At 32.0% G+C, this 72,089-nt stretch overlaps 2 protein-coding genes across 8 annotated transcripts; one reads left to right on the forward strand and one right to left on the reverse strand.

Moving 5' to 3' along the window:
- Window positions 1-29,990: 29,990 nt before the first annotated feature.
- LOC120083357 (transcription factor TGA9-like) lies at window positions 29,991-34,997 on the forward strand. 4 transcript variants are annotated; one of them, XM_090316919.1, is made up of 12 exons: window positions 29,991-30,193; window positions 30,290-30,387; window positions 30,709-30,788; window positions 30,884-31,144; window positions 31,576-31,620; window positions 31,715-31,774; window positions 31,901-31,978; window positions 32,119-32,170; window positions 32,476-32,747; window positions 32,853-33,074; window positions 34,447-34,593; window positions 34,694-34,997. In XM_090316919.1, exons 1-12 carry the CDS (start codon window positions 30,135-30,137, stop codon window positions 34,697-34,699), a joined length of 1,380 nt encoding a protein of 459 aa, XP_090173045.1. In that variant the 5' UTR covers window positions 29,991-30,134; the 3' UTR covers window positions 34,700-34,997. The 4 variants fall into 4 exon arrangements, with proteins under 4 accessions (XP_090173045.1, XP_090173044.1, XP_090173046.1 ...); XM_090316918.1 differs by having other exon boundaries at window positions 34,447-34,589; XM_090316920.1 differs by lacking the exons at window positions 29,991-30,193; window positions 30,290-30,387 and adding an exon at window positions 30,513-30,595 and having other exon boundaries at window positions 34,447-34,589.
- A 10,974-nt stretch (window positions 34,998-45,971) lies between these two features.
- Window positions 45,972-56,157, reverse strand: LOC120083103 (spectrin beta chain, brain). Of its 4 annotated transcripts, none has more exons than XM_090316892.1 (17): window positions 56,021-56,157; window positions 55,787-55,932; window positions 54,582-54,937; window positions 53,853-54,096; window positions 53,128-53,369; window positions 52,656-52,784; window positions 51,155-51,907; window positions 50,984-51,072; window positions 50,640-50,702; window positions 50,431-50,519; window positions 50,272-50,337; window positions 49,456-50,076; window positions 49,262-49,333; window positions 48,967-49,037; window positions 47,763-47,820; window positions 47,172-47,436; window positions 45,972-46,935 (listed from the first exon to the last, which is right to left on the reverse strand). In XM_090316892.1, exons 3-17 carry the CDS (start codon window positions 54,854-54,856, stop codon window positions 46,253-46,255), a joined length of 3,720 nt encoding a protein of 1,239 aa, XP_090173018.1. In that variant the 5' UTR covers window positions 54,857-54,937; window positions 55,787-55,932; window positions 56,021-56,157; the 3' UTR covers window positions 45,972-46,252. The 4 variants fall into 4 exon arrangements, with proteins under 4 accessions (XP_090173018.1, XP_038894585.2, XP_090173016.1 ...); XM_039038657.2 differs by having other exon boundaries at window positions 52,656-52,820; XM_090316890.1 differs by having other exon boundaries at window positions 52,656-52,820; window positions 55,787-55,858; window positions 56,021-56,153.
- Window positions 56,158-72,089: the final 15,932 nt, after the last annotated feature.

The following is a 72,089-nucleotide window of genomic DNA, read 5'->3' on the forward strand; positions in this document are numbered from 1 at the left end:
GGTATGCAGTACAAGCTATTGTACATATACTGAACATGGTTCCCTCAAAAAATGTTTCAAAAACATTGTATAAGCTATGGAGAGGACATAAAGGTAGTTTATGTCACTTTAGAATTTGTGGATGCCTGGCACACGTGGTAGTACAAAACCCTAAGAAGTTGGAACGACGTTAAAAAATATGTCTATTTATAGGATACCCTAAATAAACAAAAGGTGGGTTATTTTATGATCTTCAAAAAGATAAGGTATTTGTATTGACAAATGCTACATTCTTAGAAGATGATCACATAAGAAATCATCAACCTCACAGTAAACTAGTATTAGATGATATGCCCAGAGAATCTATAGATAAATCAACAAAAGTTGTTGATCAAGTTGGTCCTCCAATAAGAGTTGTTGCTCCATTACATCCCTCTCATGAGATGAGAATGCCTCGACGTAGTGGGAGGATTGTTCAATAGCCTGACCACTATATTGGTTTAGCAGAAACTCATGTGCATCATACCTGATGATGGCTTAGAGGATCCATTAACCTTTAAACAGACAATAAAAGATGTAAATAGAGATCAATGGACTGAAGTCATGGACCTAGAAATGGAGTCGATGTACTTCAACTCTATCTGAGAACTTGTAGATCAACCGAATGGGGTAAAATCTATTGGTTGTAAGTGGATCTATAAGAGAAAATGAGACTAAACTGGTAAGGTACAGACCTATAAAGCTAGACTCATGGCAAAAGGTTTTACCCAAAGAGAGGGGGTAAACTATGAAGAAACTTTCTCTCCTGTTGCCATGATTAAATCTATAAGAATATTTTTATCCATTGCTGATTTTTATGATTATGAAATCTTACAAATGGATGTCAAGACAGCTTTTTTAAATAGTAATCTTGATGAAAGTATTTACATGTCTCAACCATAAGAGTTTATTGAACAGGGTTAGGAGCAAAAGGTTTGCAAGCTTAATAGATCCATTTATGGATTAAAATAAGTATCTCGATCCTGGAATATAAGGTTTGACACTGCGATCAAATCTTATGGCTTTGAACAAACTATTGACAAATCTTGTATTTATAAGAAAATAGTCAACAAGACTGTAGTTTTCTTGGTCCTTTATGCCGATGATATCCTACTCATTGGGAATGAGAAGGTTCCTTGCTGACATAAAGAGGGACATGATTTATTAGTTGGACTATAAACCAATTGTTCGATAAAGGATCAGTACGAGCTTAAGGAGCAAGATGTATTTACAGGAGTAAAACAATAATTTTGACTTAGTTGTAAATACGAGACCTGTGAAGGATCAACTTACTGATTATAGTTAAATCAAGTGGACAGAAATATATCTACAGTGAGGAGAGTGTAACCATCAAGCTATAGTGGTATGTCTCGGTGGTTGACGAATATTGATTAATTCGGTTTAAAGAGTTTAGCCAATTAATCTCAAATCATTAGAACTCATGATCTATAGGTTCATAAGGTCGCTCTATTAGCTCGTAAAACATTACACCTTGGATTAGAAAATTGAGCGAATTTGAAGTGTTCAAATTTTAGGGTTTTGAATTCGAAATGTTCAAATTTAAATTTAGGATTTCACTAATTATATTCGATATAATTAACGTTTAAATTTATTGAAATTAAACATAATTGGAGAGTTTAAGTTATTTAAATATTGATTACATAAATAGGATTCATGTCTGAATTAGGTATTTTATTGATTTAAATTTTGATATTAAATTATTATTTAATTAATTAAATTAAATAAATAAATCATTTTTTTAATGTTAAAATTCAATTTCAGAATTGAATTATGTTTTTTATATAATTAGATTTTATTTTAAAATTAAATTAAATTAAAAAATGTATTTTAAAAGATTAGTGGATTTCTCCAGTTTTTTCTCTCAATTAATGGATTAATCTCAATTGTTATATCTTGTCTGTTGGGTTTTATGTCCTAAAACTCGCAGTTTGTAAAATGATAAACATTTTCTATAATTAATATACTTATTATTGATTTCATAAATTGTACGAAAGTCTAAATCCAATAAACTTAGACCCATGACTATTGTATGAATACTTGAACTTTATGTGGAGACATAAGAGTGGATCAGGTTTAAGTAAATAGTCAAAATGATCTATGGTACATGAATAAGATTGGGCACCTTATTCTGGTAATACCATTGGATGTGGCCTACTCTGTAGTTATTACAAAGAGTTGTACAGTGCTACATACGATGTGATCCTAATTCGCACATGTTATGACATGAGGAGTGGGGACGTCCTATGCAATGAGTTTGCATAAGATCAGGACCAAGAAATAAGTCACTCTTAATTTATAATGTTGTTTACTGTATAAGATTGACTATTTCACCTAGATGACCTAAGTAACTCGATCTTAATCCTGAACTAACTATGAACTCCTGTTTATTCGGGATTGCCCTTAGATTTTCATAGTTGAGGGTTGGCTCAATAGCACCGGCTCAATAAGACTCTCATTTCAAGGGTAAGACCGGATAGATAGTTGGGGACATAGGCTGCAAGACGGAGTTCACGCCTACCCGATTTAGAAATAGAAGAAAGGTTGTTCTCTCAAGTATTAAATCCAGGTCTTGAATGAGGGGCCCCACCCTCTCACTGGGCTGAATGAGTTTAGTTTAGTGATTGGATCAGAAACCAGTTGTTCATTAGAGAATCAGTAGGGACTTGAGGAATAAAACGTAATCTCAGTGGTAAAACAGATATTTGACCCAGTCATTATTACGAACAACCTGTGAAGGGTCGACTTGCTGATTATGGTTAAATCATGTAGACATAATATATCTACAGTGAGGGAGTGCAAATATGGGTTTTAGTGAAGTGACCCATTAGTTAACAAATGGAGATTAATCTAGTCTAATGAGTTTAGCCAATTAATCTTGGATCCTTGGAGCCCATGATCTGTAGGTCCAATTTGAATCGTTCAAATTAGAATTTAGAAAATTAGTAATTATATGGGATATGATTACATGTTTAATTTGAGAATTAAACGGAATAGGAGAATTTATATATTTAAAAATGATTTAAATATATAAAGATGGATATGTGTTAAAATTAATTTAATATTTGATATTAAATTAATTAAGTTTTATTTAATAACTAATTTATGAAATTGATTAAAATTTTCATTTTTTAAATAGATTTTATAAAATCAAATTTTGATTTTTGAAATAAAATTTAAAAATTAGAAAACAAAACACGAAAATGGAAAATATTGATTTTCCATTATCCATTTCTTCACTTGCTCACACAAGAAGCATTCTCTTGGCCTTGTCTTCTCCAAGCATGAGCTGCAATTCATGCAAGTCTCTCCTTTGCATGTTGATCTACAATATATAATGAAGAGATTAGAGTGAAAATCGGGCATGCAATCTATAGAGAATTTTTAGAGAAAATTCGGGTTGAAGAAATGGTTCTTCAACAAGATTACTGCAGTGAGCATTTCTCCTTCACCCCTTGATTCAAGCTTGTTTTGAGTCTCACAACTCAATCTAAAACACCGAGAGAATAGTGGGAAAAATCTTGAGGTGATCTACAATAAGATTTGGAGAAGATAGCAGCTGGAGAATGAGCTTGGAAGAAGTTCTACAAGAGGTATGTGTTGAAATTCACTTGTTTTCTACAAGAGCATGCTTTATATTTTGCCAAAATTAGTGAATTTGAGTGCTTAGATGATCCTTGTGTTTCTGTTGTTGCTGATAATATCCTACATTGTTCACTATTCTAATGCTTATTGATGTGTCAATTAGCTGTAATGGTTAGTGCTTGCATAAATTATCTTGATAAATACTCCTATTCTCAGAGTATTCAAGTTCATGCAATTGATTTTCTGAAATTCTGAAAGCTCTCTCAAATACCTCTTTAAACCCACCTCAATTCAGCTCAATATAGTGTTCCACCACTCAAATCCAAGGATGAGAATAGTAGAGAAGCTTCTCTTGGTGGTCTACTAAGGTTTTGGAGATTTAATTCGTGGAATTCAACAAGGATTTGAAGAGAATCAACAAAAGTATACACAATTGAAATCCTCTTTTTATGAAAACTATTTTAAGCATGTTTTTCAACTCAAATTAAGAGTAATTAGAGTGCTTAATGGTTCTGTTTTATGCATGTTTACTCTATCACCTAATAAGTCCAACGTTGAACACAGGGATTTTAAGACAGCCTAACGCAGTCCTCACGTTGCTTCAATTGTAGATGGTTCCCAGAATAATAGGGAAGATTATTTACACTAATCTCAATGTATTCATACAAGAAAACATAGGAGTTCAAGGAAAAAGGGGGAATTTATGGGTAATGTTTGGGGGTATGCGTTGATTACAAGCTATATGAACAAATGTGTGTAAAGGTGTGAGAGTGGAGTGAAGATGATATGATGCTTGTTTACAAACCAAGTGTATGTGTATGCATTAGGTCTCTGTTTCTTAGATCATGTTGTTCAACATTTCTCAATGCGAATGCCACATATATTCCTATCTCTAGGGTGCATCCGTTGGTGACAGAGAATGGTAAAAATGCAAGTATTTTTATTTCTAAACCTATTATGCATTTTGACTCAGTTTGTTCTTTAGTTCACCTACTCTCTCGAATAGTTTAACTATATAACTTCAATCAAGTGATCAAGATGATTAAAGCATGGAATACAAGTATGCAACATGTCCAGCCACACACAAATTTTAATGTACACAGAGAATAAGAGTGGATCGATCAAATGTAAGATTGAATTTAAAGATAGCAAATATGTTTACAATAATCTCAACTTAATCGAATGGGATGGTAAATGAAAGTGAGAAGTAAAATAAGAGAAAGAAGTCAAGCCGCAGAGTTCAATCTCATGTCCTCTTTGGCTTGATTTAAATGCTTGTTGTAACCAACTTGGTGAATAGGTGATAAAGAATTCTCTCTCGAGCTTAGTCTCCAACAACTCTTCTTGATCAACAACTCTTCTGAATCCTCTAAGTCTTCTAACGTGTCTAACTCTTTCTCTTGGCAGTAGGTCTCCTTATTTGTAGGCGCTTTCTTCAGCAACTTTTGACAAGACTCGCATTAAATTCCATGCTGTGGTCAGCCGCCTACCATTTCAAAGCTTTTCAGACGTCATCAGTCAATGTTGGATTCAGGAAGCAAGCAGCAGAAGCAAAATAGGATCATTAAGCATTCTAATTCATTAATTTTGGCTTTAAACAAAGCATGATCATAAACAAAAAAAAAACAGAGTTTCAACTCTAATCCTTGAAGTACCTTTTATTCACGATCTTCAGTTACCATCTCCTTCTTCTTTGGGTAAACCACCACAAGGTCTTCCCTACTATTCTCTTGGAGCCTTAGATTGAATTCTGGGACTCAAAACAAGCTTGAATCGAAAGAAATTGAAGAGGAGGTCATTGGTTTTACACAGTGTGAAAAACACTTCTTCAAACACAAATTCTCAGGATTCAGCAACGATTTCTCTCCTTCTTCCACTCAAAATTCCAGCTTTATATTGCAGACTTTCATGCAACTAATAGCCTTGCATGAATCATAGCTCATGCTTGAATAATTAAGCTGAAGAAAAGTCGAATTATGTGTGAGCTGCTACAATTTGAAAGTGGAAAAATCCCACTTTTTGGAATTTTTTTTCATTTTCAAATTTCCTTTGAATTTTCTTTTAAATTTTTTATTTCCAAAATCAAAAACCAATTCAATTTTTAATTCCTTAATTTAAAATTAAAATTTTATTAATTTTATAAATTTAATTCAATAATTAATTTTGTAATAAAATTAATAAATAATTTAATAATTTAATTAACTTAATATCAAATATTAAATTAATTTAACACCAATTCTACCTTTATGAATCCCTATTCATGAAATTAATATTTAAATCATATTTAAATATTAATCGATTCTCCAATTCTGTTTAATTCCAAAATTAAACGTGTAATTATATCACGTATAATTACTAATTCATTTAATTCTAATTTGAACGTTTCAAATCCACTTATCACATTACTCTAAGGCTAATCCGTTTGTGAGCTAGTAGGGGGATCTAGTGAACCTACAGATCATGGGCTCCAACGACCCGAGATTAATTGGCTAACTCTTTACATCGAATTAACCCCTATTCGTTAACTACTGAGCCATTCCACTAATGCCCGCAGTTGCACTCCCCTTATTGTAGACATATCATGTCCACTCGATACAACCATGATTAGTAAGTTAACCCTTCACAAGTTGTTCCGGGTCAAAATGCTGTTTTACCCTCGAGATTGCCTCTTATTCCTAAAGTCCCACTAATCCTGTAATGAACAATTGGTTTGTGATCCAATCATCAAACTGAGTCCCTCTCGGGCCAATGAGAGGGTGGGAGCCCTTGTTCAAGACCTGAAGTCAGCACTTAAGGGAACAACCTCTCTACTATCCCTGAAAGTGGGTAGGAGTGAATTCCATCTTGTACCCTATGTCCCCAACTATCTACCCAGTCTTACCCCTGAAATAGAAGGCTTATAGAGTCAGCGTTGTTAAGCCAACTCTCACCTATGTAAATCTAAGGATAATCCCGAATAAATAGGAGTACATAGTTAGCTCAGGATTAAGGTTAAGTTACCTAGGTTATCGTTTAGTCAGTCTTAACAGTAAACATCATTATAAAGTAAGAGTGACTTATTTCGTTGTTTGATCTTATGCAAACTCATTGCACAGGATGCCCTCACTCCTCATGTCATGATATGTACAAATTAGGATCACTTCGTCTATAGCACTTTACAACTCCTTGTAACAACTACAGAGTGGGCCGCATCCGATAGTATTATCAAAATAAGGTACCCACCCTTATTCATATACTATAGATCATTTAGACTCTTTACTCGAACCTGATCCACTCTTATGTCTCCAAATAAAGTTCAAGTACTCATGTAATAGTCATAGATCTTTTAGTTTATTGGATTTATTTCTAAAACGAAATAATCAATTCATATATTCAATAACAGCTTATTGAATTTTCAAACTTCAATAACAACTTTATTGATTTACAAAATTAGTTTATTGTTTACAAACAACGATTTTAGGACATAAAACCCAACAGTTAGATGCCCATACATGCAAGTGGTGATTTGACAGAAAAAGCGTGAGCTAATATATCTTTTCTGCATCGGACATATTTGGACACATGCCCTTGTGTTAGTTTGGTCAGTGAAATTTCTTGAGTTCCTGCAGTCAAATGCGTTAATGATGCAGATTTAACAATAAGGCTATTTTTGTATGCATTAGTGATGTGCTAAGGAATTTCATGCATTTTTCCTTATGATGAATGTGTCTTTATTACTACAAATCCTAATTGTTTCAACCTTTAAGAGATAATAACTTGTATTTTTACAAGTTATCAATATCACTCATCAAGCCAAGGTTTTATATAAGGTTTTTATTTTTATTTTGAAAAATAGATATAATATTTAATTTTTAATACACTTGAAACAAGTCGGGAAAACTTAGTTTCATTTTAATTTTTCCCATACACAAATAAACAGGTATTTTTTTGGATCTTTATAAAATTATCTTACAAAAATAGATTGAATGATTGTTCATGTACTATGTGAATAATTCTATAAATGTTATAATAATTTTGTAATTAGTATTGCTTGATATATATATATATATATATAAGTGCATAGAAAATTACATTTATATGAAAGTTAAATTACAAATTTAGTCCTTAAATTTTGAAAAATTGTGACTAATAAATCTTTAAACTTTCAATTTTTACTACTTAAAAAATTATCTATTGAATCTATAAATTACTTCAATTTTATATCTGATAGATCTCAACAATAGTAAAAATGTTCAAAAAAGTAACCATTTTATAAAAAATAAAAAAAATAAAAAAGGTTTTTTTGGTCAATTTGAGTCTTAAATTTAAAATTTTGTAGCCAATTGATACATTAATTTATTTTTTTTTAAAGAAAAAACTTTAATCGTACCTATTAAGCACAAGGTTCAATTTAATATCTAATTTAATGTTTAATTTTTAACCTTTTTAAATATGTTAAGATGTATTCGATGCAAAATTGATGTATTAAGAATTTATTGAACACAAAAATAAAAACTTCAAAGACCTATTAGACTTTTTTAAAAAAAGTTTATGAATTATATATAAACAAAAAAAAACTAAAAGTTCATGGGCTAATTAAACTTCTAGCCCTATATATATTTGTGTTGCCTCATTTGTGTTGGGATTGATGTCCTAAATCTTGTGTATCTCGTGATTTGTAGTTCTGTTAACACAAATTATTTATCTAATAAAATCAGATGTATTTTATTTGACATTTAGACAGCCTTAATTCAATCCAATAAATTTAGATCCAAGGTTATATGATGTCACTTGAATAATATGTGGTTGGCATATAGGTTGTTCATGTTCAAGTAATAACCTAAAAGGTTTGCAATGAATGGATGAAGGTTGGGTACCTTAACCTGGTAACACTGCGGATATGACCTATTTTGTAATTGTTATATGAGATGTAAGTATTACAAACAAATGAACCATATTGTTCATATAAAGACATGTGGCTGAGGGTATCCTGTATAAAGGAGTTTATACATTGACCAGACCACGAAATAATTAGTTTCTCTTTATAACACCGTTACTTGAAAAAACTGATATTTCACTAAAACGGCCATAGGAGACCTAACCTTAATCCTGAATGAGTTGTGAACTTCTATTTATGACAGCAGTCCTTTGATCTGTATGGGTGAAAGTGACCGGGGATTTGTCTGATTAAAGAGTCGAAAATACAGCTACACGAGATGGAATTCACTCCCTCCCTTTCCTCAAGAAAGCAGATAAATTGCTCCCTTAATAGCTAGTCCAGAGTCTTGAACAATGAGGCCCCAACCTTTCACTGGCGTGAGAGATGTTAGTTTATAGTTGGACTATAAACTATTTGTTCGTGAGAGGAATCAGTGGTACATAAGGAGTTAGATGTAATTGTAGGGGTAAAACGGTATTTTGACCTAACTGTAGTTATGAGCATTTGTGAAGGGTCATCGTTCTGTTGATTGGTTATATCCATGGACACATAAATATATCTATAGTGCGAAGAGTGCAACTATCGGTCTTTACTGGAGTGATCGGTAGTTAATGAATATTAATTAATTGAACTAAGGAAATTTAATCAATTAATTCATATGATTGGAGCTTTTAATCTATAGGTTTATAAGGTCCTCTAGTTAGCTCACTAAAGGATAGTAATAAGGAATGGTTTAAATTGTTCAAATAAAATGATGGAATTTTATATTAATGAGATTAATATATAATGGTTAATTAAAGATATGATTTATAATCCAAATTGTGTAAAAGAGAGATATTTAAATAAGATTCAAATATTAGATTTATATGAATTGGATTCATAAAGAGATGTACACATGTAAATATGTGATATATATACGTTAATTAACTCCATATTAAATATGAATTAATATAGTCATTTAATTGATTAATTAATGGTTAATTAATTGATTAAGAAATAATGGAGATTGAGAGTTAGTATAAATATTGTTGGACTTAGGAAACATGCAAGGGAAGAAAATATAATCATTAAGTATTCTAATTCATTAATTTTGGCTTCAAATTCAGCATGCACATGAGTTCAAAAGAGGGTTTCATTACTAACCTTTGAAGATCCACTTGAATAATGAATGTCAGCTGTAATTTCTTCTTCCTTTGGATGTGAACCACCACAAGCACTTTCCTACTATCCTCTTAGTGCCTTAGATTGAGTTGTGGGACTCAAAGTAAGCTTGAATTAGGAAACAAAGGACAAGAAGTTATTGGTTTGCTTTGGTTGAAGACCTTCTTCAACCTCTGAAAATTCTCAACAATTTTCAGTGATTTGCATGCCCTTTCCACGCAGACCTTCTGAGCTTTATTGTATGAAGATCATACAAATTGAATCTCTACATGAATCATAGCTCATGCTTGAATATTGAGCTGAAGAAAAGTGGAATTATGTGTGAGCTACTACGATTTAAAAGTGGAAAATCCAACTTTTGGGATTTTTTCCATTTTCAAATTTCCTTTAGATTTTCTTTTTAATTTTGATTTCCAAAATCAAAATTCAATTCAATTTTTAATTCCTTAATTTAAAATTAAAATATTATTAATTTTACAAAATTAATTTTCTAATAAAATTGATAAATAATAATAAATTAAACAATTTAATTAATCTAATTAATTTAATATCAATTTAACACCAATTCCACATTACTAAATCCCTATTCATGAAATTTAATAAAATCATATCTAAATATTAATTGATTCTCCAATTATGTTTAATTCTAAAATTAAATGTGTAATTATATCACATATAATTACTAATTCCCTTAATTCTAATTTGAACTTTTGAATCAACTTATCACGCTACTCTAAGGTTAATCCATTTGTGAGCTAGTAGGAAGACCTAGTGGACCTACGGATCATGGGCTCCAACGATCCGAGATTAATCAGTTAAACTCTTTACACCGAATTAACCTTCATTTGTTAACTACTGGGTTACTCCACTAAAGCCCAGAGTTGCACTCCTCTCACTGTAGATATATTGTGTCCACTCGAAATAACTATGATTAGCAAGTTAACCCTTCACATATTGTTCGTAATAACGGTTGGGTCAAATGGCTGTTTACCCCCAAGATTACCTCTTGTTCCTTAAGTCCCACTGATCCTCTAATGAATAATATGTTTGTGACTGATCATCAAACCGAGTCCTTCTTGGGCCAATGAAGGGGCAGGTCCTTGCTCAAGACCCAGAGTCAGCACTTAAGGGAACAACCTCTCTATTATCCCTGAAAGCGGATAAGAATGAATTTCATCTTACACCCTATGTCCCCAGCTATCTACCTAGTCTTACCCTTGAAATGGGGGCTTATTGAACCAGCGCTAATAAGTCAACCCCCACCCATGCAAATCTAAGGATGATCCCAAATAAAAAGAAGTTCATAGTTAGCTCATGATTATAACCTAGGTCATCGTTGTGAAATAGTCAGTCTTAAACAGTAAATAGTGTTATAAAGTAAGAGTGACTTATTTCGTGGTCCGAGCTTGTGCAAACTCATTGCATAGAATGCCCCCACTTCTCATGTCATCACATGTACAAATTAGAATCACTTTGTCTGTAGCACTTTACAACTCTTTGTAACAACTACAGAATGAGCCACATCCGATAGTGTTACTAGAATAAGGCACCCAACCTTATTCATATACTATAGATCATTTTGACTATTTACTCAAACCTGATCCATTCTTATACCTCCATATAAAGTTCAAGTACTCATGTAATAGTCATGGATCTTTTAGTTTATTGGATTTATTTCTAAAACGAAATAAGTAATTCATATATTCAATAACAATTTTATTGAATTTTCAAAATAAGTTTTATTGTTTGCAATCCACGAGTTTTAGGACATAACTAATTCATTACAATGTGGCGGAAGTAAACGGTGTTGTCATTGATGAGAGGAGTCAAGTTGGTTTTATTCTTGAATCTCTTTCGAAGAGTTTCTTGTAGTTCTGTACGAACGCACTGATGAATAAAATAGAATATAACTTGACTATACTTCTCTATGAGCTACAGGCTTACCAGACCATGATGAGGACTAAAAGACTAGAATCGGAAGTAAATGTTACTACTGCTGACAAAAGAGGATCGTCCTCTAAGAAGCCTAACATTGTTTCTTCTTCAAAAAAATAAAAGTATTCCAGTAAAGAAGAACAAAGGGAAAAGCAAAAAGAAACCTACTGGCAGAAAAGGCAAGGCAAATGCTGCAGATAATGGAAAATGTTTCCATTGGAGTGAAAAAGGGCACTGAAAGAGAAACTACCCACAATACCTTTTAGAGAAAAGAGTAGAGAAAGCAAGATAAGGAAACTAGTTCCTTGTAAACTCCAAATTTTGAACAGGGGTATATTTCTTAGAACAACCAGAAGAAGATGTTGTTAGAAGATAAATTTGTTTGCTTTTATTACTGTAATGAAAGTGCTTTTATCTTTTGTTAGAAACATATTGTATATAAACTGTGGTTATAAATGAAATGTTCATTAACAAAAGTTATATTTGTTCTACTGTAAAGCAACTTCTGTTAGAACAACCTGTTGGGATTGGTGTCCTAATTTTTCCGGAGTCTCGTAGTTTGTAATCTATACACATTGTTATGAATAAAATAAGAGTTATTTTATTTTGCATTTACTCATATCCAATAAACAAAGCTCCATGGTTATTATATGTAAACTTAAGCATGTATATGAGATATACAAGTGGATCATACCTTAAGTGATAACCTAAATAGGTCTGTAGTATAAGGATTAAGAAAGGATACCTGATCCTGGTGACACTACGGATACGACCCGCTTTGTAGATGTTTACAAATATTGTGAACTACTACAGATGGTAGATCCTAACTATTCATGTGGAGACATGCGAGCGGGGGTGTCCTATACAAAGAGTTTGTATAAGATCGGACCACGAGACGATTCATCTTTGTATATAATGTCGTTGATAGTTGAGACTTACATCTCACCTAAACGACCATAGGTGATATGACCTCAATCCTGAGTGTTTTGGGAACTCCTGCCTTTGAGGGTGGTCCTTTGATTAGTATGGGTAAGAGTGGCCAGATTGCCATCTCAACATGCCTACTTTTTTGGGGATTTGTCTGATTTGGGAGCTGGAAACTCAATTACACAAGATGGAATTCACTCCTTCCCCGAAGCTGGGCTAAGTAGATAGATTCCTCCCTTAGGGGCTGATTCTGGGTCTTGAACATAGTAACCATATTTTCTCTTTGGAAGAGATGACTTAATCATAGTAGGACTATGACTTATGTTCATTAGAGGGATCAGTGGTACTTAAGGAGTTAGATGTAACTACAGGGGCATAACGGTTATTGGCCTAGCTATACTTACGAGCGATTTGTGAAGGGCTATTGTACTGTTGATTGGTTGATATGGACATATAATATATATGTAGTAAGGAGAGTTCAACTGTCGGTCTTTAGTGGAGTGTCTGGCAGTTAACGGATGGTGGATCCCGTGACTAAAGAGTTTAGTCAGTTATTCACGTACTGTTGGAGCTTCGAGTTACAAGTCCATAAGATCCCCTTGGTAGCTCAATGGATTCAAGTTAAGAATCAGTTCTTAGTGTTGATTTGAAATGTTTAAATTGACAAGAGGAAATTCGATTATATATGATATGATCGTGTGATGTATGAGATACATCAAGTGAAGGATTAATATTATGAGATAAAATATTAAAACTATATGTTATAAATATAATATGGTTAGTTGGTTATCATATATATTTATAATAATATTAATTATTGGATAATTATATCTTTTTCTCTAATAACCAATTGAGTGGGAGGTTATTGGTAGTTTCATGGTAACCGTGAGATAAAAAGAAAAATGTTTTTCTAAATTTAGGTGTTGTTGAAAGAGTTCGATTCTCGAAATTACTCACGGTTGGCTGTCAAGTGTTACATTCATTAAACAATAGCTGAAGAGAGACTATACAATCGTGGAATAACACTACACAATAGTTCACTCAGTTGGCCATTAGTTAAACGATCGCAGAGCTTTTGCTAAAAAATCGCATAACATTTGTTTAACAATTGGGCATCGTCTATACGATAGACTTTGTCAACTCCCACTTGCTCAATCGTTTACATGATTATTCTTCCTCCAGTCTCGTCCTCTAACCAAGTCCAAACAGAGCCCACACTTCTTGATTCTCACACCGAGAATACTAAGGTAGTCATTGTGGTGGTGTTGTACTCAACTTGACGTAGTTGAGGTTTTTGGAGGCCATTCGTTAAGTTTGCAGTGTTCTATGGTGGTTGTCGATTGATCATGTTGTGTCGCGATCGTGGTGTTTGAGCATTCATGCGTTGCAGTCTTGGAGATTGTTCAAGCGTTCATGATCAAGGGAGATTGAAGATAAGTCTTCAAAGGTATGTTTATTCTGTCCCTTGATTGTTTTAAAAAGCATGTTGTAATTTTGTATGTTGCATGACCAGTTAGTTTCCATTTCTTGATTGTAATTGTGTGTGTTCAAATACGACTAGAATTTGAAACCATCATTCCACTACCACGGAAATCCTCATATCCGATTTCATTCCTAACCAAGTTAAAAGTCATTTGTAAATATTAATATATTCAAACGGTTACAAATGAATAAGGCAAAGAGTTATTTGATCTAAGTAATAAGTTTAGAATACTTGAAAGGTTCAAGGTGTGTAAAACTTGTTAGGCAAAATAAATCAGAAATACTTCGATTGGATCAAAGTAAAGAGTATAGAGAGTTTGAGATTTTTAAGGCTATTTTCGATTGAACATGACATTCAATGAAAACTCTCTACACCTTGTTGCCTTAATTATTTTGAACATCAATCTAAATTTTAAGGTATTTTCTAAAACTCCATATGAGATGCGGAGAACTTATAAAAGTTATTTATGATATGTAAAAGATGTTTACATAGTTCAGAAATCTGAAAGAGATCGACACATATGTTAGTGTTGAAACCTTAAGTATTGGAATATCGTTCAAATAGATTTGTAGGCAATCCAAAAGTAGTATACTTTTCATGTAAAATAAAATCAAGTGTTTGTGATAACAAATACTAAATTTTTTCCTAGAAAAGTATACGAGATCACCATGTATTATTTAGTTTCCATAAAAGCAAGTGTATATCAATAAGAGTTATTGATTAAAGTTGACATTGTGAACAAAAGTTGTTTAGACATGTCAGATACATCTTGCTCACAGAGCTCAGGGTAGCTCGATGTAGTGGGAGGAATGTATGAATTCTTAGCCATTATTTGGGTTTAGTGAAAACTCAAGTCATCAAATCTTGGTGACAGTATCGAGAAACCAGAGTTGTGAAAATAAGATGCATTCCTTATATAGTTTAATAAGAAGTCTATTAAATACTAACATGTTTACAGCGATTCTCTTGGCTAAAGTATTCAAAAATCTCCTAATAAGACTAAGACTACAAAGAATATAAGGACAAGTGGGAGAAAAATCCATGGGTATGTGATACCTAAAGGTAAACTATAGGTATGTGATGCCCTAATTCATTGTATTTCTCCGTAAAACTCATAAACTCGGTATTATATATTCATATGTATGTTACCATTGGAGTTTTAGTCCAAGTGGAAGTTTGTTGGATTTTATGTCCTAAAATTCGTGGTTTGTAAACAATAAACTTATTCTGAAAATTCAATACGATATAATTGCACGTTTAATTATCGAAGTAAACGAAATTGGAGAATTAAAAAATATTTAAATTTGATTTAAATATTAATTACATAAACTGAGATTCATGATTAAGGAATTGGTGTTTTATTAATTTAATATTTGATATTTAATTAATTAATTATTAAAAATTAATTTTATTTGAAAATTAATTATTACTTTTGTATAAAATTAATGAAATTACATATTTTTTATTGAATTAATATATATGTATATAATTATAAATTTCAAATTTTAATTAAATTGAATTATGAATTCAATTAAAAATGTGAAAATTCCACCAAAGTGGGTTTTTCCCACTTGGAAACTTAATTCCCACTCAAATTCTCCAAGTAGGAGGTGTCAAGCCTCAATGCAATAAGATTGCATGCTTGATCTGAATAAAATCATTTCACTTCAACTGAAATTGAGCCATGCAAACTAGATTTTTAGGATTGAGATGTTGAAGAAGTTCTTCTCTCTCAACAGAAATTGGTTCTTCCTCTCTCTAAATTTCCAAAATTCAGCTCATTTTGAATCCCACAATTCAAACTAAGGTCCTAGAGAATAGTAGGAAAGATCAAATAGTGGTCTACAAGCTTTTGGAGTCAAGATTGAATCTAAATTCATGGAATGAAGAAGGTCTTCAAAGATATATCATCCAACCCTACTTTTAGTTTATGAACATGCTTGCTTAGATGCTAAAATTGATTGAATTAGAGTGCTTAATGATTCTATTTGCTTCCAGTAATTGCATGCTAAATCCAACAAGTAGAACACTGAACTTGAAACCGACAGAACGCTCGAGTCAAAGACTGAAGCTAAAATCCAATAGAATCCTCAGATTTCACACTAAGATCGAAGCCAACAAAACTCTAAAATCAAAGCCGATAGAGCACTGAGTTTGAAATCGGCAGAATGCTCAAGTCAAGGACTAAAGCCAAATCTGACGAAATCCTCAGATAGCACACTAAGATTGAAGCCAACGAAACTTTGAGATCAAAGCTGGTAGAGCACTGAGTTTGAAACCGACGGAATGCTCAAGCAAAGGACTTAAACCGAATATGACAAAATCCTCAAGTCACACACTAAGATTGAAACCAATAGAGCTCTGAGATCAAAGCCGGTAGAGCACTAAGTTTGAAACCAAAAAAATGCTCAAGCCAAGGACATAAGCCAAATCTGATGGAATCCTCAGGTCGCGCACTAAGATCGAAGCCAACGGAACTCTGAGATCAAAACCGGTAGAGCACTGAGTTTGAAACCGATGGAATGCTCAACTTAAGGACTGAAGCCAAATCCGACAGAATCCTCAGGTCGCGCACTAAGATCGAAGCCAACGAAACTTTGAGATTAAAGCCAGTAGAGCACTGAGTTTGAATCCAACATAATGCTCGAGTCAAAGACTGAAATCAAATTCGACGGAATCCTTAGGTCGCACACTAAGACCAGAGCCAACAAAACTCTAAGATCAAAGTTGGTAGAGCACTGAGTTTGAAATCGACAGAATGCTCGAGTCAAGAATTGAAGCCAAATCTAACAGAATCCTCAGATCGTGCATTAAGGTCGAAGCCAATGAAACTCTGAGATCAAAGTTGGTAAAGCACTAAGTTTGAAACCGACGGAATGTTCAAGCCAATGACTTAAGCCGAATTTGAGGAATTCTCAGATCGTGCACTAAGATCGAAGCCAATGGAACTCTGAGAACAAATTCGGTAGAGCACTGAGTTTGAAATCGACAAAATGCTCAAGCCAAGGACTTAAGCCAAAGCTAACGAAATCCTCAAGTCATGCGCTAAGATCGAAGCCAACAGAACATTGAGATCAAAGTCGATAGAGCACTGAGTTTGAAATCGACAGAATGCTCAAGCCAAGGACTTGAGCCAAAGCCGACGAAATCCTCAGGTCGTGCACTAAGATCGAAGCCAACAGAACTATGAGATCAAAGCTAGTAGAACATTGAGCTTGAAACTAATGAAACATTCGAGTTAGAACAAGGGCTTAAGCCAAAATCGACGAAATCCTCAAGTCGCGGACTAAGATCATTATTGTAGGAGGGACTAAAGTTGAAGCCTTTAACCACCTCTTGTTTCATTCATAACTACAAAACAATGGGTCAAGTTAGTAAGAAAATAAACAAGATTCTAAATAGTTTAAAAAAACAAATAAAAAGAAAAAAGAAAAAAAGGAAAAAAAAGAAAAAAGAAAAGGAAAGGAAATTATAGGAAAAAAAGAAAAAATGTGAGGAAAAAAAGGAAGCAAGAAAAAAGAGGGAGAAAAGGGGGAAAAAAGGAAAACGTAAAGAAAAAAGGGAATAAGAAAAAAAAAGAAAAAAGAAAAAAAGAAAGAAGGGGAAAAAAAGAAGAAAGAAAAAGAGAAGGAGAAAACAAAAAGAAGAAAGAAAGAAGAAAAGGAGAAGGAAGAAAAGGAAGAGGAGAATAGGGTAGGAGTGGAAGATGAGAATGAGAAATGTATGTTGAGCCCTATTTACAAAGGTTAGGATGGACTCAAATTTCTAACTTAATTTAGATTTCCTACTAAAATCTTATCTCAAATGATTTTTATAAGATTTGAATCAAAACATCTTATCTTTTAAATTTGAATTTAAGATTCTCGTGGGTTTGAATGGATTAGCCTTAAATCAAATGGTGTCAAAATCCATCTACATCAATTTTAAATTTTGGTATATTCCAAATTTTATCTCAAATTCATCCTAAATTAAAATCTGGTCATATTTCAAATTTTATCTCATATTCAAATCAAATTTATCTTCCAAATCAAATTGAGGGTAAAATCTCAAATTTATTTCAAAATTAAAATTTGGTCATATGCCAAAATTTATCTTAAATTCAAATTGTACAAAGTTCGAGATTAAATTGTGAATAAAATCTCTAAAATTTGGCCATATTCTAAATTTTATCCCAAGTTCAAATCATTCAAATTTAGTCTTCCATCCTTGAAACAAATTAAATTAGGTATAAATTCTTAAATTTATCAAAAAAATAAAATTTGGCCCTATCTCAAATTTTATCTCAAATTCAAATCAAGGTTAGGTTTTATCCTCAATCCAAATCAAATTGGGAGGTAAAACTGTCAAATTAAAATTTGGTCATATTCTAGAGTTTATCCCAAATTTTAGCTAAACTTATGTACTAAATTTATAGTTTGATTGACACATCAATTGAGGTCAAATTCAAGAAAAAATTTGAATTTTGATTCCAAATTAACGTGAAATTTCCAATAATTGAATTTGAGATTAATTAGAAGTTAACATGCGTCCCAAATTAAAATTGAAGATATAAATTGGCAAATACCGATGATGTCACGTGTTTCATCATGATCGTTGGATTAAATAAAAGAATTTAATCGAATTTGATATTATTATTTTGGGCTAAAGTCCAATTGAGTCTAAAATAGGCTTAATTTGACCCAACCGTCAAATATGGCTCAAATCCAATTAGTTGGGCCAAGGGTCCGTCCATGGACCAATCAAACCCAAAGCCCACTTGAGAACTCTATAAATAGAGGAACTCTCCTCATTTGCAAGGGTTGCAATTTTACACTCCAAACTGAATTATCTACTAGAAGACTTAGATCGAACCACATCCGCATAAAATCTACATCATCATAAGTTCAATTGATCCAAAGTCGATCAGATCAACCAACTTAAGGTCGAGGCAATTATCAAGCTCAAAAGTCGATCATCCAATAAGATCAACAAGGTCAAAGGCTGATAATCCAATAAGATCAACCAGCTTAAAGATTCAAGAAGATCAACCAGCTTAAAAATTCAAGTTTATTTAGAAAGCATCAAAGGATTATGTATTAGAAATTGTGCTCACTATACTTAAATTAATATAAATACAAAGTTTAAATTCCACAAATTAAGTTTTTCAGGAAACCTCGTACGAACATTATGAAATTTAAGATCTCATTTAGTAACAATTTCTTTTTTTTTTTAATTTTTTTTTAAGAAAATAAGTTTATAAACCTCTTTCACTTCTAAATTTCTTGATTTGTTATCTACTTTTTATCAATATTTAATTTTTTTAAAATCAAGTCAAATCTTGAAAACTAATTTTTATAATTTGCTTTTAAATTTTGGAATTTGATCAAGAATTCAATAATTATACTTAAAAAGATGCGAACTAATGTAAGAAAATGAGAGGATATAGAGTACTAAAATAGTTACTAAATGACACTAAGGTTATAGCTATTGAATTTCGAAATTAGTTGAAATTTTCATTGAAGGATCCAGGAATATATAGTATTTTATTTAAAAAATTGGAAGATTAGAACCAAACATTTAACAGTTAAAAAGACTTTAAATAAGTATTTCAAAGTTTTAAAGATGATAATTATAAAAGTTACTTCGTCTAGTGATCATTTGTTTTTTTATTTTTTATTTTTATTTTTGAAAACTAAGTCTATTCCATCCACATTTCTTACAATTATTTGCATCTTTCTCAAGTATAATGATTGAATTATTAGTCAAATTCAAAAAACAAAAACAACTTTTTGAAAATTACTATTTTTAATTCTCAAATTTTGGCTTTGTTTTTTAAACCATTGGTGAAAAGTAGATAATAAAGAAAGAAATTTAGAGATTGAACTAGTGTCTATAGACTTAATTTTTAAAAATAAAAATAAAAAATAAAATAATTATCAAACAGGACCTTAAAAATTAATATAAGGTTTAAACTTAAAATAAATATGTAGAAAGAGTCCTATATATGTGTGTATATATATAAGTTTGAAAAGATATATTTAAGAATGAAAACTTTCATGGCTTATGAGTATAGGAGGGTCTCTAAATTGACAAAATAAATAGATAAAAAAAGAGAGAAAGAAAAAGAAAGCTAAAATGGCCAAAATTGTTAATATATTTTGATAATGTAGGTCAATCATCAATAGTAAAGTATTCATTTTATTGCTCATTCTAAATTTTGATTAATAGAAGTATATAAATAGGGAGAAGGATAAAGATTGGGAGCCAAACTTTTTTTAAATCTTACCTAATTTTTATGATCTTTCAAATTGCCCGATTATAGAATTTGGATAAATTTTGAAAAGATAATTAGTTAATTTATTTAGATAATCAATAAATCAATTTGAAAATTATTGAAAATATAAATTGAGATAAGAGTATATATAAAATTTAGAAATATTGCATAATATTTATAAAAAAAATTATGTGGATGTTAGTGTTCATCTCAAATAAAATGTTATCGAGAAAAATCAAAAGAATCGATAATTTGGATATTTGATGAAAAGTTATTTTTTAAAATTCAAATATTAGTGTCAATCTCGGTCAAGAACAACCGAAAAAACTATTTCAATGAGTTTCAAAAAATCGTACTAGTTTTGTAAGGGAGAAATATTTGAAGGTTATTTCTGTTAGTTGACTATAAAATAGTTATTAACAAATTTTTATTATCATCAAATTATTCACAATAATTGTTATATTATCCTAATTGATTATTTTAAACCACCAACAAAATTTGAAATTTACTCTTAGGTTGACTTTTTGAATAATAATATATTTATTTATATTTAGAATTTTTAAAAGAAAACATTAGACATTGCTAATATTTTAACAATCAAGCTAGGTATACATTAATAAATTTTTAAATTGCTAAAATATTGAAAGAGACTTTTTTTTTTATTATTATTATTAGGTATGTTTCAATTATGGCTCTAAGACTTTTGAAAAGTTTTGTTTATGACTATAAACTTTGAAATAAAAAATAAGATGAAAATATTTGATAGGTAGTTAATATTTAAAAGATGGAAAGCATAAATGGACATTCTTTACACTATCATTTACGTAAATTGATGTGACGGTTGATATTGAAAATAATTTTAACTACATCTTTTGAGATGAAATGAATGGTGAAATGATAATCTTAGTATTTTATATTGTCATAAATAAGAATTTAGTGTAGAAATAGGAAAATTTTCGAAAAAAAAAATTGCAAAAATCAAGTGGTTGAAAAAATATTTGCAAAAAGCATGCAGATCTAAATACATTTAAATTCAATCTTTCAAGAAGACCGGGAACTAGGAATAAACACTATAGACATAGATCAATCCTCTCACAATTCATTTAGATTTGATGATCAATATGTGTGACCTATCGATCACGTAATGAGGATATTGATGAAGGTCAAACATCAACTGTATGGGGTCATAGTAATCGTGCGTGTTTTAGGTGTGATCAAAGTAGATCATCTTCTACAGATGAATAGAAGTATTTTGTTTTTAACATTATATTTATTAAACTCATTTTATATCATAGTTGAAGCATAAAAAACTAAATGTTGTTTCAATTATTATATTTTAGATTAATTTGAAAAAACATGAATTATGAACAAAAATAAATAAAATTGGTTAATTAAACGGTATTATCCATACATAATGAAATCTATCTTTTCAAATAATTTTCAGCACACTTTATTTTTTCAAATACCTTAAAAACCAAAATCAATAATTCTTCCCTTCAAACCACAAATATGATATAGAATTGACATCGGTCTTTCAATTATTTCCTTTCGAAATCTCATCTACTAAAAGAATTCAACTTCAAAATTGGTTGGGTAATTCTAAATTTCACCTAGAATCATATAAATATATATATATATGCATTCATGATCAACGTTGTTTTTGTACCAATTTGAGAGAGTTTGAGAGAATTGAGAACGATTTGTTTTCTTGTAGGTGGATTAATATATTTACCTTAAAATCGAAAAGAAATTGAAAAGGGGAGGATCAGATCACATCAATCTCTCTAAAAGACTGAACCTATGTGTTGTCCATATCTACATCTTACGATTGAGGTATATTTTGACTGATTGTTCCAAATGTTTCAATCTTTTTGTAAGACTGAATTGTAAAGGGTTCAGTATTTTAAAAAGACCGAATTTGATAAGACAAAATTTCTGTTCTATTTTTTGTAAATATTTTTATGTGCATATATGTTCCAAGTCAATTCTATTTTATACTTAATCCTCACAAATAATATCGCATACATTTTCTAATTTTTACACATCAGCTATCATTTTAATTTTAATTCTTTATTTCATAGAAAAGATAATTTTTGGAACAATTTCAAAATAAGTATTTTGTTTAAAAAAAGGAGTGGTAAAAAAAAAAATCAAGAATAAAAATGAAGTTAATATTTTTTAAAACACCCACTAAAAAATTTTGTTTACTATGAATGTAATGAAGGTCCCTCTCTAACTCCCACTTTTCTCCACTCTTGTTTGTTAGTTTTTTTTTTTTTTTTTTCCCTCCACCACTACTTTTTTCACACTAATTTTTTTCCCTTCTTTTTGCAAAAACAAAAATTGATATTGAATAAATATTTTAAAAATTTTTTATTTAATAATATGAAAAGATGAAGAAAAACATATCTGCCTTTTTGCTTTATATTTATTTATATTTTAGACCCTCTCACAATCTTCTCTTTTTGCATCCTTTTCAATCCATAATAGACCAAGCCAAAGGCTGTCAAATGGAAGCAATGAGTTTCTGTTATCTCTGTTTTAATCTTTATTTCTTTTTTCTTTTAAAAAATAATATTAAAAATTGGCCCTAAAAACCAACACCATTCTTTCTCCCAATTAAAGCTCCTTCCTCTTTTCAACCTCTGTCCTCAGATACCCTAACAAAAAATATTTATGAGTTTCCTTAGAAAAAAAATTAAAATATATATATATATATAAAAAGATAACAGAGGAATAGTGGGAGATGGGAGATGGGAGATGGGACAACTCTGACCTCATTTTATAATCTTAATTTTATGAAAATTTTAATAGGAATGTCGATAAAAATTCGATTTTAATGAATATTTCGAGAAAAATTATAGAAACAAAATTCAAAAAATAAATTTAAATTAGTACGTAAACATTTTATAATTTTTAAACGAGTTAGATATATATTGTTTATATTGTATTTACACTAGTGATATTTTGTTGTTTAATTATTGTGTTTCATGAATTTTTCTATGATATAATGAAAATATCGATTTATCCCTCATGTCAATATCGAATTTATAGAAATGTAAAAATATCGATGGAAATATCAACACTTCGAATGGAATTTAATACTATGCTTTTGTTCTTATTTTTTAATCTTATGGAAAGAAAATTGAAAGCTTATTTAATTAGTACTTATTTGTTCATTGAAAAAGAACCATTGTGTTAAACAATAAGATATCCTCTCTCTTTTTTTTACTTATTGTTATTGCAAATTTCAATTAAAGAATTAAAATAATTGAAAATTCATTTTTTAAATACTTCAAAATATTTTGCAGTTTTTATGTTATAAATGACAAACAATGATTTTGTTGAAAATATAATTAAGAAAAAAATATATTATTTTTAAAACGTTATCAACTTTAACGTAATGAAAAAAAAAAAAAAAATCAGATTAGTTAATTTCAACAATAGTGCTAAATTATAATTTTTATGTTTGTTAGATTGTCCGTTGACTTTACATTTTAATTATGCTCGTGTACAGAAGTAGGAATCGTTCTCAATTTTAATTTTTCATAAAACTTTAAATTATAGAATCAAAATAAAGATTATACATTAAGAATTGAAATTTTATAACATACTATTAATTTGAGAATAAGAAAGAAATTGACTTACCCTTGAAGCCAATCTTCCTCTCTGTGGTCCCTCGATCTAGATTGCGAACTTTTTACTCTCCAATTTGAAAACTCAGTTGGTCTCTACCACTTGAGAACCCTATGTATTCTCTTGGGATGAGAATCTCATCGCACGAGTGCTGGGGCTCTACACAATTTTTGGAGAAAGGATGAGAGGATGAAGAAAGTTTTTTTCCAGAGAGCTTCCTCCTCTCTGTGAAACTCGTGGGAAGAAAATGAGAGATACAACTCCTATTCTCAGTTGAGAAAGATCAGGAGAGAGAGTTGTAACTCACTCCCATTAATTAAATTAAAAATTAAATTAAAATTTAATTTAATTAATGATATATATATATATATATATATATATATATATATATATATATATATATGTTATATCAAATATAACACATAACGTATAGTTTTATATTTTATCAAATACAATATAACCTATAGTTTTATTCTCTCTCAACAATGTATGACATTTAATATAAATCACATTTATACTAAATTCAATTATATGAATCTCATCCATAAAGTTAATATTCTAATCATATGCAAATATTTAATTCCTCTCAACTATTTATGACATTTAATATAAATCATATTTACATTAAATTTAAATTATATGAATCTCATTCATATAATTAGTATTTGAATCATATTCAAAACCCTCTAAAAAAATTTCATATTATAATGTATCTAATACATTATAATAATTATACCATATATAATTAATCTAAATAATTATATCATATATAATTAATTTGAGCAATTCAAATTAATCCAAAATTTTATTGAGCTAGGATCTTATGGACTTGTAGATTGAAGCTCTAAAGGTACTTAGATAATTAATTAAACTCTTTAATTAAATTATCCAACATCCATTAATTATCTGTCACTCCATTAAAGATGGATAGTTGCACTCTTCGCACTACATATATATTTCTGTATCTGTTGGATATAACCAATCAAGATGACCATTCACAAATTGCTTGTAATTACAGTGGGCCAAAATTACCGTTTTTCCCCTGTAGTTACATCTAACTCATTAAGTACCACTGATTCTTCTAATGAATAATAAGTCATAGTCCAACTATGATCAAGTCCCCTTTGGGCCTAGAGAGGATGTGGTCACATTGTTTAAGCCCTTAAATCAACCCTTAATCTACTTACCCTGACATTAAGGATTGAGTTAATTCCTTCTTGTGTAGTTGTGTTCCCAGTTCCCTAATTAGAAGAATCCCAAAATGGTAGGCATATTGAGTTGGCAATCTGGCCACTCTCACCCATACAAATCAAAGGATCGCCTTCATAGACTTCACAGCTCACTCAGTATTTAGATTATGTCACCTATGGTCATCCTAGTGAAATGTAAGTCTCTACTATTAACGATGTTATATAATGAGACTAATCATTTCCTGGTCTGGTCTTATACAAACTCTTTATATAGGATACTCATGCTCACATGTCTCCACGTGAATGATCAAGATCAAATCATTTATAGCACTTCACAACACTTGTAACATCTACAAAGCGGGTTGTATCCGTAGTGTCACCAGAATAAGGTACCCAACCTTATCCATCTACTACAAACTATTTTAAGTTATTATTTAAACAAGATCCACATGTATGTCTCTACATACTTATTTAAATTATATAAAATAACCTAGGATCTTAGTTTATTAGATTGAGTGTATGCTCATAAAATAACAGTTATCTTATTAATAATAATTTGTTTATACAATGTTTACAAACTATGAGAACACGAGAGAGATTTAGGACACCTATCCCAACAATAACAACTCTACAACGCATAAATAAAGGAGTACATGAATGAATGAAGACCAAATCCAAATAAGAGAGATCTTGAAGATATATAAAATTATAATAAGAAATACTTAAAATAATCAATAATTACTATTACATATACCAATAAGGTGTACCTTCTTTTTCGATAACTCGATCTTACAAAGTCCTTGGAGTAACCTATGCTGAATGATCTCTCTGGAAAGTTTTCCTACAAAAATTTTGTGAGAGAGAACAAAATATGCCAATAGAACACGTGTTGGTTCATGGCCGAGATAGTTTTTACTCTTATACGCAGTTCAAAATAAATAAACACGATGTTGGTTAGGGTGAACGTGAATGTCGAGTCACCAATTAAAGAAAGGAAAATTGCAGTAGGCGACAATTTAAGAATAAGATATTTAAAGTGTGTCACACACTCTTCCTATTTTGCAAATATGACACTTTTTAGTGTATGAAATGTTTAAATTTATCAAATATATATCAATAACATATTAATTGTATCAATCGTATCGTATGTATCAAATAGGTATCGGGTGTATCATGTGTATCCTTTTTTTTTAAAATAATTTTTAGACAAAATCCTATATTTTCCAAAGGGAAAGGATCTGGAAAATTGAGGTAAAAAGGATGAAAAGGGAAAACCATATGATTGGGGGTTTTTGCTTTTTTGTTCCACATTCAAATTACCTATTTCTGAATTCAAGCCAAGCCAAACAAAGCCTTATCTCATTTTTCTTTATTTTATTTCACATCCTTTACTGATTTTGGTGAAACATAGTTTATTATTATTGTATTTATCCCCTTTTTATAATTATTATTTATTTATTTTCTCTCCCTTCTGATTTCCCCCCTTTTTTTTTCACCCCTAAAACCATCCAATAAAACACCTCAGACGGTTACATGAGAGAGAATATTGAGTGGAGTTGGAGTCAGTGATTCTAGTGGGTTCCTCCAACTCCAAGTGCCCCCAACTATTTATTAATTTACGTTTTTGTTTTCTTTTGCATATTTTATTATTAGGAAAAAAATATATATTTGTTTTAATTTGATCTTAAATTTTAAATTTTATATTTTTACCCTTGATTTTTTAAATATTAAATTTTCATCTTTATTATTAATATAGGTTAATAAATTTAAAATAATTAAACGAATTATAATTAATTAAGTTCTACTATTTTTTATCACTTTTAAATTATAATTAATTAATAGACATTAACTTCAATGATTAAAAGTGAATGTTTAATGAAAAATCAATGTTAAAGTTATAAAATCAGAGACTAAATTGAAACAAAATTCAAATCTCAAGATAAAATTATAACATTCATGAATTGAAACTAAAATCAAAATTTAAAGAATAATATTTTGAAGACTAAGAACTAAATAGAAATTAGATCTAAAATTCGAGGACAAAAAGGTATTTACTGTCGTTATTATCTACCTCGATTTCAATTCCCTCTCTTCAATCTCCTAAAACATTATTACTGCTCTCAAATGCATATGAGAACCCAGAAAATTTGTCATAGCTTATACCTGTGTTCAAAAAATTCGAATATTCAAATAATCCAGGTTTGTTATAGTTCAATTAGAATAATTAATCTTAACTGACCAAAGTTAATATTAATTTTTAAAATCATATATATATAATTTAATTTCTTGTTTTTTTTGTTTTTTTATTTTCAACGACTCCTTAAAAGAAATACTTTTTTAAGATTGGAAATAAAATTTGATAATAAAAATTGAAATTGAGTTGCTAAACTTAATTCAATTGGTAAGAAAAATTAAATCGACTTTTTACCTATTAACATCTACTTCTTTTTAAAACAAAAATTTTAATAAATTATTCGAGTAATTTGTACCGACCCAAATGTTTTATAGTTGAATTGGATTGGACTCATGAGTTAAAAGAAAGTTACAATTTGAACAATTAAGATGGAACTCTAAAAAGGTAATTGCATTGAATAACACCATTAGAGTTAATAATTAAGTGTATAACAACATTTTGAAAGAATTGTAAATATAGTAAAATCAATAAGTGATCATGTCTATCATTCTATCCGTGACAGAATCCATCATTGATAGACACCGAGAGTTGGATCTAAATTTTGCTATATCTATAAATTCTTTTGCATTATTTTATATCTATTAATACTTTGGGCAATGCAACTGCTTCTTTCTAAAAGTATTTAACCCAACTCAACTCACCAATACCTTAACCTGTAACTACCAATTTTGAGATAAGATAGAGGTTGGATTCTTCCACTTCACATATTTTTAAAATAATCTAAAAGAAGAAAAAAGAAAAACATAAGGATGATCTAAGATTTTACGTCGTAATGAATATATAATATTTTAATCTTCTAAATTTAAAAGTTTATATTATGTTTATATATATAAAAGGAAAAATATATCATCAAATCGAGTATAACTCAATTGACATCAAATGTGTGTTAGAAACCATAAGATTCATGATTTGAGGAAAATATATATCATTTTCCGTTCTTGTTATGCTCTCTATAAATAACTTTCATATGATTTTAATGAGAAAATATTGAAGTAAAATATGTGTATGAAATTTAAATTTGCAAATTGGGCATTAGGGTTTATGCTAATTTAACATGTCTTTCAACATTTTTATTTAACATAAACTAGCTTAATACAATTAGTTGATTCCCAATTGACAAAAAAAAGTCTCTACTACTACATGAGTTTATATATAGGTACACTTTTTCATTAATTTGTCAGCCAATATTATTTAAAAATACTGACGTAGGTTCCAATCGTATTAAATAATTATTTATAAAAGAAACATAATAATAATAATAATAATAATAATAATAAAATGGGAAAAAAAAAAGAAAAAAAAAAGCCAAAAAATGGAAAGGATTCAACGAAATCATAAGATTCAAATGGATAATTTTGAAAACTAAATTGAAAATTTGAAACCAAGCCAAATTGAAACGAAACTAGGAGAAAAGGGGACTAAAATGGTAACTTATAAAATCGTTATAAATTAAATTATTAAAAAAAAAGTTGATTTTAATTATGTTTTCTAGCTATTAAAAGTTTAGTTTGTACTTTATTGCAAAACAACCTTGTACCTAATTTTATAAATATAAGAGATTGTATCTACTTATATATACATGACAAAAAATAAAAGCACATAATAAACAATACGTAATGTCTCATGAATTAGAATATGTCAGTATTCCGTTAACCGCGCTCTTTTCTCACTACCTTGGAAGAAATGAAATTGTATCGTATTTCAGTTTAGAGGGGTCAGGATTGATCTCTAATAATGAGTCAGATCGCACCAACATCAATCTTTTTTCTGGGCCTACTATTATCATTTGTCGTTCTCCTCATTTCAATCCTACGCACACAATTTTCTATTCTTTCGTTAATATTTTTTTCACTAGTTCTAACTCTCAAGTTTACTTGTCGTATACATTAGATTTGTTTACTTACCTAACACGTCATTAGACACAAATCACATAATTTCAAGAGTTAAAAAATATAAGGTATTCTTTAGGGATTGTATAAATTTAAACTCTAAATTAATAACGATATCAATTTAAACCTCCAACCTTTTGTAAGTATGTCAATTTATACCATCCATACTTTCATTGGAGAAAACTTCATGTGAAACTTGTAATTCTATAAACTAAACCTCTAAACTCTCATAAAAAATCAATTTCAATTCTTAATCAAAATTTCCTTTGAGAATCGTGAATGCATTTATTCTAATAGTCTATTTTATAAAATCAATCAGAATGAAAAGTTTAAATTGAGTAACTAATAAAAATTTATAATTTAATTGACTCACATCATAAGTTTTCTTACGATATTGGTGGAACGACGTGTTAAATATATATATATATATATATATATATATATATATTGGTAAAATTTAATTGTTTGGAAAATTGTTGCTATCAAAGGCAGAAACAGGTCGGCAAGGAAAAAAAATTGTGTGTGCCTTGGGATGAGTTTCAACACAGCAATTTCCTTTGTGGATAAACAGACAGACAGAGATTTAGAAAACATGATAAATCGAGGTTTCTTCGTGATGAAGCACACAAATAGAAACTCCCAATTCCACCAAAAACAATTTATTTATTTATTTATAATGATAAATAATAATAATACCCAAAAAGATTTTTTTTTTTTTTAAAAAAACCCACAAATTAATTAATTTAAGATTTGATATATATCTCAAGAAAAAGACAGCACCCTGTTTCTTCCTCCTTGGCTCTATACATAACACATACACTTTCACAATAAATAAATTCTCCTTCACTTCATAATAATTTGAAATCTCTGTTTCTTCTTCAAAAGCAAAGCTCAAAAATGGTGTAATTTAATAGAGCTTTTTTGGACATGGCTAATCTCTCTAATTTCCATGGAATAATCCACCATAATCCTTCTCTTCCTTTCATGTAAGTTCCTAAGATCAACAATATCAACAATTTTTTTTTTTATTCTTTTGGGTTAATTAATTTTGTATTTTTTTTTTTTTTTTTTTTTTTTTGTAGAAATTCAGAAGGTTCAGCTTTTGATTTTGGAGAACTGGAAGAAGCCATAGTTTTTCAGGGAGTTAAGCTTGGAAATGATGAACCCAACAAATCTCCACGTAAAAAATTGTTTTTTTTGTAATTTTTATTAAACTTTACTGAGGAGAGAGATGTTAAAAAAAAGTAAAAAGTTACTATTTTAAAAGGGAAAATGATTTGAAAGAGGTATAGAGTTGAATTGCATGAGGCTACAAACAGAGTAAAAATTCTGACCCTATTCTGTTTCTTCTCTGTACTAACTCCATAACTGCTCAAAAGTTGGATTAGGTTCTTCTTTTTTTCTTTTTCTTTTTTTTTTTTTACAAAGAAATAAAGATAAATTATTAATTATTTGGTTTTGATTCTCTTTGATTCCTTCTAATTGTATGATTTCATTGCAGATTTTCTTACAGGAAAGCCTGCTGCTACTCTTGAAATGTTCCCTTCTTGGCCAATAAGGCTTCAACAGACCCCAACATTGGTAAAATTCAATAACTTTTTTTTTTTTGAATTTTTCTTTAATACCCATCTTATAAAATTTAAAAAAATTAACTCATTTTCTTGTTTTTGAATTAGGGTGGAAATTCAAAGTCAGAGAGTACAGATTCAGGATCAGCAAATATGAACAATACTCTCACTAGCAAAATAGAATTGGAAATGGAAAGTGAATCACCAATGAGTAGAAGAAGAGGATGTTCTTCAAATCAAGAATTGTTATTTGATCAAAATCATCATCATCATCTTCTTCAACTTCAACATCTTCAATCAGAATTTGAAGATGATGTCTTGAGAACAGAACAATCATCACAACAAAATCAATCTCCTCCCAAAGAAAAGGTTCTTTTTTGTTCATTTAAATTATTATTTTTTTCTCTGATCCCAATAAATTAAAAGGAAATTCAATTGATGGGCAGAGGTTTTTTTCTGACTTCTGGCAGATTTTCTGAGGATTAATTGATATGAAAACAGAGAGAGATATAAAGAATCTTTATTACCATTGCTTTGGCTTTATAAAATGACCAAACTGTTCTCATTCTTCAATACATAATCAAAAAAATTACCATACGAAATATGGAAGAAAACAATGTGTTTTGCTTTCCTTCTCAATTTGATAACACTCAAACTCAACAACAATTTCATAATCATAATTCTATTTCCCCTCAAAACTATGTCAGCAATCTAATTTTTCCATTTTTTTCAATTCAATCTTGCTTTGTTTTGCCAAAAATGGGTGTAATTTAACATTGTTCTTCAATTTCTTTTTACAGAGGAAAGGAACTGGTTCAACATCAGAGAAACAGCTTGATGCCAAGGTTCTATTTTTATGTCTTTATAAAGTATTTGAAGCTTGATTTCTATTTTCTTCTTTGGGTTCTGAAAATTTGAGGGGGAAAAAAAACTTTACAGACACTGAGACGATTGGCTCAAAACAGAGAAGCTGCAAGAAAGAGCCGTTTGAGGAAGAAGGTTTGAGCAATGAGCAATTTTTTTCCATACCCAGAAATTTTCTTTGAAAATTTAGAGATACCCACTTGGAAAATTTCAAAATATATACATAAATTCTCTCTTCTTTTTTTTTCTTTCTGTGAACAGGCTTATATTCAGCAGCTGGAGTCTAGTAGAATCAAGCTCTCTCAACTTGAACAAGACCTCCATCGAGCACGTTCTCAGGTTACTATAACCCATTAACTTAAGTTTTTTTTCTATAATTTACAGTCTCGAAGTTCACATGTTATTATTGTTTTTTTTTTTTTTTTTTTTTTTTTTTTTAATATTATATTAGTGATTTTGGAATTATTTGTGTTGAACAGGGATTGTTTCTTGGTGCTTGTGGTGGTGTAATGGGTGGCAATATCAGCTCAGGTATATACATACATACATTTATTATATATATATATATGTTGCCTTTTATTGAAGTAATGGCTTAATTTATAAAAGGGGACAATTTGGTGGAAGGCCATTTTCTCATGGAAATGGGATTTTTATATTTATAACAAGACAAATTGGCACCAATTGGTGTTCTAGACAATGTGGCAAAATGGTTCCTTCAAAATCTTGATTACTTTGAAAGGCTTTTTTCAAAAAAAAAAAAAAAGAAAAGAAAGAAAAGAAAAAATCAATATTTTTGTTTCAATTTTGATCACAATGTAATATGATTGTATTGTTAGGAGCTGCAATATTTGACATGGAATATGCGCGGTGGCTAGACGAGGACCACCGTTTGATGGCGGAGCTGCGGGCGGCGTTGCAAGGGCATCTTCCCGACGGCGATCTCCGAGCAATAGTAGACAGTTACATCTCTCACTACGACGAAATATTTCACCTGAAAGGCGTGGCAGCGAAATCGGATGTGTTCCATTTAATCACGGGAATGTGGATGACTCCGGCGGAGCGTTGCTTCCTGTGGATCGGCGGATTCCGGCCATCGAAACTCATAGAGGTGTCTGAAAAAATTTAAAAAACAAGTTTGAATGAAATGAAATGATGTGAGTTTTATTTTTTGTGATAAAAGTTGGTAACTTTTGCTGTGAAATAACCCACACAGATGCTAGTTCCGCAATTAGACACATTAACAGAGCAACAAGCAATGGGAATATGTAATTTGCAAAGATCTTCACAAGAAACAGAGGATGCTCTCTATCAGGGGCTTGAGCAGCTGCAGCATTCTCTCATAATCACCATTGCCGGCACCGCGGTCGTCGACGGGATTAACCATATGGCCCTTGCCGCCGGCAAGCTCTCCAATCTCGAAGGCTTCATCCGCCAGGTTACTCACTTTTTCTTTCTTGTAAATATTCATATTTTACCCTCTTCTTTCATATTTATAATCATTAATATATATTATAACTTAGTTGAGTTTATGCTCGAAATATTTTTAATAAGATGGAAACATGGGAGTCTATGAATTAATGAGGTAGGGAAAGAACATGAGATGTGACCCAAAGAAAAATACTTTAATAAGGGAACTTGTAAGGGTTGGTAAAAGAAATAACATTTTGTAGTCAACTTAAGCTTAACCTCAATAATTAAGAAATAATGGTTTAGTAGAAGAAAAGTATTTGAATTAGAAAACTAGTAGGATTTGGTGAAGGAAATAATGGTTTTTGGTCTCTGAAAATTGTTCGTAAAGATATTCAAGGGGAATATATGTATTCTAAATTTTATTTTATTTTACTTTTTCAAAATCTAACTTGAATTTTAACAACATTCGTAAAATGTAGATAAAACGTAGAAATTTATAAGTGAAAGTTAAAAACCAAATTGTAATTTAATGGAGTGTAGAAGTTATAAGTTAAATATTATATGGAAAAATAAATATTTTTGAAGATTTAGTTATAGGCAAAATTAAAAGTTTTAAAATAAGAAGGATGAAATGGAAATTTAATCTATAATGATAATTCAGCCTAAAGTTGACCACAAAGACTTACCAAATATTTCCCAAGTAGAGCATGTTTTTCAGTGCTTTGGTTCTCCTTTACAATTTCCAATATCAAAATCAATACTTGAAAGAAATGTGGGGGGAAAAAAGTTCATAAAGTCAATAAAACCCATTCTATTTTGATGTCCAATAGTGTAACATTGAGTAAAAGAACTGTTTTTACTCCCAAAGAATAATAATAATAATAATAATAATAGTAGTAAAAGAATAATGGCTAGAGTAACGGACTACACCTAATTTCATGCATCTTCTTTTTAAGTACAGAGAGAGAAAAAAATATTGTTACGTGACAACTTGTGATTTAACATTTGGGTGAACTGCACAAAAATGGGTGTAGTTCGGGATGCATCGATTTATTTTTTATTTTTTCTTTTTTCTTTTAAAGGTGGGTTATAAATAATACATAAGAAACATTTCTCAGTGTTTAGAAATTTGTAAAGTCTCAATCAATTGGTTGGGGGTAGAAAAGGATGTTTTGGGTGACCCATCAACTAAAATCTTAAAAAACAAAGTAGAATCATTTGAAGTCTTGCTGTTTGCAAATAAAAAAGTAAATAAATGGATTTTTTTTTTTTTTTTTTTTTTTGGGTATGTAGAAGTTGTAGTGAGCATAATTATTAGAGGTGATACAAAAATATTCAAATAATTCTCACATCTCCATTTGTTATATTATATAAAAAAAATTGAATTAATAATGCAGGCTGATATGTTGAGAAAACAAACACTTCATCAATTACATCGAATACTGACAATCCGACAAGCAGCTCGATGTTTTGTGGTAATTGGAGAGTACTATGGAAGACTTCGAGCTCTTAGCTCCTTGTGGGTATCTCGACCAAGAGAGTACGTAAGATCTAACGTTAAATAATTCCATCGTTTATTATCATGGATACTATTTATAAACTTTTCTTGATGTAAAATATAATCAAATGAATAATATTGAACAGGAGTAGCTGCTTGAATGATGAAAATTCATGCCAAACAACAACAGAGCTACAGATGATTCAGAATTCCCACACCCATTTCCCAAACTTTTGATCTTTTTTTTTTTGTTCAAAACCAAATCCATTTGGGGTTAATTTGCTATATCATATTTATTATCATTTAGAAGAAATTTAACTTTTATTACCTCTCTCTCCCCCCCTTCCCTAGCTTTTTACCATGTTATCCTCTCAATGTAAATCAATCCAATGGGGAAAAAAAAAGGTAAGTTCTCAAAAAAGTAAGACTGTTAGTGTTATACTTTCAAAAGCTCTCATTTCATTTTTCATACATGTGCATTGGTCCTTTAAAATAAGTGGGAAAAAAAAATCTAGTACTACCGTAATACCAACTTCTTCCATTCATTATTGACATGTTATTAAATGATTTATTTATTTATTTTGTCGACTTCATATAATTCTTAAATATCACAAATAATGAATTGAGATAGTATGCGAAGTAAATTAGTTTTTTTGGGAGCTTAAATCTCTACTTGGTTTTATTTTTTGAATATAGTTAGAATTATAAATTTGGGCCGTCTTAGCTTCTGAGTTTTGAAAATTTTAAGGTTTTTAAATATTGGGTACAACTTCAATTTAGTTCTTATAATTATGGTTTTAAATTTTGGGATTTAGCTCAATCTTACACATTATTCTTGAACCATTTTTTCCTCACATGAAAAAACCTATCTATTTTTCTCATATGTTGTTACCTTGGACCTTGGTATAGTTAGCAAAGTAAAATTTGTATCTTGTTTCAATAATATATTTAAGTAAGTTGTATTAATACTATTAAGCTTAAGAAAAGGGTTAGGGTTAGATAATATCTTTTATCGTCACATATGAATGAGAATGATTTATTTTTTAAGTTCTTTTCTCTCGTCTCTACTTCAATCTATCATCTAATACTTATTAAAATCAATAAAACAAACTTCGTTCTCGGGTTATGGGAAAAAGTAAGTCCATCTTTTTTGGCATTCACATAATTGAAATGAAAGCTAAAAAGTTTTAAGAAGTTTTCTTGATTACAAAGACCAATGGAAGCTTAAGCTTGTTTTTCTAGGTTTTAATTTCTCTCCTTCATGGTTGTTTTTCTTCCAATCGAAGGTTGTTGCTAATTTTATATAGGCCTATGGTTGAAATTGTTGCTGAAATTAAGGTGAAGAACTTGACTTTTGATGCCTCTTAGAAACGAATTAAAAGGGTAATTGCAAAATGGATACTCAGTTTGCGTGTTTATTCGGTATTTAAAATTTTAAAATTAACATTTTTTAGTCTTTGAGGTTTGAAAAATGTTTTTAAATGATCCTTGAACTTCTTTGATCGTTTGTTTACCGTGGTTAATTTTTTGCTGATTGTGTTGCTGATTTGGCAAATAATTAATTTGTTATTTTTTTGTCAACTAGAATTTCTTGTCTCCTTCTTTTCTCCTCTCTCACTTTCTTCCCTTCTTTGTACAGCTATTGTTGTCGGAAGTCCTTGTCGCTCTCGTCAAAAGAAAGGTGTTTGGTAAAGCCATCAAAGAAACACTTCGTTTATAACCGATAGCACTAGAGACTTCTTTGCCAAATCAGCAACAGAATCAACCAAAATTAATAGTTACATCATCTCACAATTAGTTAGCTAGCCGTCAAAGGAGCCTAGGGACTATTTAAAATTATTTTCCAAACGGCAAAGACTAGAAATGCTCATTTTCAAACTTTAAAGACCAAATAGACACTAAGTTCAAACCTCAAAGACCAAAAGTGTATTTTGCTCTTAAATAAACCTAAAGAGTATTATCTAATTTTTTTAGTATACCCAAACATAGATGTAAAAAATCCGAACACCAAAACAATTGAAATTATTTTAAGTTGGAAAAGAACATATTTTCTCCCCAACCAAACATGAACCAAAACTTCGAGTTAAAGTATCACATCTCACCAAAGTTTCACAAAACCCCAAAATCAAAACATCCCCCAAAACTAACAAAACAATGAATCCTAACATTTCTATATTGAATTATTAAGAAACTTTTCTAAATAGACTAATTTTAAATACAAAATCTTCACCTTTACAAATTTGGTGAAGTTTTTTCTCTCGTTATGATTCAAATTCTTAACGTCTCTTTTAATTAAAATCCAATGTATTGATGAGTAATGGCTTCTCTATCCTCAACCCTTACCCCATTTAAAATCTTTATCCCCATGAAATTTTTTTGTTTAATTTTGTGCGGATCAAGGTTAGGATTCATCACAAAAAAATTGCAAGAAATCTGTACGAAATTACTATTCATTTTTTTTTTTCCAATTAATCTCAACAAAATAAATTTGATCCTATATATATAGCCAAAAAAAAAAGATAAAAAATAAAAACTAAAAAAAATGTGTGAATACTAAGGATGTCCATTTTCCCGCGAGGCTGGGGTCCCACGGGACCCGTCCCAAACGGGACGGAGAATCCTCGATTAGACGGAAAATGGGGAAGAAGCAAGGATAATTTTTTTCCATTGGCTAAACTGGGACAGATGCGGGGATTATATTCCCCATCCCCGTCCGATGAATATATTATAAAATTATATTATTATTATTATTATTATTATAAAATTATATTATTATTATTTACCTAAACAAAATATGAGTTTATAATAATAATTATTATTATTTTATTTATATACTTTTTACAAAAGTTGTGATATAAAAACTTAGTTATTTTCTAATTTTCATTTCAACATTTTCATATTTAATACATTTCTAAATTGTTTAAACATATAAAATTTTCTACCTTAAACCATAAATATTGTAGTATTTAAATGGAAAACTTGACTATGATATTGTAAGATTTAAATTTTAACTTTTAGAAATTATAGGATTAAATTATATTTTTAGACATATAATAGTATTATTTTTATACTATTTTTTTTTTAATAAAAAATTTATTGGAAATAACTCATTTAATATATATAATTTTATTTGATTGAGAATAAATAAAATTTTTAAAAATAAATATATTAAAAAAAAAACAAACGGGAAATTTTTCTTGAGAACCCAATCCCTGCGGGAATTTTGTGGATGGGGAATGAAATAAGGGGGTGGGGATGGGGACAAAGAAGTCTTCCCTGTCCTTGTCCTGCCTCGTGGACATTTCTAGTGAGTACCTAACTGCACAAAAAGTTTTAGCATAATGTATAATAAGTTGTAGCAAATAAATAAACAACAAAATAGGACACGAGAGTTGGTAACCCAATTCGATGTAAAGTCACCTAAATCTAGAGGGCAGATTTACCTTATGAAAAGAAACTTTATTAATAATAATAATAATAATAAAAGTGCAGCAATTACAATAAAATTCTTATATGTTAGAGACACTTAACATTGACTCATGAATAGTCAACTCCTAATTTCAACTTAGGCTCATTTTAAGGGGACGTTTGAGGCCGGGACTATCCTAAGAAATGTAAATATTATTTTTTAGTTCCCAATTAGCTACAGTAAACACACTATTTAAAAAACTTCCATTTGCTATAGTTTTTACCATTTTACTTTCATCATTTTTTATTCTTTACTACAACGTTTACTAATTTCTTTTACAAACTAAAATAGTTTTACACCTTAAACACATATTATTATAATCTAAACCAAAATAATCTACACACCAAGCACAAACTATTATAAACAAACTGTAGTAATTTAAGATAATAATAAACAATTCCTTGCCCCAAACACTTTTTTAAGTATGAGATCCTCTCACTTCCACCGATGTTACAATTTCAGTCGATTAAATACAATGTTTCAACTCTCATAAACTTTTTTTCTTCGCGTACAAAACCAGTCTAGTCTAAATGGTTGTCTACTTCAAACCGGACACGAGTTACAAAGGAAATATTGCATTAGAATCAGAATTACATACAAATTCGAAAATACCATCTCGGTGTTTTTTAAAAACTGTCATGAAAACCTTTCAATTGTCGAGTTTACCTAAAACTAAGATGCACTTTTTAGGAAAGCTTCTTAAAGGAAATAAACCTTTAAACGACCGAAATGAAAACGATATCAAAATTTTGTACCAAATAAGGAAAGATATTTTCTAGATAAAAACAACTTATCCAAACACAAGATGTTTGACATTTAGCTATACATTTCTATATCTAACATTCATCATAGCATCTTCCACAGGGGAAAACAACTCCCCCTCCCCCCAACATTATTAAATCACTTTTCTCATTTTGTTTATTTAGGTGGCTGCTTCCATAATTATTTAGTTTTTTATTTTTTTCATTTTTGAAAAATAAACTTATATCCTCTCAATTTCTTACAATAATTTTCATTAAGAGTTGGATTCTAAGCCAATTTCTAAAAATAAAAAACAACTTCTTAAAAATGATTTCTTTTTATTTTTCAAAACTTGATTTGATTTTTTATGATATTTACATAATAAAACAAGAAATTTATGGGTGGAATTGTGAATTAATGTTTATATATAAGCTTATTTTTCAAAAACTAAATGATTATCAAAATAGATCTTACTTATTTGGGTAATTGCAATTGGTAGCATTTTTAGAAATAATAACCAAGTATATAACATCATTTAAAAAAGATTGCAAATATAGACAAGTCTATCAATGATAGGCTTCTATAACTCTTACCAATGATATGGTCTATCAAAGATAGACTCCTATCAATAATATGGTCTATCACACTATTTAAATTTGGTCATATTTGCAATTTTTTTACATTATGTTCTATATGCTAATATTTTGGATCTAATGTCTATATTTACAACTGTCTCTACTTATTTATTTATTGGTTCAACTATATGCGATGATAAAAATTTGAATTTATAACCTTTTAATTGAGATATAGATATTAATTAGTCGAACTAAGCTCAAATTGATCTTCACCTCAAGGCAAGTAATTTACTCCAATAATTTTTCTCTCTTTGATCCCTATTCGAAGTGGTCCCTACATTTTTTAAAAAAATTTAAATTTAAATTTAAACTTTATTATTATTATTATTGCCACCAATTTCCCCAACAAAATATAATTAGCTTACTTTTCACTCTCAAGAAACTTGGATTCTATTTCTCAACAAAAAAATTTGAGTGTTAGGTCGCTACACTTGTTTTTGTGCAGTCTACTAATTATCTAATTTAGAAATTATTACATTGTAAGAAATTTTGGCTTTTTTAAAATAATTAAATTGTTATATGAATGTGACATTTGAGTATCAAGAAATTGTTGATTGCATGAGATGATATGAAATAGTAAAGTTTACTTCGATCCCATTTGATAACCATTTGATTTTTTATTTTTTGTTTCTTTTAAACTATGCATATTATATTGATCCACATTTCTTACAAAGATTTGCATATTTCTTAAATACAATGGTAGAATTCTTAACCAAATTTCAAAAACATAAACATTTTTTTTTAAAGCTACTTTTTTTAGTTCTCAAAATTTGACTTAATTTTTTAAATCATTAATGAAAGTAGATAACAATAGAAAAAGTTTGGAGGTGGAGTAATATTTATAAACTTAATTTTCAAAAATAAAAAACAAAAAACAAGAAATAAAATGGTTACCGCATTTTATAAATTTAAAACAAGCAATGGAGGTACGGAATGACACACATTTTGGTTTAATTGGTGAATTCAAACTTTTTAATTTTTTAATTTTTTAAAATCCATACATGTTTGATGTGATGGGTATGGCATGGGATTTAGAGAGGGATGTTTGAAATTATATTCCTTTTGTCCATACTAAAAATTTTCCTTTATAAATATAATATATATATATTTTTTTTTTATTAATGGGACTCACAATATTTTTAAAAAGGCTAACAAGATGATTAGTAAATTCTAAAGTTTCGTTTAGAAAAATAGTAAAAAAAAATTAAATTTATAAAAATAGCAAAAAGATTTTTTAATATAAAAAATACTAATTAGCAAATATCTTAATTATCCCTACACACTCAACCTGATAAAATCATACATCACAAACTAAAGCAAAACTAAAAAACTAATTCAACGCAAATGCACTATACTATTATGCAAATACAAGGTAATATTGCATTACATTTAAATCAAACCTCCTCGACACCCTTTGTTAGACAGTACCTAAAATTACCACTAAACTCCAAAAACGATCCTTAATTTAATTGAAGCCAATCATATCACAGAAAAACTAACACTTTAACACAAACTACAAACTAAAAAAAAAAAAAAAAAAAACTGATGCTCACCTAAATATCACCTAAACACTGCTGGCCAATCCTCTTAGGTCCACACGGCGACAGTAGTGATGATGTCTAATAAATAGTGGTGGAAAAGAGATCTGGAGAGTGAGAGGAAATGAGAAAAGGAAAGTGAATGAGATAGGAAGATCCATGTGAATGAGATAGGAAGATCCATGTGAATGAGATAGTAAGATCCATGGCACTTATCAAAACTAATTTTCGCGATAGCGGCAGTTTCAACAAAAACGACAGTGTGAAGTGGTCGATGACGTGTGGTGGACTGTAGTCGAGCAAAATGACAAAAATGATAGTGAGGAGAATAAGGCGAGGCTCGCGGGGAGGAGAAGTGGAGAGGGGGACAGGGGCTTTGTGCAGCGGTTAGATAACTAGAGTTTTTGTTTTCTCCTTTTTTTTTTCTTTTTTACTTTTCTTTATTTTTATATGTTATTTTAACCTAAAAAAACTTATTTAAATATTTATTTTTATATAATCAATAATAATACTCTCTCTTTTCCATCTTAAATTCCAAATATATCGATAGTTTCTTGTACCTTTTACAAATAATTTTTTCCAATAAACTCAATTTTTATTCTAAAAATTTAAAATTAAAAGAAATACATTAAATTTCCAAAATTCTGAAAACTAAAATATTTTAATTTAATCTATTGTAAATTTAATATATTAGATCTCAAACATCTATCAAAACCAAAGTAAGTCAAATTTTGATTTTATTGAACTCACACTTATTCCAAAAGTAAATAACAAAGACATAAAATCCATGATTAAATTTGAATTGATGGAAAATATTTGTCTTTGAAAGGTTGTGGTGTTACATAAAACCTCACAACTTTACATTATAATTGCACTGTATGTGTCGAAGTAATTTAGTTAAATTTAATAACTTTATATTACTTATTACACTATATTTGTAAATGTATATTAGCTAATTATCATAATATAATGATATTAGTAGAGTTTAGAAAGATCCAATATAGTGTTATAATTAAGAATCATGAAAAATGAAGGTTAAAACCCTTATAACTTCACACTACAATTGCACTATATGTGTAAATACAAATTAGTTAAATCTCATAACTTCATATTACTATAATATGAAATAAAACATGATAAGAATACAAACGAATACATTGAAAAAAGATGAAAACAAATAAATAACAATATGTATAAATAAATGAAAAAAGATTGGATAAACATTGAATCTTTTAGCAAAAAGTTAAAAGGAAAAAAAAACTAGTTAGATAAGACTAAATATGCAAAGAAAAGATGATAAATAAGAGATATTTGGGAAGAAAAATCAGGAGGGATTATTTATTTAAATAAATAAAAATATTAATCAAATTTGGGGTTATATTCGAACAGAGATATTTGGGGAGAAAAACTAGGAAAGATTATTCGTTTAAATGCAAGAATATATAGCGTCCACTGTTTTGTTTTTTGGTTTTTATTTAATCAAATTCAGATGAAAACTAATAACTCAATAGTTAATAATTGCACTGTATATATAAATGTTAATAACTCAGTCTTCAATAATTACACTATATTTATTACAAGTCAGATTTAGGGCAAATAAGGAATTAGAAAAAGTCGGATCACGTGCTCCACAACAGATTTGTTAAAATTCTTACTAAATTTCGTTTTTACCGTTTTATCAATTGAAACCTAAAATTATACTATATGCTTCAATTTCCCTTTTTAAAAGCATAGTACTGTGGCAAACAATAAATTGAAGAAAATTTGTTTTAAATGACAAAATTGCTGAAAATATTTATAAATATAGTAAAATATCACAATCTATCAGTGATACATCGCGATAGATTACTATCTGTGTCATCAATGATATAGATAGTAGTTTATCGGGATCTATCATAGTCTAACAAATTTTATTATATTTATAACTATTTTGGTTCATTTTGTTATATGTGAAAACAACCCTAAATTGAGGTACTGTGATTTTTTTTTTTTTTTCATTTTATCCTAATGCGGAATTTTTCTTGAGGGGTATCTTCCAACTTTCCACTGTTTATTATTACTAATTTTTTAAAATATGCTTTGAAACTTGCATAATTATTTTTTTTTCTAAAATATAGAATATAGTCCTGAACTTTGTAAGTGTTTTTGAATTTTTAGAAGTTTCAATAATTATTTAAAATTTAATAAACATAGTTTAAAAAATATCATTATCATTAGTTTTAGATCGAAACCATTAGTACTTTGTATTAAAAATACTTTTGAACTTTTTAAAATTTTTTAACAATACTCTTAAACTTTTTTTTTTTTAAAAAAGAAAGAAATGTGTTAAAAAGTATTTTTACCATCAATATATGGACAAAAACCATAAATACCTCATTTAAAAAATACTCATGAATTTTCAAAAGTTGCATTAGTATTCTTAACGTTTAGAAAAAGTTTAAAAAATGCTATTGTCATTAGTATATATAGAAACCAATATATACTCCATAAGCACACTTAACTTTAGAATTTCTATGATTGAGTCGCTAAAAAGAAAGGTACACCTTGTTGGTCATCGATTATGTTAAGCGCTTTTCTTAACCATACTTTCATGTTTTCACTATCCCACTCATTCAGATGTGATCTCAGTTCATTCATGTACCCATTCTGAACTCGGACATTACATGATTCAGAATTCGAATTTGGCACATGATGACCTTGACATTCCTCTGCATCCCATGCGTCCTTGCAACGTTATCTTAGTTTGCTTGTCTTAAATTGTTTTCAAAAGTGAAGAGTATCCTCTAAACCAACATGAGTCCCTTCATGCAATCACTAATATGCAATTTCAAGAGTTAGAATAATTGTTTTACTGAAACTAATATTGAATTGATTCTTTGACTGCCTTGTTTGAATCGAAATAATTCATTTGTTACTTTTGATAGACAAAAACTAAATCAATTTGCACAATTTTATTCGAGAGACTTTTTAGCTATTGAGTTGCTATAATGCCCTCCTATATAAAACTCCTAGATACGCCACTGGAAGTAACAATTAAAATTTTGAATTAATAATTATATCAATTTAAGCCTACAACCTTCGTAAGTGTATCAATGTACACCATCCTCTATATTTCTTTCAACCAATGTCATGTAAAACTCATAATTTAGAGACAATTAAACTGCTAAATTTTTATAAGCCAATTAATTTTGACCCTTCATAACGATTACTTTTGAAAATCATCCATGTATTAATGCTCAAACGACTGTAGACTTCTTCAAATGTAGGTTTATAAAATTGACAATTCAAGTAAATAGATGAATAATTATCAAAGAAAATTATGATTAAAGAGTCTAAATTGATTCATATATGAAAGTAGGGTTGAATTGATACAATTATAAGTTTCACATGATCTTTTTCAAATAGTACGTAATAGAAGGTTTAAATTGATACAGTTATCAATTCAAGATTTAAATTGACCTAACCTCTAAAGTCTAGAAGTATAAAAGGACATTTTTCCTAAAACTTTTCATGTGGGACAATACCTAAAAGCTTCTTCCTCTTTATGTCAACAAAATCCATTTAATTTATTGTCATCCATCCATCTTTGAATACATGAATTTGTCATCTTTTTTATCATTCCAATAGAGAGAGAGAGAGTTGGAGGCATTGTATATATTCTATGTGGAGTGGTTTGGAGTGATGAGAGTGTATAATAATGTAGAAAGGACAAAAAAAGAGAGAAGAAAAAATAAAACTCAAAAGTTGTTTGTATACACAACAAATAAATATCAATTTTAGTGTCAAGGATTGAATTATGAAAGTTAGGTTTTCCACTTCATTTATTTCAAGTGGTTACATAAATGGTCTCTTCCCCATGAAAAGGACAAAGAAATTGTGGCCTTATCCATTTATATTTATATTATAATATGTGTACAAAGAGATGATAAAAATTTAGAAAATAAAGAAGGCAAGTTGCATGAAAGTTTGTAGGTAAAGAAAATAGAAGAGGAGATCAGTGCATGGGTGCATTCATGCTGATGTGGTGCTTAACTTTTTCTTTCTAAAAGCCCTAACCAAAAGAATGTGAAAATGATAGCTTTATTATATGACTTTTGATTCCTTCAGATTATTATTCTATTCTATTCTCTCACATCTCTCACTCAAATCATGTTTTTCTTATTTGTTTTTCTAAATGAAGAGATATCACCACCCCTTGTAAACACATAGTTCAATTGATTAAAACATATGTCATCGACTCAAGACCAAAAATTTGAATTCACATTAGCACAAATTGTTGAATTCGAAGAGATAAAAAATGAATAGATATGTATATAAAAAAATCTGATATTATAGTTGAATAGTGGTAAACATAATATTTTTTTCATTGATGGAGAAAAAAGGAAAAATAAATAACATATGGTGACTCAAAAATATTTCATCAAACGCATAAATCAATTATTTGTAGAATAAAAATTGACTTCCTTTTTAGTCAAGTCTTAGGTGTAACATTATACATACCCATAGTGTAAAGAAGAATATAGCATAGATGTTTTTTGATCTTATTGTTGGTAATTCAATGGCATGCAAAATAGAGAATTGCTTGAGGTTCCAAGTAGTGTTTGCAAAGACCAATGTGAAAAAGAGCTTTAAAATGTTTATATTTACCTAAAAGTTTTAGACTTATTGTTGGATTGTTGATGGAACTTTGGGTAGATTAGATGATCTAAAAGGATTTAGATGAGGTGGTTTTCTAAAGAATGATAGTAAACTCCTTTTGTGGGGGAAGATTTAAGAGATACGCAAAGCTAAAGTCTATTTAGATAAGGGTCTCCTATTAGATGGAGTGGCTATCTTAAAAAAGAATTATAAAAGAAATCAACTCTAACATTTAGATGAGTTGTAGGCTAAAAGCCTAGCAATAGATGTTGTGTCAAAAGTACTCCACTTTTCCATTTTATTTTTGCCTCCAATTTCTGTGTGTAAAAACTAATTTTTTGTCGATGAATAAATGTTTCCTTATCTCCATTCAAGTTTCACGGTCGATATTTTTATATACACGTTTTACAAATAGAATTTCTGTGTCTATTTACATCTCAAAAAGAAAACGACATTATCACGAGAGTTTTACAAATAAGCCAAATATTTTGAGACAAAACTTGCGGGATACAAAATGAATTTGCCAATAGCTACAGAATAAACCACCATTAAAGAATTATATACACGTTATATTGGCAAAATGCTACGAAACAAAGCCAGTTATCAAGAACTCGGGCCAATGGTACAGAAATTTTACCCTAAAAATGGGTGGGGGGGGGGGGGGGGGGGGGTGAATGATACAGTCTAAACCAGCATATTCAACTCAGAAAGATCATCCATTGGAATTTCGAGACCGATAGCATCATGGTCTTGTAACCCATCTTCATCAATATCCAACCAAGAACCGAGGTCTTGATGATCGCCAAGGTCTTTCGACACATCTAGTTCTTCGATGACATCTAAATCATGCAATTGTAAGTTCCTCAAACTAGTTGACTCATCGGCGTCTTTAGATGACCCTACCAGAAAGTTAGCAGGCAAATCCGGGTCGTTTCCTCTTGTTCTGTCACTGAATCTTGCTCCCGTTTTACAAGATTGAGAAGTCAAAGACTCTGGGACTTCCGAAAGTTGGTTCTCAGATCTGCTTCCTGAAGTGGACAAACAACTACCTTTCTGCCTGGGCTTTGGCCTTGATTTTCGGACACCTTGGCAGCCATCCAATGATGAACCAAAGAAGTTCGAAAGAGGATGGTTTTTGTTCGGGTCCCTTTCTCTGTCACTTCTCTTGCCTTTAGTGCCTGGGGTGAGCCTGGAGGAAGCACTTCCAGCAACTTCGTCGATGCGCATTTCCCTCTTCTTCTGCTTAATCATCATGGATCCACGCATCGAGCCTAGCTCAGAAGAATTAATCGCTTGAGCATTTGAAGAACCTTTATCCAGTGTATCACTTTGTGAGTCATATCTCTCAGATGGGCCAGAAACAGCACCTGTAATGGCCAAAAAGAGCACAAAGAAACTGTTAGGGTGGGTGAGAAAACAATTTTGAGAGGCTGAAAACTTTACAAAGTTTCTACAGTATTTTTTTTAAATAAATAAAATGATTTTAAAGTTTGTTAAAACAATCAAAACGGAAATTGAAGCTTGTTGAAAATGCTCAAGAGCTTTTAAAAGCTTTGACAAGAGGTACTCAAATATAATTAAGATGAAAGTGACATTCACATACCCAATCTCCTGTCGTCCATCTGACGGGAAGACTCGTAGAATGCATTAGTAGCAGTTGTAGAGCCACCGAAGTCAATGGTTTTTGCATCCCTTTGCTGCAAAGGTGTAGAGAAAATAATATCCCGCAATGCAGGCTCACTGAAACAACTGATGCCAGTATCTTCAAATTTGTGACATCTGGTGAGTGTGCGCTTCATAAAGGACCGGGCCGCTGATTTTGAGACCCTGCGAACCGTACTTTTAGAGGCACCACTGCCACGATATCCCTGTCAATATGTTATTTGTGAGAACGCAATGTAGGTTAAAGACTTGAATACAAAATAGCAACTAGAACCCCTCCAACCCCTTTCTCGTTTTCCAAGCTATTTGATCTGCCAACTCATCCTGTGAGTTGAAAATGATAACGCAAGTGTAAATGTAAAAACTATTGACAAAGTGATTCCTCCAAGAAAGCTTACTTTTATGACCGTACTTTTAAGCAAATATATTTTAAAATACAAAAAAAATTAACTGAAAACATCACATGAAATTGTAAGTATAAAATTTTTATGACCAATGGCAGAAGAAAATGAACTAGCGTCTAGCAACTAACCATTTTCTTACTGTAAGCCATCTCAATAAGTTGGTCCATCGCAACTTCCTCAACTTCCCTGCATGTAAAATACCATCATTTCAACCTCGAAGAGAGAAGATCTGCCCGAGAGTCAGGCTGAACTTTCTATTTTAAAAAAAAATGCAAACGACCATGGTGTCCACGCAAACCTTTAGAATATGAGTTCACTCTTTAATATAGTTATCTACCTAGGATATTTATATCTTCACCAAATACGAGATATTGCAAGGTCAAGCAGAAATGTAATGGAATATGTAACTCGAAGACCTGTAACTATGGAGAAAAGTAACTTAAACTATCTATGTATGCTAAAGAAAAAGAAGACATCAATATCTTCACACTTCCATTGAATATCAAAACTAACAATAGTACCTCTATTTTAAGACGGTAAAACTAAGAACCTGTTTGGATTGACTTAAGAAAAAAGTGTTTTTCAAAAAACTCATTTTTTTTAAAAAAAACTCATTTTTATTTAAACACTTTTGATAAAAACTTATTAAAATACACATGAAAAGCTATTTACTCCAATTTCTTCCAAAATGACTTACTTTTTAAATTAAACACTTGAAAATATATTATAAACAAATCCTAAATAATAATCATTAATTATTATATTTAAATATATGTGATCAAATTGTACAAAGAAAAAAGAAAGAAACTCTAACCACTCACGTTGCAGGTGGGTCGAGTATCAAAGTTTAGTAAATAATTTTTTTCCTTTTTGGGTAAGAAACTAAACTTTCGTTGAGAAACGAACGAATACAACTATACAAGTTTAGTAAAATAGTAGTAGGATGTGTTTGGTTTAACTTTTCAAGTGTTTAATTATGAAAACAGGTCATTTTAGAAAGAAAAAAAAATGTTTTTGGCAGCCCTTCAAAATAGCTTTTAAAAACACTTTCAAAGTTTATTTTAAACAGTTTTTATCAAAAAAGTTTAAATAAAAATAACTTCTTAGAAAAATATTTTTTTCTATAGTCAATCCAAATAGGCCCTTAGTAAATCTCTAACCTAAGATTAATATATCATATGCACGTGCATAAAAAAACTATGTAAAATAGCTCTTTACGAATATATTTGAAAAACAACGGAACTAGTGGTCCTACTAATAAAGCATGCTAGAGGCTGGACAAGAGTCCCGTCTAATTTCTGCAATTTTGTAATTCAGCTGCACGAGCCTTACCGTTTTTCCATCTCTTTTGCTCTCTTGATAGATTGTTCCACCTTTTCCAGGTGGCGCCTCTTTCTCCCAATCTATTAAATGATGAAACAATAACAGTAAGGAAAATATCCACGAAAATATGTATCGAGTTGTTTGGCCTTGCAACCAGGATGTTCTGAAGACAGTATAGCGTTTCTTTATTTAAAGGCTCGTAACCCAAAAGATGCAAGAATATCAAGTAAACAAAATATAAGAAAATTTTTATGTAGAAAAAAGAAAATGGTGAGAAACCAGTTAAATGTATATAAGTGCAAACCTGTTGGCACAAGCTTCTCTTGTGCTCCATAATTTCTTGGTTAATCAGATCTTCTCCCTCGGCCAGATCAGGCTACAGTCAAAACAGAATGGAAAATAATGTAAGGGACAAAATAACACAACTGTGAGGTATGTATTGAACAAAACTCAGCCTACAAGTTCTAAGCATGAAAGAGCAGTAGAAAAAAAACCCACCAAGGTCTCTGGATACAACCCTATACTCTGTAGTTCCAATAGAAGTTTGTCATTCAGTCGCATCATCTGATACTGGCAGTTGGAAGAAATACTAGGTACGTTAAAATCGCCAGATTGTAGCTGGAAAGAATCATTTGAACATATTTCACTGGTGTGTCCAACATCACAATTTGATATATCATCGTCTCCTTGCCACTGCTCGCCACCATGAATGAAGCTAGACATGCTTGGGTTCCGATATGAGTTAGACACAGCACTTTTATCACATGAGAATCTGTCAAACATATTGTTCTTTGGGATTTGAAAATCGATCGTTGACTCAGCCTCAGATTCCACTTTATCTCTGTGTTCATAATCATTAAGATTACAAGAACCACAATAAGAATCATCACTTGCTGATTGCAGAAACGTGTGCTTCCCTTCACTTTGGTGGTAATATTCATCACAATCATGCTCTTCTATTAATGCAGAAAGAACTCGTTGGTACAGGGGTACAGCCTTGTCTAGTCTTCCCACGTCAAAGCTGCCACCTTTTGCACCAGACTGAATAAATTCCTTACTAAAGTTGGATCCTCGAATTTCTTCAGAACAATTGGTTTCAATTACATTTACACCAAGATCCTGAGAATTCCAGCATGGAATTAGTAGAAATAGATCTCTTTTTTTTTTTTTTTTTTTTCCACTTCCTGGTATGTTGTGTTGTCCAATCAACTTTATAGGGATGATATACATGTATATTAGTGGACTGATCAAGCAACAAATTCGTTTGAACAATAAGGATAAACAGAAAACTAGATGAGAATAAAGCTACAATACCAAGTTATCGTGTTCCATGTCCTGCATCTGAGACAACCTCTCACTAAGCTCCTCGGCCAAATTTAGCTGATCCAGTAAATCACCCAGGTGCAAAAATTATTAATCTCTGACCAAAATAACTTAGAAATGAAAAATATGTCATCACATAGCATAGTCTACCTGTTGCTTCAAGTTTGATACATCTGCTGGACTAACAGAAATGAAGATGGAATTCACTTTATGCCAAAATGGACCAGTACAAGCACGAACTGCATACACAAACCCCCGGTATTATTGTCAAAAGAGAGAATGTAGACAGAATAGAGCCACAGACATGGACGGTAAATGAAGTTATTGTAAAAACAACTAAAAAGTATCAAGAAGCATACTATTGGCATTGCGAGCAGACTTGGCTACCTCAAATAATTCTTCTTGATCATCGTCAGAGTCACCTGGAAAACAATGTTAATATCCACCAGTGAGCCACTGTCATATAGCTACATAATATAAGCTACAAGTCTTCCCCATCAGCATCTTATAAACAGTTAATAACAGTAGAAGAAATCAAGATGAACCAGAAAAATAAACCAGAATAGAAGTTTCAAAGGGAAAAGTTCTGTTCATAAGGAGCAGTATTATAAACTAGAAACATAAAACAGCACAAAGGAAATTTAGCGCTGATACACTTAGACCAAATGCAAGAAAGATCAATTCACTGAACTGGTGTGCTCACCTGTGATATCTGAGGAGCGGCAAGTTAACCCCACATGAGCTGAACCCTTGCGATCTTTCAGTTTTTTAGATGGTGGACGACCAGATTTGCTAATAATAAAAATAAAAAATGAAATATAAGATTATGACGCAACCATAATGCTTTAGGAACAAAAATAATTAGTTTGGATACCTTCTAACTTTCCCAGTGATAGGCTTCATGTTCTGGAGTGGTTTTTCTGCAAATGGGCTCTCTGACTTATCTCTCACCAAAGGGCTGTCAGGTTTAACTAGGGTAGGGCCCCTTCCACTCCTTCCCTGTTTTCGCACACCATCTCCTTTTTCATTCACCAGCACCTTATTCTTCCTCGCCAGCAATATAGAAGACCCAGCTTCATCTCCTGCACTCAAAGAAAACTTGCCACTGCTTGTAACTTTTGGTTTCACTTTGTCATCTCCAGGTCCTGATTCTTCACTTTCAGACATCCCACTTGGAGAAGATACATTATCTACTTCCTTTTTAAACTTCATGGTATTGTTGTCAACACTACAAGCCAATACTGACCCATCTGTCATATTTGTTCTCGGACCAAAATCAGAAGCTGCAGAGTCTTGAGATGGACTTGGAATTTCACCATGGTCTGGCACAGGTGGCAGCAGCTTTGATCTCCTAGTACGAGAGTTTTTATGCCTCTGGCCAACCCATTGGGTAGCAGGATACAAAGACGAACCAGTTGGTATCGCATGCTTTGGATTACTTGAAAGTCCAGTCAATTGGGCTTTGCTAACACTTGCAGATTCCCAGGTTTGATGAGTTTCAGATGAAGAATGAATGTTTGGGGATGAGTCTAATCCCACAACTGATCCAGTTCTTGGTCCCCTAGAGACCTTTGCTTTAATCACGGTACAAGGACTACCTACTGAGTTGTCTTCTCGGTTACTTGGCCTGACAAGGTAATGCATGTAAAAATTAAAGATTGTACCACAAAACAGAAAAAGAAAAAATTAGACACAAAACAAAATTAACCTTTAATATATTATTTGAATTCTAGTTTGAGATCTAGTTAATGAAATAATTCAACCAAGGAAAACACAGCGTACTTTAACACACACACACACACACAGAAAAAAAAAAAGGTTTAGAACTTCAAAATGCACTTAGTTGAAACATCAACTCCCATATTTTACTATTATCTATAGTTCTCAATAAATTTATTAAGCATATTATTGAACGGTTAGCAAGTAAGTGAACGAATGATTAATTGACTCTTTTTTCCACCTTAGTTAAACAAATCTAAAGTTTAATACATAAAATATAATAGATCTATCAATTTAAAATATTTAATCATCAAATCTTTTCACAAGAGAGTAAAACAAATGGTGGAAAGAAAAATTGAATTTGAAAACTTGGAGAAATCAGCTTTTTTTATAAAATCATTTTTGTTCTTCATAATTGTATCTAAAAACCAAATTTAATGTTTCTCCACTTTCAATGCCGCTAAACTCCATTCACTGTATTCATGATTTCCAAATAAAATACAACGGACAGTTAATGTTCTAAGTCACTCAAAATCAAATGCAACACTCTTGAATAGCATAAATTTTTCTTAACGACTAACTAGACCTGAAAATTTATAAGAAATGCACCCAACACAATATCAAGATGATGGAAATATCATAGCAGAACTACATACCTATTGTTCCCTTTAAGCATCCTCTGCTCCAATATATATGTACGACCCTTCAAAGGGAGAGCACTTTCAAGTTCATTCTTTGATATGGTACTTGCATCTGAACGAGTGGGATCGCAAGAACCATCCAACCTGTTCATTCCATTTACTCCAGATGAAGATTTCAATCTACAAGAATGAATGTACAAAATCAAATATTATTATCAAAGAGACGGTAAACTTTTGGGAGGTTGTACAGTGAAGACTGCAGAGTCTCCTCTTGAATTGAAGTTCATAAGAATTTTTCTTTGTTTCTTAAAAGATCTATATGAACTGGGGTCCTTTTATAGATTCACCCTTCTGGTTTCTCAGGAGGAGATGCCTTATCTCCTTGCCATTTTTGTGTATCCTCCTTAGTTTATATGAAATGCCAAGTGTCAATCATCAATTCAGTATCAGAAATCTTAAGTCAAGCATGCAATAGAATGAGGGATACCTGTGCCCTTGAGCATCACAAGACCGTAACTTAGAATCAGAATTCAGCTTTGTATGAGTAGCTCGTTTTATTTCTCGATCGCCATTATTGACCCTATAACCAACAGCTCCAACGGATCTTTTCTTTTTAATTTTCTGATCCAATCCCTCTCCTCCAGCAAGCAATTTGCGAGTCTTTTCTTCACTTCGAAAAGAACCATCATCACTATCCTTCTCTAAGAACGTGGTGAACCTGGCTTCTGGCTGCTAGAAACAATGCACTTAAATCGATGAAATGGAACTGCATTCCTCATTTGGTGGAGCATTAATTGAAAATTAAGTAAAAAACTAGAATGGTCAACTATGATCAAATTCCAGTGACATTTTATTGTTATACTTAATTAACAGTTCAAGTCCCCATCCCGATGTAGTGTATGAACCAAGCTTGCACACACCTTGACTAATCTTACAAGACAACTACCTAACTCTTACAATATTTAACTACTTGAAAACTCATAGGAGTTCAATATTCTAAGTAGGTGGCAACTATGGGTTTGAACTCATCCCTTTGAGTGGTACTATTTGTTCACTAGCTCTGATGACTACCAAGATTATCCCAGCATGGTTTAAAGAGCACCATGGATATCAAAACGAAGCCCTAAATTCTCATATTGAATATGAAGACCTAAATAATAGGGAAAAGACGACGAGCAAATTAGATACTGGATATTATCACATATTACAAACCTGAACATCAGATATGGATGAACGAGCACGCTTATTCAAGCCTACACTCTTTGCTCTGTCTTCCAATCTATAAATAACCACATCATGGCCATTTCTGTGAATCTGGCTTCCCATTTTAGATAAGTTCCCACTACCTAGCCTCTCACTTGGTGAAACTTCACCGCATTGTCGCTTTTTTGAGCTCATGGCTTCCCTATATTTATCCAACTTGAACAAGGATTCACTCAGCATGTCTGCTCTTTCCCTGAAAAAAAAAAGACATGAATAAATAAATAAATTAAGCCAATACTAACAAATTTATATTAGATGATAGCATTATCAAAATTGATTGTCAATCCTATTGTCTCTTTATCATTACAAACTCTCCTATTCCTTCTTAATTTCCAAACCGAGCAAGAGATCATCACTTCAGCTTACGCTCTTAGATCATCTCTTCAGCTTACGCTCTTTCTCCAATCTATTAAGATGATCACTCAAGGTTTTCACATTGCATTAAGGATCTTGTTTTAATTTAATTGCGTACCACCAGCAAAGATAAAGTTAAGATTATGCATAAAAATGAGGTCAAGGTTACTCTTTAGGAGTTCGGGTTCAAAGAAACAACAAAACTAAGGCATTCAGCTTTAACTTGACATTTGTTTCATTGCCTGCTCTTATACTACTTAGATAAGAAATTTGGAAAATCATCCCCCTTTTTCTGGTCTAAGAAAATAGCTCACAGTAGTTTACCTGGCCCTTCTAGATGAATCTTGCACACTATCTTTAAAATGCTTCAGCTCCTTTGATGCAACTGGAGGTTGACGTTTCAGATGGATTACTCCAAAAGGACGGTCCTCCAATGCATTTCCAGAAGAAACACCTAGAGCTCTTTTCAGCTCCCCGGAGCAATTTTTTTGATTACCTAATGTAATGGGCTCCAACGGTAAACACTGGGGCAAGGATGGCATATTTGACGGCAGGAATGCACTTCCTCGATTTAAATTATTCCCAGATCCTATCATCATACACTTGCAATTTCTTCCAAAAGTATCCAAATTGGCTCAATAATTCCTTTTAAGACAAATCAACCCTTGAGTATCAACTTCCTGCCATTATACAATCACAATGAAAGTAGAAACAACAAAAAATTCTAATTCAAAAAATATACCAATTCTAATTCAAAAAACTATACCATACATACACATGTAGTTTTTTGTTTGTTTAAAATAATTTTTTTATTAAAAGAAAAAATTCTTCATTAACCATCTGAAAGTGAGATTGTGAGAGCAACACCAACAGTAATACAGTAAACAAGATACGACTTTTGGAGGATCCCAAAAATACAGGAGTGGTCAAACGGAGAGCTTGAAGACTTTTTGTAGTTCATTTTAAATTTAGACTTGACTCTTGATTAGTCAAATATATTTTTTTGTGGAAAGCAGCAACGAACAAAATAAAAACCCACTTCCAAAGTATTACTTTCCACAATGAAGAGGGCTATTACAGTAAGGCGTCATAGCCACCAATCAACACATACGGACACAAAAATTAAAAAATATACAAATAAAAACCGACAGAAACTTTTTGACGAAGTAGCAAACAGATTATCACAATACAAGTCTATCCACCAGGAGATCGCAGCAAAAAAATAATAACCATTAAAGTCAATCACAAATCGAGTATAACTAAACAAAATCTGCAAGACTGAACCAAGTACTAGTGTTATTAAGCCAAATATTTATAACTCATCTTCCCCTTTTCTTCTCGACTATTCTTCGAAGCCTCTGTCACCACATACACAACATTCCTTTTTCCTCCGAGTTCATACATTGAATAAGTATTAACCACAATTCATAAACCACAATGAACGAAAAAAATACTTACTCTCAAAATCACCAAATGAACACATAAATCAAATGGGGATAAACAAGTTAGAAGTGAGGAAAAGGACGTACTTCTCCAGCTGGCGCACAAATGTCGGGGACGAAATCAGCAAAAACAAGTAATGGATTCAGAAAACGAGCGATCTAAGCGGGCAAAGAATGAGGAACTTAGCAGCGTAACACAACGAGAGATTGAAAGGTGAATGAGGAGTAAAACCCTAGAAATAAGCAAATGTAAAGGGAAGTGGATGAAGATGAGTTAACGAAATGAAACAAACAAAGCAAAGATGAGAGTTTAGAGAGTACCTGAGAGAATTGCAAAGAGGTCAAATGGTCAATTGATCATCAACTTCGCTCCGATCAAATTGATGCAAAGATCAAACCCAAGCGTTATATATGCACGAAGAACAGGAGGAGGGAGAGTTGCAGTAATAGAAGGAAGCAGAAGATCTAAACGACGTCGTCGCGAGTATATTTTCGTTTTCCCTCGCGTACGCGCCAATTGGCTGTTGTCCTTTTCGGATCCTAAAGGAGAAAAGTTCTTCATTCGTTTGTTTTTTAGTTAAATAGGAACCTAATTAGTTCACTTCTCCAATCTTGAGTCCATTTGATAACAATTTAGGTCTCGTTTAGTAATTATTTTATTTTTTTATTTTTTAAAATTAAATCTTATAATGATTTGCATCTTGATCAAGTATAATGATCGAATTCTTAGCTAAATTTCAAAAACAAACTTTTTAAAAATTACTTCTTTTAGTTTTCAAAATTTGGCTTGGTTTTTTAAATTATTAGTAAAACATAGATAATTAAAGAAGAAATTTAGAGGTGAAAGTAATGTTTTTAGGCTTAATTTTCAAAAACAAAAACAGAAAAAAACCAAATGGTTACCAAATATGACCTTAGTTTTGTTGTTTTTTGTTTTTGAAAATTAAGCCTATAAGCACTAATTCTACCTCAAAATCTATTTATTTGTTATCTACTCTTTATCAACAGTTTAAAAAATCAAGCTAAATTTTGAAAACTAAAAGTAGCTTCTAAAAACTTATTTTTGTTTTTAGAATTTGGCTAAGAATTCAATCAATATACTCAAGAAAGGCACAAACCATTGCAAGAAATGAAGAGGAAATAGACTTAATTTTCAAAAAAAATAAAAAAAAATCTAAAGCAAAATTATTACCAAACGAGGTCTTAATTAATATGTTAGTGGAGTTAGAAAATCTATGTCTAAGTACAAAGTTGTTATTAAATAATGGGTATATAGTGCAATTTTTTTGTAATCTAAAAACATAAGTTTTCTTTGGTTATTTTTGGGTGTAACTTTTTGTTTAACCCTTCAATTGCCTTCCCAAATTTATGAAACTCAATTGAGATGCAACTTAAATCTTTCACATATATTTTATAATTTTTTACATGTAACTATTGTACTTGAGTTAGACAAAATACTCTTGTTTGATATAAACAACGAAATTACGACATATTATCTAAAAGATTATCATATACTTTGTGATATTTATGAATATAACTACACAAAATTGAAAAAGTATGCTATTAAGAAGTTTAAGACTTTTTATAGTATATTATGTCAAATTGTAGGTTGTGATTTATTATGCATATATGTTATTGAAAATGTGATCAAGGTCCTACATTAGCTAGATAAGGGGATAATCACGGATAAATAAGGGAAGCCAACTAAAATCTATTTAGATTGTCTAGGGAAAAAATTGTTTTTAAAAAAGTCATTTGCATTAAACAAGTTTTATGAATATAACATAAAATATAGTTTAATATAATCTACACACTATATTTGATATAACATATAGTTTAATATATGTATTATATGATAAGTTAGTTATCATATTTATATATATATTAAATATTATTTTAAATAAATTAATTTTATTTTTAAAATTAATTTAATTTGAATTAATGGACTTCTCTCCCCTCTTTTCTCTCCACCCTAGTATAATGTGGGTGGTTGACAAAAGTTGAAAAAAGATCTTCTTCTTCCTTCTCCCTGCAAGAAAAAAAAAGGGGTGAGTATTTTTTTTACATAAGAGAGTTCTCTGTAATTTTTGATTCTCTCATTTTCTCAATCCCAAAATTAGTTAGAGTCCACCACTCCTGGATTCCTCATCCAAAGGATACCGAGGTTGCATTCGTGGTAGTGTCAGTTGGAAATCGAAAGATATATTGGAAGAAAGTCTTCAAAGGTAAGGGTTTCTGAAACCTTAAATTATTTTCCTTCTTTTTCCCATTTTGTGGCATGTTGTATTGTTTTTGTAAATGCATGATCTTTCCCCTTTTGTTTTTCTGTAAAATTTGTTTTTGAAAACAAATAGGATTTGGGACGATCCCGCTTCCATTTGAGGGCCCTTCAATGGGATCCTTCAATTGGTTGTTGTTCTTCATCACAGTATTGCAACACTGCGATGTAGAAAGAACCAACCGATTCTAGTCCGGTTCGGTTTGTGGTTCACCTGGTTCGATCGTGGTTCAGTCATTTCGGGGGGTTCGAGTTTGGTTCAGTGGCTGGTTGGTTCAGTTCAAGCAGTTCAAGGCCCGGTTCGCTTGTATTTGAACCGGTTGACTCTTATTCTTGTAATAATTAGCTTTTAAATTCCTTTTAGGTGTCCTACCCCGGCCATTAACTATTAGTTTTAAATATACATGTGATGTATGTTTTTTTATTATATGTCATATTGTATGTCATATAGATTTAAAATCCACCATAGGTTATTCATTTATATTCATGCATCATTTTATATTATAAGTGTTATAATATATGTATATGCATGATTTAAATTATATAGCATGCACATGCATCATATAGTATAAATGTTATAGTATATGTATACATGCATTTATAACATATCCATGCATTATTTATATTATAATTGTTATAATATATGGTTGAATGAATGTATGGATGTATGCTATATTTTGATTCATTACTTTATTATATCATTGTTATATATGTTAGTAATGAATTGAGATTGCATGAAGCATGACACTACCTTAGGTTAATTTATAAATGTTATAATTAACTGAAGTATGTCAAGCGTGCAATAAATGTCTTAATTGTTTCATTTATTTATAATCACTACAACTAAATGAAATTAGAAATAAATCAATAATTAAGAGTTTCATGCAAACATTAGGTTATAATCATCTTTTAAAATTGTTTTTTAAAACATGATTAAGATAGATCTGAGATCACATTTCTAATAAGATTATAAATCTTAGTTCAATCTTTTAATCGGTTTAATAGGATTAAATTGATTCTTAATAAAAGATTAAATATGTAATAAACGTATCTAGAAGGGACCTATTGTCTAAGGCGGGTTCTGTCTAGGCTGGGGTACTTAAGATGACGGAAACATCACACCCCTACCTGAAAACTTACTTGGAAAGGTGAATTAGATAAATTTGTTACATGCATACAAGTTTGATTAAAGTTTATTAAAGAGTTTAATAGATTTTGATAAAAATTGTTTAATTATCCAAAGACAAATGTTGTTTTTGGGCAAATTAAACAAACACTTAGATAAAATCAGTAACCAGGTTTTTCCTAAGTTAATTAACCCTAAGTAAAATACTCAATGGGAGGAAAATGGGGTATATGATACTTCATTTTATCCTCTTCACATTTCTCCTTAAAATTCACATCGTGAGGTCTATACTCGGCCTCGAGGCACCATAGGTGTCCCCCTATGGGTGGAATTTGTATAGATCAATATCAAGGTGAATGAAGAGAGTGTTTATAGTAAGTGGAAGCGGGACGTGTGACAACACATCACTTGGTCTCTCTCATTAGGTTGAAGTAAAGTTTCATGTATCGCCTCGTGGCATCGTGGGTGTCCCCCTAAATGATGGCAATTATGCATGACGCTTTATTCAATCTCCAAAAATGGATAGAGTTGCTTTAGTTTCATGTCCCAATCGATTTTTTTCCTACGGTTGGCTCATTGAGGCAGAACTCTAGAACTTAAAATGGGGGGTTCACTTATAAGAATCGTTAAGCAAGTTAACAAATTATGGACCGAACTGTTGGGATTGGTCTCCTAATTCTCCCGGAGTCTCGTAGTTTGTAAACTGTATACATTGTTACGAATAAAATAAGCGTTATTTTATTTGGCATTTACTCATATCCAATAAACAAAGCTCCATGGTTATTATATGTAAACTTAAGCATGTATATGAGATATACTAGTAGATCATGTCTTAAGTGATAACCTAAATAGGTATGTAGTATAAAGATTAAGGATGGATACCTAATCCTAGTAACACTACGAATACGACCCACTTTGTAGAGGTTTACAAGTGTTGTGAACTACTACAGATCGTAGATCCTGACCATTCATATGGAGACATCCGAGCGAGAGTGTCCTATACAAAGAGTTTGTATAAGGCCGGACCATGAGATGAGTAGTCTCTTTATATAACGCCGTTGATCCTTGAGACTTACATCTCACCTAAACGACCATAGGCGACATGACGTTAATCATGAGTGTTTTGGGAACTCCTGCCTTTAAGAGCGGTTCTTTGATTAGTATGGTGAGAATGGCCAGATTGCCAACTCAACATGCCTACCTTTTTGGGATTTATCTAATTTGGGAGCTGAGAACTCAGTTACACAAGATGGAATTCACTCCTTCCCCGAAGCAGGGGTAAGTAGATAGATTGCTCCCTTAAGGGCTGATTTCGGGTCTTGAACATAGTGGCCACAACTTCTCTTTGGAAAAGAAGACTCAGTCATAGTAAGACTATGACTTATGTTCATTAGAGGGATTTATGGTACTTAAGGAGTTAGATGTAACTACAGGGGCATAACGTATATTAGCCCAGTTGTACTTGTGAGCAATCTGTGAAGGGTTATCGCACTGTTGATTGGTTGATATGGACACAAAATGTATCTGTAGTAAAGAAAGTACGACTATCGGCCTTTAGTGGAGTGTCTGGCAGTTAACGGATGGTGGATCCCGTGACTAAAAAGAGTTTAGTAAGTTATTCACGTACCGTTGGAGCTTCAAGCTACAGGTCCATAAGGTCCCCTTGTTAGCTCAATGGATTCAAGTTGAGAATCAGTTCTTAGTGTTGATTTGAAATGTTCAAACTGACAAGAGAAAATTTCATTATATATGATATGATTGGTGTGATGTATGAGATACATCAAGTGGTGGATTAATGTAAATGAGATTTATATTAAGTACATAAAATAGAAAAAGAACTATGGTTTATATGTTTCATGAGATGAAATATTAGAACTATAGGTTATAAATATAATATGGTAAGTTGGTTATCATATATATTTATAATAATATTATTTATTGGATAATTATCTCTTTTTCTCTAATAACCAATTGAGCGGGAAGTTATTGGTGGTTTATTGTAACTGTGAGATAAAAAGGAAAAATATTTTCCTAAATTGAGAAGAGTTGCTATTCTCGGAAAGAAATTCACGGTTTGCTGTCAAGTGAAAATCGCTTCACTAAACGATTGTGGAGTGACACTATACGATAGTTCACTCAGTTGGTCGTAGCTAAACGATCGCAGGGCATTTGCTATATGATAGACTACCTTCTTCTAAACGATTGAGCATTCGTCTATATGATAGACTCTTCTCATCTCTTACTTACTCAATCGTTTACACGATTGTTATTTTTCCGGTCTCTTCCTCTAACCAAATCCACACAGAGCCCACACTTCTGGATTCTCACACCGAGAATACCAAGGTAGCCATTGTGGTGGTGTCCTCACTCAACTCGATTGAGTTTGAGGTTTTGGAGGTCGTTCGTTGGGTTCGTGATCGTGGAGATCGTTGAGTTTGTGTTTGCTGTTGATCGTGCTCTGTTGCAGTCGTAGTGTTCGAGTGTTCGTGTATTGCTATCTTGGAGACTGAACGAGCGTTCGTGATAGAGGGAGTTTGAAGCATGAGTTTTCAAAGGTATGTATATTTTATCCCTTGATCTTATTGTAAAGCATGCTGTAATTTCGTATTATGCATGACCAGTTAGTTTTCGTTTCTTGACTGTAATTGTTAGTGTTCAATTTCGAATGGAATTTGGAACCATTATTCCGCTACTTATGGAAATCCTCATGTTTGATTTCCTTTAATTAGTATTAGAGTCAGGTTGTTCTGATATTCCAAATTTCACTTCTGTTTTGAACTTCTTTTACAGTCGTGGTGGGTTTTCTGCATTGCGTTTAAGTGTTAAATGCGTTTATGGATGACGTTGATGAATGTTTACGAGTTTAATTGCCTCTGTTTAAAAGCTTTCTTTTGCAATTACAAAGTGTTAATTTGTAAGGGCCTCTATGTTTTTGGGTAACAAGCAATCGAGTCTGTAATTCAATGTGTTTGAGTTTGTCGAGTTGTTCGTGATGACGTTTCGAAGCATGGAGATGCGGTTCTCAATGAGGAAGAAGACCAAGAGTTGGTTGTATCGTGTAGCCTCAAGTAAACAATCATTGGGATTTGGATAAACGATCGTGTAGATTTTTTCTATGCGATCATGTAGTATTTACTAAACGATCGTTTAGCTAATGCTAAACGATGGGGTAAAGCATTTACTCTATCGCATAGCGTTGGTTGCCCGATCGTGTAGACGCTGGAGGTAAATGATCGAGTGGGAGCATATGATGCTCATCATTTAATAAAAGGTACGCACACTAAACAATTGTGTAGTTAGCATGCCTCATCGCATAGTCACTGACTACACGATCACGCGGTATACAATATTTTAGTGCTTGCTCAATGATCGTTTAGACGATTGTGCTTCATCGCATCATTGTCCTTTAGACAATCGTTTAAGGTTTGTGTTATGCGTTGCGCGCTACACGATCGCGAACCTCATGCTTCATCACATAGTCAAGGTATACGATCGTTGCTAAACGATCGTTTAGCTTTGGAAGTATTGTTAAACGATTCAATCGTTTACTCTTTTGTGTAGACGATCACAAGGAACTTGGTACACGATCAGTGGAGACGCGGACTTCGACCGGACGGTTCAAGACCTGGTTCACCTATTTGAATTGGAGACCCTTTGCTTTTGTAATAGTTAGCTTTTGTTTTTGAGGATTTGAGGCTAATTATCTCGGTTCATTAACTTTTGTTTAATATACATGAGATGTGTGTGGTTTATATGGCATAGTGTATGACATATAGATTTGAAACCCACCCTAAGTTGTGCAATTATTCATGCATCATGTATTATAAGTGTTATAATATGGCATGATGAAATTACAAGAGAGCATGCGCATGCATCATGAAATATAATAGTTATATTTATGCATGCAGTAAGTATATTCATGCATCATCTTTATATTATAGGCGTTATAGTATAAGAGTGAATGGAAGCATGTTTGCTTGGTTCGTTGCTGTTTTGTATAAGAGTTATATAAACATAGCAATGTATGAACAATGCATGGAGCATGATACTTAGCCTTTTTGTAAAAGTTATGAATGCCTTGTATGTGTTTGCTTTGTGTTGTGAATGATTTTGATTGTTTCCGATTATAAGCGTTATAATGAAAATTAGAACTAAAATCGATAAGAAGGAGTTGCATGTGGACTTAGGCAAACTCATGTTTTAAAAGGGTTTTAAAATTGGATTGAGATAGACCTAAGTTCAAGATTCTAATGGGATTAGCAACCTAGTTTAATCTTTTTAAATCGGTTTAATAGGATTAAATTGATTGGCATAAAAGATTAAAATTGTATTAAATCTATCTATAAGGGACCTTTTGTCTAAGGCGGGTTCTGTTTAGGCTGAGGTACTTAAGCTGACGGAAATGGAACACCCCTAACTGGGAACCTACCTGTAAAGATTAATTAGATAAATTTTCTGCAAGCATGCGACAGTTGGTCAAAGACTTCGTTAAAGAGTTTAATGGATGATGATCAAAAGTTGTTCAACTATCCAAGGTAAAACTTACTCTTGGGCAAACCTAAAAAGTCACCTAGTTAAAATTCTTAGCTGTGTTTTTTCTAAGTAAACTAAACCCTAGGTTATAAAATACTCAGTGGGAAGAAGAGATATATATGATATGTCAATGATCCCACTCACGTTTCTCCCTGATGTTCACGCTGTGAGATTCATGCTTGGCCTCGTGGTGCCCTGGGAGCATCCCCCTTTGGATGGTGTTTGCATGAGTGAATATCAAGGTGGATGGAGAAAGTATTTATAGTAAGTGAGTGAAGGGTGTGTGTCAACACGTCCTACGGTCTCCTTCATTGATTCGCACCATGAGATCATTCTTGCACTCTCTCGTGGTGCCCTGAGAGCGTCCCCCTTCAGATAGGTTTTATGTAGTTGGTTAATATCAAGGTGAACTCCATAAATGGATAGAGTCACTTTAGTTTTTGCCCCAATCGGATTTTTTCCCTTCGGATTGGTTGCTTGGGGTGGAACTTTAGAGCCTAAAATGGAGGGTCACACTTATGGGAAATTGTTAAGTAAGTTAATGATTTCTTGACCAAATCAATGATGGCTAGTCGTTATAGGAGCAAGAGTAGTTTTTTCCCTTCGGATTGGCTGCTTGGGATGGAACTCTAGGGCCTAAAATGGAAGGTCACACTTATGGGAAATTGTTAAGTAAGTTAATGATTTCTTGACCAAATCAATGATGGCTAGTCGTTATAGGAGTAAGAGTAGTTTTTTCCCTTCGGATTGGCTGCTTGGGGTGGAACTCTAGGGCCTAAAATGGAGGGTCACACTTATGAGAAATTGTTAAGTAAGTTAATGATTTCTTGACCAAATCAATGATGGTTAGTCGTTATAGGAGAAAGAGTAGTTTTGGTATTAATAAGTGGTTGAGAATGTCTCAATTCAGAGGAGGGATAAATTGACCACCCTTCGGCGGCCTTTGTCCTAAACCTTTGAAGCATCATTGCGAAACTAGATGTCACACAGGGTTCATGTTAGTTTTCCTAAACCTATTGGATGTTGTATGTTTTTTCAACGAGTATTTGCTTAAAACCTAACGTAGGTCAATGTGTTTTTGTTTTCAGTAACATGTTTGATTTTCCGTTAAATGCCTCTAGTTTAAAAAATTTCATACAGTGGAAAGAGTCTTGAAAAATATATTTCGTGGTAAACGACCTCGAGTTTGTCATGGTTGAGGAATGTCCTCAAGTCTCGACCCTTGATGCACCATGAAGTGTTCATAATGCATATGAGGTGTAGATGAAGGCTAATTCTTTGGTCCGACTTCACATATTGGCTAGCATACCAGATGTTTTGGCTAAAAGGGTTGACAACATGGTCATTTCACGTGAGATCATGGACTCGTTGCAAGAAATTGTTTGAACGTCAGTTCTTACTTTTCGAGCACAGACGGATGGATGACAATACTAGTAGTGTCAGTTCCTAAGTTAATCTTCAGGAAGAGAAAGCAAGTGTTGTTGACTCTGTTGAAGTTCATCGACGAGAAGTGTTCTCTGACATTGAACATGGAGCTTATTTAGGTTATGATCCTGATCACACTGCTCTCCAAAAGAGGATGATGTCTAAAGATAGTAAATATGATTTATTGGCCTTGAAAATGTGTTTGGTAGAGAATGATGATTCTGCTTGGATCCTTAGTTCGGGTGCTATTAATCACGTCAGTTCCTCTTACCAAGGATTTAGTTCCTGGCCAACATTGCCACAAGGGGAGAGTTGACTCTTCAAGTCAGTATTGGTGAGGTTGTTTCAACTGTTGTTGTAGGCAGGGTGAAGTTATTTTTGGACAAGAAACATTATCTATTACTGGATAATATTTTTGTAGTTTCTCATATCAAGAGGAATTTAATCTCGGTTTCTTGTCTCATTGAACAAAGTTATACCGTCTCCTTTTCTAAGAGTAAAGTGTTTATTTTCGAGAATAGTATGAAGATTGGTTTTGGTTCAATGGAAAGTAACTTGTATATACTAAGGTTGTTAGTCATAAAAGCCTCGCTAAATACTGAAATGTTCAGTACAGCGACAATAACTAAAAGACCAAAGGTTTCTCCTAAGAAAAACACTCATCTTTGGCATCTAAGGTTAGGTCACATCAACCTCAATAGAACTGAGCAGCTGGTGAAATGTGGACTTCTAAAGAGTTTATAAGAAAACTCCTTGCCAGTGTGTGAATCATGCCTCGAAGGCAAGATGACCAAACGACCTTTTAACTGGAAAAGGTTACAGAGCCAAGGAAGCCTTGGAGCTTGTACATTCTGACCTTTGTGGTTCCATGAGTGTTAGGGCTCAATGTAGGTATAAATATTTCATCTTTTTCATAGATGATTATTCAAGGTATGTGTATCTCTACCTAATGCAATGTAAGTCTAAAGCCCTTGACAAGTTCAAGGAGTATAAGGCTGAGGTTGAAAACTTGTTAGGTAAGAAGATAAAAAAATTACGATCTGATCGTGGTGGAGAGTATATGAACCTCCAATTCCAGAACTATATAATAGAACATGGGATTACGTACCAACTCTCGTACCTAGGTACACCTTAGTAGAATGGTGATTCAGAAAAGAGAAACAGAACCTTATTGGACATGGTTCGGTCTATAATGAGTTATGCTCATCTTTCAGACTCGTTTTAGGGTTTTGCAATGGAGACTGCATGTTATATTTTGAACAACGTTCACTCGAAAAGTGTTTCTGAAACACCTTTTGAGTTGTGGAGAGGCCATAAAGGTAGTTTACGCCACTTCAGGATTTGGGGGTGTCCTACCTACGTGCTTGTGACTAACCTGAAGAAGTTGGAACCACGTTTGAAAGTTTGCCTCTTTGTAGGCTACCCCAGGGAAACGAGGGGTGGATATTTCTATGATCCAAGTGAGAACAAAGTATTTGTTTCTACAAATATTATCTTCTTGGAAAAAGACCACATAAGGAATCACAAACCATGATGTACGCTTGTTTTACGTGAGATTTCTAGTGAGACTGAGACTACTGAGAGTTCAACAAGGGTTGTTGAACAGATTGACAGATCAACAAGAGTTGTTGAGGTTGGTACATTTAGTCAACCATCTCAAGAGTTGAGACTGCCTCTATGTAGTGGGAGGGTTATGAACCCACCAGATCGCTACATGGGTTTGACTGAAGCCCAGAATGTCATTTCTAATAATAGGGTTGAGGATCCATTGTCTTTTAAGCAAGCAATGGAAGATGTTGACAAAGATGAGTGGATTAAGGCCATGAACCAGAAAATGGAGTCTATGTACTTCAATCAAGTCTGGAAGCTTGTGGATCAGCCTGATGGGATAAAACCTATAGGGTGTAAGTGGATCTACAAGCGAAAGAAAGGTGTAGATGGAAAGGTGCAAAACTTTAAGGCTAGACTCGTGCCAAAGGGTTATACCCAGGTCGAGGGAGTGGACTGCGAGGAAACTTTCTCACCTGTTGTCATGTTAAAGTCTCAAGATACTCCTGTCCATAGCCACATTTTATGATTATGAGATATGGAAAATTGATGTCAAGACTACCTTTCTTATGTTAATCTTGAGAAGACCATCTACATGGCTCAACCAGAAGGGTTCGTAGTTTCAGATCAAGAGCAAAGAGTTTGTAAGCTTAATAGGTCCATTTATGGGCCAAAACAAGCGTCTAAATCATGGAACATTAGGTTTGACAGTGCAGTCAAATCGTTTGATTTTGATCAGAACGTTGACGAGCCTTGTGTCTACAAGAAGATCATCAACAACTCAGTAGCTTTCCTGGTACTGTATGTGGATTATATCCTACTCATTGGGAATGATGTAGGGTTTCTAACTGACATTAAAAAATGGTTAGCTGCCTAGTTCCAAATGAAAGATTTGGGTGAGGCGCAATATGTTCTAGGGATCCAGATCATTTGGGATCATAAAAATAAGAAGTTAGCCTTGTCTCAGGCATCGTACATCGGTCAATGTTGATCAGGTATAGGATGCAGGATTCCAAGAGGGGTTTATTACCCTTCAGGCATGGAATCGTTTTGTCTAAGGATCAATGTCCTAAGACACCTTAAGAGGTTGAGGAGATGAGATGGATTCCCTATGCTTCAGCTGTTGGAAGCTTAATGTATGTAATATTGTGTACTAGACCCGAAATTTGCTATGCAATAGAGATTGTCAGTCGTAGTCCAATCCCAGATTAGATCATTAGATGGTGGTCAAAACGATCCTCAAGTATCTTCGGAGAACGAGGGACTACATGCTCGTGTATGGAGATAAGGATTTGATCCTTATAGGATACACAGATTCTGACTTTTAGACTAATAGAGATTCTCATAAATCGACATCGGGGTCAGTGTTCACTCTGAATGGAGAGGTTGTAGTGTGGCGAAGCATCAAGCAAGGATGCATCACGGACTCCACTATGGAATCCAAATACGTAGCCGCTTGTGAAGCAGCTAAGGAAGCCGGCTGAGGAAATTCCTTACATATTTGGAAGTTGTTCCAAATATGGATTTGTCAATCACTTTTTATTATGATAATAGTAGGACTATGGCAAATTTGAAGGAACCTTAGAGTCATCGTAGGGGCAAGCATATCGAACAAAAATACCACTTGATCAAGGAGATTATGTATCGCGATGATGTGATAGTCACAAAGATCACATCGAAGCACAACATTGCCGATCCGTTTACAAAGGCTCTCACGGCTAAAGTGTTCGAGGGTCATTTGGAGAGTCTGGGTTTATGGGACATACGACATCTTGTCTAAGGCAAGTGGGAGATGATATTGGGGTATAGAGAATGCCTTAGTTTATTGTATATTGTACTTGTATTTTTCATGTATTGTACATTAGTCTCTTGAGGCATTAGGAAAAGTGGGAGATTGTTGGGATTGGTGTCCTAATTTTCTCAGAGGCTCGTAGTTTGTAAACTATACACATTGTTATGAATACAATAAACGTTGTTTTATTTGGCATTTACTCATATCCAATAAACAAAGCTCCATGGTTATTATATGTAAACTTAAGCATGTATATGAGATATACAAGTAGATCATGCCTTAAGTGATAACCTAAATAAGTTTGTAGTATAAGGATTAAGAAGGGATACCTGATCCTGGTAACACTACAGATACGACCCGCTTTGTAAAGGTTTACAAGTGCTGTGAACTACTACAAATCGTAGATCCTAACCATTCATGTGGAGACATCCGAGCGAGGGTGTCCTATACAAAGAGTTTGTATAAGGTCGGACCATGAGATGAGTAGTCTCTTCATATAACGCCGTTGATACTTGAGACTTACATCTCACCTAAACGACCATAGGCAACATGACGTTAATCATGAGTGTTTTGGGAACTCCTGCCTTTAAGGGCGGTCCTTTGATTAGTATGGTGAGAGTGTCCAGATTGCCAACTCAACATGCCTACCTTTTTGGGAGATGGGAACTCAGTTACACAAGATGGAATTCACTCGTTCCCTGAAACAGGGTTAAGTAGATAGATTGCTCCCTTAAGGGCTGATTCCGGGTCTTGAATATAGTGGCCACAACTTCTCTTTGGAAGGGAGGACTCAGTCATAGTAGGACTATGACTTATGTTCATTAGAGGGATCAATGGTACTTAAAGAGTTAGATGTAACTACAGGGGCATAACGGTTTAGTGGCCCAGTTGTACTTACGAACGATCTATGAAGGGTTATCGTACTGTTGATTGGTAAATATGGACACAAAATATATCTGTAGTCAGAAGAGTGCAGCTGTCGGTGTTTAGTGGAGTGCCTGGAAGTTAACGGATGGTGGATCTCGTGACTAAAGAGTTTAGTCAGTTATTCATGTACCCTTGGATCTTCAAGCTACAGGTCCATAAGGTCCCCTTGGTAGCTCAATGGATTCAAGTTGAGAATAAGTTCTTGGGATTGATTTGAAATGTTCAAATTGACAAAAGAAAATTCGATTATATATGATATGATCAATATTATGTATGAGATACATCAAGTGGAAGATTAATGTAAATGAGATTTACATTAAGTACCATAAAATAGAAAAATAACTATGGTTTATATGTTTCATGAGATGAAATATTAAAACCATAGGTTATAAATATAACATGGTAAGTTGGTTAGCATATATATTTATAATGATATTAATTATTGGATAATTATCTCTTTTTCTCTAATAACTAATTGAGTGGGAAGTTATTGGTGGTTTATTGTAACCGTGAGATAAAAAGGAAAAATGTTTTCTTAAATTGAGAAGAGTTATTATTCTCGGAAAGAAATTCACAGTTTGTTGTCAAGTGAAAATTGTTTCACTAAACGATAGCTGAAAGAGAGACTAAACGATCTGGAGTGACACTATACGATAGTTCACTCAGTTGGTCGTAGCTAAACGATCGCGGGGCATTTGCTATATGATAGACTGCCTAAACGATTGAGCATTTGTCTATTAGATAGACTCTTCTCATCTCCTACTTGCTCAATCGTTTACACAATTGTTATTCCTTTGATCTCATCCTCTAACCAAATCCACACAGAGCTCACACTTCTGGATTCTCACACCGAGAATACCAAGGTAGCCATTGTGGTGGTGTCCTCACTCAACTCGATTGAGTTCGAGGTTTTGGAGGTCGTTCGTTGGGTTCGTGATCATGGAGATCATTGAGTTTGTGTTTGCTGTTGATCGTGCTCTATTGTAGTCGTAGTGTTCGAGCGTTCATGTGTTGCTATCTTGGAGATTGAACGAGCATTCGTGATCGAGGGAGTTTGAAGCATGAGTCTTCAAAGGTATGTATATTTTATCCCTTGATCTTATTGTAAAGCATGATGTAATTTCGTATTATGCATGATTGGTTAGTTTCCATTTCTTGACTATAATTGTTATATTCAATTTTGAATGGAATTTAGAATGATCATTCCACTGCTCATGGAAATCCTCATGTCTGATTTCCTTCACGAACAATGGTAACTGTAAGTTGCAGTGACAAGGTGTTGTTTCTGTCTAATGGTTGAGAATGTCTCATTTCAGTGAAAGAGCACTTGATCATCCTAAGGTGACTTTTGTCCTGCCTCACTGAAATATCATTACAAAATGGATGTCACTTAGGGTACATTAGAATATTTTTCTAAAATATAATTAGTTGTCTTAGTGGTTTAATGCAAGTAAACTAATTATAAATAATTTGTATGGTTTCAACAATTTTTTTATTACAATGGCTTCTGCTACTCTAAACTTGCTTGCCATTGATAAATTAACTAGCGAAAACTATACATCTTAGAAAAATACGATCAACACAATTTTGATCATTGATGATCTTTTATTCGTCCTGATGGAGGATTGTCTTCCCATTCCTACTTCAAATGCTCCTCGAAACGTTCGAGAGGCATACGAGCACTGGACAAGGGCGAATGAAAAGGCCCGAGTGTATATCTTAGCTAGTCTTACCGAAGTCTTGGCCAAGAAGCATGAGCCCATGCTCACGACCCGTGAGATCATGGAGTCCCTGAGGGGAATGTTCGGACAACCGTCAGCACAACTCAGGCATGACACTCTGAAACACATCTTCAATGCCTGTATGCAAGAAAGGGCATTTGTTCGGGAACATGTTCTCAACATGATGGTCCACTTCAACGTGGCAGAGATGAATGGATCTAGCATCGATGAAGCCAGTCAGGTTAGCTTTATTTTGGAATCTTTACCTGAAAGTTTCCTCCACTTTTGTAGTAGTGCTGTTTTGAATAGGATTAACTACAACTTGACCACCTTACTCAATGAGCTATAGACCTTCCAATCCTTGCATAAAAACAAGGATAAGAAAGGTGAGGCAAATGTTACTTCATCTTTCAAGAAGTTCCACAGAGGTTTGACCTCTAGAATTAAGTTTGTACTTTCTTCCTCCGACGCCAAAAAGTGGAAGAACAAGAAAGGTGGGAAGGGGAAAGCTAGCCCTGCAGTTGTTGCATAAAGAGGCAGAAGGCTAGTCAAGGCTGCAAAGGGAATTTGTTTCCATTGCAACCAAGATGGACATTGGAAGAGGAACTGCCCTAAATACTTGGCAGAAAACAAGAAGGCCAAGCAAGGTAAATATGATTTACTTGTATTGAAAATCTGCTTAATGGAGAATGATGATTCTACCTGGATTATAGATTTTGGGGCCACTAACCACGTTTGTTCTTCATTTCAGAGAATTAGTTCCTGGTAACAACTAGATACTAGTGAGATGATGATGCGGGTTGGAAATGGCCACGTCGTCTTGGCTGTGGCAGTGGGAGGTCACCGATTGACTTTACAGAACAAATTTCTTATTTTAGAAAATGTATATGTTGTTCCTAATTTAAAAAGAAACCTTGTTTCTGTAAAGTGTTTGCTTGAACAAAGTTATGCTATCAACTTCATTGTTAATAAAGTGTTTATTTCCAAAAATGGTGTTGATATTTGTTCTGCAAAACTGGAAAACAACCTTTATGTATTAA

The sequence above is a fragment of the Benincasa hispida genome, chromosome 8 (genome assembly GCF_027475165.1).
Source record: "Benincasa hispida cultivar pf3 chromosome 8, pf3_genome.v1.1, whole genome shotgun sequence".
In the NCBI taxonomy this organism is placed as follows: domain Eukaryota; kingdom Viridiplantae; phylum Streptophyta; class Magnoliopsida; order Cucurbitales; family Cucurbitaceae; genus Benincasa; species Benincasa hispida.

Coding starts and splice junctions, on each gene's coding strand:
- LOC120083357 (XM_090316918.1), top strand. CDS start 30,135: ATGGCTAATCTCTCTAATTTCCATGGAATAATCCACCATAATCCTTCT. Junction 32,171..32,475: donor GGGTGGCAATATCAGCTCAG/GTATATACATAC, acceptor TTGTATTGTTAG/GAGCTGCAATATTTGACATG. Junction 34,590..34,693: donor TGGGTATCTCGACCAAGAGA/GTACGTAAGATC, acceptor AATATTGAACAG/GAGTAGCTGCTTGAATGATG.
- LOC120083103 (XM_039038657.2), bottom strand. CDS start 54,856: ATGATGATAGGATCTGGGAATAATTTAAATCGAGGAAGTGCATTCCTG. Junction 50,520..50,639: donor GTCTGCTCGCAATGCCAATA/GTATGCTTCTTG, acceptor TTGTGTATGCAG/TTCGTGCTTGTACTGGTCCA. Junction 50,338..50,430: donor TATCAAACTTGAAGCAACAG/GTAGACTATGCT, acceptor TTACTGGATCAG/CTAAATTTGGCCGAGGAGCT.